The sequence below is a fragment of the Paramormyrops kingsleyae genome, chromosome 18 (genome assembly GCF_048594095.1).
Source record: "Paramormyrops kingsleyae isolate MSU_618 chromosome 18, PKINGS_0.4, whole genome shotgun sequence".
Taxonomy (NCBI): domain Eukaryota; kingdom Metazoa; phylum Chordata; class Actinopteri; order Osteoglossiformes; family Mormyridae; genus Paramormyrops; species Paramormyrops kingsleyae.
In genome coordinates, this window is record NC_132814.1 from 23,228,018 (window position 1) to 23,292,765 (window position 64,748).

At 39.1% G+C, this 64,748-nt stretch overlaps 2 protein-coding genes and 1 long non-coding RNA gene across 3 annotated transcripts in view; 2 read left to right on the forward strand and 1 right to left on the reverse strand.

Moving 5' to 3' along the window:
* stard8 (StAR related lipid transfer domain containing 8) overlaps nucleotides 1-2,570 on the reverse strand; it is a 34,631-nt gene extending 32,061 nt beyond the window's left edge. The window contains exons 1-2 of the mRNA XM_023834228.2: nucleotides 2,423-2,570; nucleotides 1,341-1,374 (exon numbers count right to left, since the gene is read on the reverse strand). Coding sequence (XP_023689996.1) covers nucleotides 1,341-1,374; nucleotides 2,423-2,467 — 79 coding nt within the window. The 5' untranslated portion in view covers nucleotides 2,468-2,570. The remainder of the gene's footprint in view (nucleotides 1-1,340; nucleotides 1,375-2,422) is intronic.
* On the forward strand, nucleotides 2,564-6,499 carry LOC111855313 (uncharacterized). The gene is made up of 3 exons (XR_002840854.2): nucleotides 2,564-2,737; nucleotides 2,916-3,515; nucleotides 5,899-6,499. It is a non-coding gene; the product is annotated as an uncharacterized lncRNA (long non-coding RNA).
* Nucleotides 6,500-19,001: 12,502 nt separating this feature from the next.
* ophn1 (oligophrenin 1) lies at nucleotides 19,002-59,024 on the forward strand. Its single transcript, XM_023834188.2, has 24 exons — nucleotides 19,002-19,595; nucleotides 24,316-24,411; nucleotides 30,328-30,389; nucleotides 32,324-32,395; nucleotides 36,927-37,028; nucleotides 37,948-38,058; nucleotides 38,176-38,280; nucleotides 38,380-38,509; nucleotides 38,777-38,877; nucleotides 39,114-39,205; nucleotides 44,349-44,427; nucleotides 44,689-44,722; nucleotides 44,873-44,935; nucleotides 45,613-45,687; nucleotides 47,067-47,151; nucleotides 50,841-50,899; nucleotides 52,145-52,250; nucleotides 52,685-52,844; nucleotides 54,239-54,386; nucleotides 54,536-54,856; nucleotides 54,985-55,135; nucleotides 56,588-56,638; nucleotides 57,229-57,277; nucleotides 57,839-59,024. The coding sequence occupies exons 1-24, from the start codon at nucleotides 19,442-19,444 to the stop codon at nucleotides 57,848-57,850; spliced, it is 2,418 nt and encodes an 805-aa protein (XP_023689956.2). The 5' UTR covers nucleotides 19,002-19,441; the 3' UTR covers nucleotides 57,851-59,024.
* Nucleotides 59,025-64,748: the final 5,724 nt, after the last annotated feature.

A 64,748-nucleotide genomic window follows, 5' to 3' on the forward strand; every position in this document is an offset into this window, starting at 1 on the left:
GCCTAAAGTGGGCATGACAAACAAATATACACTATATGGAGAACAGCAGGGGTGGCATGGTGGTGCAGTGGTTAGCACTGTTGTCTCATACCTCTGGGACCCGGGTTCGAGTCTCCACCTGGGTTCTATGTGTGTGGACTTTTGCATGTTCTCCCCATGTCGTCATGGGGTTTCCTCTGGGTACTCCAGGTTACCCCCACAGTCCAAAGACACGCTGAGGCTAATTGGAGTTACTAAATTGCCCATAGGTGTGAGTGTGCCCTGCGATGGACTGGCCCCCCATCCTGGGTCGTTCCCCACCTCATGCCCATAGGCTCTAGACCCCTATGACCCAAAAAGGATAAGTGGTTTGGAAAATGGATGGGTGGACAATAGCATTGGGACACCTGGCCATTACATCTACACACACTTTAATGACATCCCATTCTAAATCCATAGGCATCAATATGGAGTTGGTCCCCCCTTTGCAGCTGTAACAGCTGCCGCTCTTCTGGGGAGGCTTTCCACACAATTCTGAAAAACAATCCCACACCATTATCCCTCCTCCACCAAACTTTACGTTTGGCACAGTGCAGTCAGGCAGGTAACATTCTCCTATCCGCCAAACCCAGACTCGTCAATCATACCACCAAATAGAGAAGCGTGATTGGTCACTCCACAGAACACATCTCCCCTCCTCCAGACTCCAGTGGCAGCGTGCTTTATACCACTCCATCTGACGCTTGGCACTGCACTTGGTGATGTGAGGCTTGCATGCAGCTGCTCAGCCATGGAAGGCCATTCCATGAAGCTCCTGGCACAGTTTTTGTGCTGGAGTTAATGCCAGAGGAAGTTTGGACCTCTGCAGTTATTGAGAGTTGCCGACTTTTGCGCACTATGCGCTACAGCACTTAGCAACCCTGCTCTGTTGCTTTACGTAGCCTATCACTCTGTGGCTGACTTTGCAATAATACCACTTACAGTTCACCACAGAATATCTATCAGGGAATGAATTTCACGAGCTGACGATCTGCAAAGATGGCATCCTATAACAGTACCACACTTTGGTTCACTGAGTTCTTTAGAATGACCGATTCTTTCACAAATGTCAGTAAACCTGACTGCATGGCTAGGTGCTTAACTTTATACACCTGTGACGATGGGCCTGAATGGATGGATGGATAATTATTCAGCATATGAAGACAGCGTGATTGTTCCCATTGTAGTGTCATCCCCTTTTACTTTTCATGTTTTCCAAATATTGAATGATTTAATGGGAAGATAGACAGACCGACAGACAGACACAGACAGACAGATAGATAGATAGATAGATAGATAGAAATACTTTTATGTAACTCTACCTGCATCTTTATGATTCCATGGCAAGGGCAGGTCCTAAAAAGATAATGTATAATTATTCTGATGCCTTTAATGTTTAAATATTTAATTAGAGTTAAAATTCTGGGTTCTCTATAATAAAAATATAATGAAAGGGGATGTGTTCTAGAAAATTATTTTACATTATATTATTTTGTACATATTAACTTTATGTGTATTGTCCCGTGATTGGTGAAGTTTTGAATTTATTTTTGATAAGAAATGACAGGAAAGTGTTCTTTTTTTGGGCTGTCTTAAATACAAAAGCATGAGAAATTAGGGGGGAGAAACTGCATAAGAACAAATGTAAAATAATATGAATGAACACAAGGTTTATTTTTGTTCACTTTCTATGTTTAAACACTTACGTAAAAGTCTCAGAGTAGTAGCAGTCCTCCCTGAATTCAAATAATGCACTTCTGTAGTCTGAAGCTAATTAATAATAAATAAAAGGGCTACTGTTTACATTTATTTCAGTAGTCTCTCAGCCAGTTGTACAGTTCATTGATTACACACAGGATGCAGTGATGGAATTATTTATTTCAGACACTGCCCGTTATGCATGTATGTATTTTAAATAAGCAGCAGTTTTTAAATTCAGTTGCCACAGCAACTGTGAGCTAACCAACCCTTACTTGTGAGTACTCTGGCCAGGAACAGGCTTGCATTCACTCCATTCCTACTCCTACTTAACGTTGCCAGGAATGTGCTTACTCTTGGGAGTCACATGTTCCACATACGCCTAACATGAAAAAATATGAGCTTTATAAAGACCCCTATTATGTGGCCTTTCTATTTCGCCCCATTAGGAGGATAAGAATTAAAAACAAGAAACATTTAGAGAAATGTTGAAAATTAGCAAATGTGTTTTTTTTTTTTCAGAACCAAAATATTCAATACACAGCACATAATTTCAAGCCCAATGAACAGACCACATAACCAACAACTTGCATGGAACATATTTAACGCTGTGAAATTTAATTCACCAGCAAATAGGCAACATGATGCCTAGCAACACAACAAGTTCTCCTGTGTTTTACTGGGATAAAAATATACTGCTACTTACTTTTGCCCTTCTGAAGAATGAGTAGAGGCAACTGAAGAAGGCCATGACTGGGCTAGCCAGTCATGGGGAATAAAGGTGTTTGATCTGCTTTCCCCGCGTAAGGATCTCCCACTTTGCTATGGTGATCGCAGCCCTCTAAAGTGACTCGCCAGCAGATGCCTGAGAAAAGGGATGGAGCACAGGGAAGGAGGTGGAGCGGAAGACTAAGCCAGAATGTGGGGCAGATGTCGGGGATGCTCTCAGCATACCAATGCAGTTCTCAACTTTTGGTTGCTCTGATGGAATTTCCTCTGAAGTAAACTATTCCACTAGAAGGTATCATAGAAAATTCATTTTGGAAATTCGGTTTACACATAAATGCTTGCAATGTAGGAGGGCATTGTTAATATTTTCTTAATATATCTTAAAAATGTTTAGACATTACTCTTTAGTGAAATCAGAATCTGTATTGTTCACCACATACCAATTGTACAACGAATTCCTCTTGCTGCAGGTGTTCACACAAAGAGATATATAAGATAAATGAAATGCAAGAAATAAATGAAAACATGAATGGACTTTACATAAGCAAACTGCAAGTTAAAAGGACGTGCAATATAACAAGTTAAAGTGCAACTGTGTATAATCATATGTCGGTGTGTCTTATGTGAAGCCTGGGCTTCACCTGCTCAGTGAGGAGGTCCCGAAGCCAGAAGATGAGGACTCAGACTTCAAAGACAACATTAAAACCATAATCATTCGCTACATGTAGGACAAATGATGACACGTGACCTTCTGGGCATATCATCCCTCCTTGATCCTTGGTTCAAAGCCTCCCATGTGAAACCTGAGAAAGTCGATGTCCTGAAAGCCAGAGCATTTCAGCTACTGGACTTCAGAGCTTCACGGGAGCTGAGGGAGGAGCACCAGCACCATCCAAAAAACAGAAGACACTGGGCACCTTTTTCAAGAATCCCATTCTGTTGCAGCAGCTGGATTTGCATACCAACAGTTGACCGAAGCTGAACACGAAAACTACCTCCAAACTCCTTCTGTGGACAGTGATACCAATCCTCTTGAATCGTGGAGAGTCCACACAACTGCCTTTCCTAAAGTGAGTTTCCTGGCCAGGGCGCTCTAAAGAGGGGGGGGGGGGGAGGTAAGGATGACTGACAGGGGCCCTAAAAAATTAATACATGAACATAATTGATTTGGTCTGGGTTGGGGGCCCAGTGTGACAGACTTTCATAGGGTCCAAAATCTCCAGCAGCACCCCTGCTCCTGGCGAAGCGTTATCTCTGTATCCCTGCCACCAGTACACCTTCAGAAAGGGCTTTTAGTACAAGAGACAGCACTGTCACCTGCAAAAGAGCATCAACCAAGCCTGAGACAGCGAACACGCTAGTCTTCTTAGCAAAACACCTGCAGAGTGCAAAAGCAAATGTGTGCTTCTTTTACATAACAGGAAGAAAGCCCAAATTATTTTGCATACTGTTCTAACTGACATTTTTAACAGGTAGAGAATAAAGGTAGATATTTTTGCTACCAGCAATGCAGACTTGGTTTGAACTGTTTGATATTTGCACTTTATCATATGTACATATTTGAACTATTGTACACTTTATATATATATATATATATATTTTTTTTTTTTTACATGTCCTTGTTAATTTGACATAGTATAGGTGCAATTATTCTGAAATTATTCTTGAAGCTGAACATGAGGAATAAAAAGAAATCACAATTGGCGTAGAAGAGTGTATGACAAGGTAATCAACTAGGCCAAGAAACAAACCAAAAATGTTCTGGGCTTAGGCAGCACACTGTGCACATGGATACTGGACTTCCAGTATGGGAGATGTCACATCATCCACTCTCATTCGAACACTCATACACCACAGGGGTGTGTCCTCGGCCCTCTTTTCTACTCCCTCTTTACTTATGACTGCTTCCCTATTCATGCTAACAACACTATAGTCAAATTTGCTGATGATACCACAACAGTAGGACTGATATCGGGCAATAATGAGACAGTCTACTGGGAGATGCTTCAGCATCTAGCAGAATAGTCTTGTCACAATAACCTGGACTTAAATACTGCAAAACCTAAGAAATAATAATGGACTTCATGGAATCAAAGTACACAGAGCACTCTGCCCTTTGCATACACAGGTTTAAGTTTCTTGGTGTGCACATCTCAGCTGACCTCACCTGGACCACACACATCTCTCATCAGGTGGAGAAGGTCCAAGAGAAGCATTACTTCCTAAGGAAGTAGAGGCACGCTCACTTCCCTCATCGGCTGTAGACCAACTTCTACTGGTCAAAAATGGAGAACCTCCTGACCTACTGCTGCATGACATGGTTCAGCAGCTGCACAAAGGAGAACAGGAAGGACCTGCAATGGGTGGTGAGGGTGGCATAGTGTGCCAATAGTACAAAACTACACACAGTCAGAGACATTTACACTGGCGGATTTCAATAGACAGCCAGCTGCATTTTAAAGGATCAAGGTCAAGGATGTCTTTTGCAGGAATCCATGACTGCTCTTTGGGGCTCCCAGTCTGCTAAGTACTGGAGTTTCCCCAGACGTTTTCTGGAGACTGGGAGGGCACGGTCTGCATTCACCTTGTCGCCCTCCCGCAGGGTAGGCGGAGGTGGGACGGTGGCAGAGACAATGGACAGTGGAGAGACACAGGTTGCATGTTGACAGCTCTAGCCATGTTCTGACATCACTGCTCGTTCCCTAATCCAGTTGTCCCGGCCCACTGGGTGTGACACCGTGGAACAGTACACGGCATATAACTGAACCATTGTGTACTCCCTTGACAGTTCAATATGCACAAGTTAATCGAGGTATTATGATATTACTGTCATTTCCCTCTATGTACTGGTGAATATATATATATATCTATATCTAAAAATACATCTAAAAAACTGGGGTTGTCTTATTTTCGAGGTCTAGAATTTAAATGCCATTATACAACTGCAGAGGGTGCAACAAACGTTTCAATAATATACCATGGCCCCAAAACTACGTGTCTACTTATTTTATTTAAATAAAAATATTTTCCCCAGTATTTTTGGACTGCGCAATTAATCACCCCAATACCTAACAAAATGACCTGTTAATTCTCATTTGTTTTTTGGTGGTGTTGTAGTTTTGCATGAAACTACATGTCATGTTAGTCCTACAAGCTTTTTTCATCTCCCTTGCTTATTTAGTATTAAGGTTTGTAGCAACACGTTATGTAATAATTCTGCATTATGTAATAACTCGACAGAAAATAACAAATTGAATGATGATAATGATAACGATGATAATGATGAAAATGATAACAATAAAAATTATAATAGGGTAATGTTGTGATATAAAATTATAATGTAGTCTATAAATTTGTAAAATTTTTTTGTTATTACATAATGCATCGTGACATGCCGTGTGACAACACATTATGTAATACCATTGCATCATGTGATTGCATTTACATTTGCAGCTCCTGAAAGTGGTCAAGAACTACAAAAGTTCCTGGTCGAGATGGCCCAGGAACTCAGAACCAGGAGCAAGGTTCCTGAACTTTGGTGAGAAAATTACTAGTTTAATGTTTTACCATGGAATGCATATGTTTTCCTTAATGTCTACCCCGGATGTGTATTTTATTTAAATTGTTGGCTTCCCCGTCTGTGCCATTGAAGTCTGAAAGTCCATTTTAAAAGAGCTGAGCCACACAAACACTACATATCCATCCATCCATCCATCCATTTTCTGTAACCGCTTATCTGTTCAGGGTCACGGGGGGGTCAGGAGTCTATAACACTACAGTATATATGTCAGAAAATATGACCATTTATAGTGTAACATCAACGTCATTGTGTAATATTTGGGGGGTGGTGTGCCTGTGATCGGAATGTCACAGGTTCAAATCCCAGTTGTTCCAGTGATTGTCTGACCTGCTCTTTCTGAAAAAATGTATGTCACTTTGGCTATAAGTGTGTGCTAAACAAACTTAACAGAATGTCTATGATTATCTGTACATTTTTGAGTCCCATACACTCTAGCGTTCTGTACACTACTGATTACATAGCTTAGTCGATCGAAAAAGCCACATTTTGAGCAAAACGTTTAGAGGGCCCTTGACATGCATGGGTCTGAAAATTAAACATAGAATAACCAACCCTTTCTTGTGAGGCTGAAATCAGGCTCACATTCACTCCATTCCAACTCCCACTTAACATTGGCAGGAATGTTTCTTGCTTTTGGGAGAGTCACATGCTCCACAGACATCTACTATGAAAACGTACAGCTTTGGCTAAGTTTTTGAAGGACCCCTATTATGAGGTGTCTACGAACTTGTGCTTTACAATACACATTTGCTTGTATTCTTGTGTAGCTAATAATTATGAGAAAATTGCTTTTTAGAGGTGACTGATTTTTTTCACCAATCAACTACTCATAATGGATGATATAATCAGTTTCTTCAGCCAATAACTGGAATCATTTTACCTGTGGCCAATTATCCAGGAAACAAAAGCTAATATTTGGTCTAAATCAAAATGTTTTTCTTTTCCATTATGTAATAGTGTCAAATAGAATCTGCACATCTTAAAGAAAATAATTTATGTATTAAATTTTGAAGAACACAACAAAATAAATCTAATTCACCTGGCCCCATCCTGGGTTGTTCCCTGCCTTGCGTCTATAATCTTTGGGATCGGCTCTGGACCCACTGCGGCCCCCAGTAGAACAAATGGTTACAGAAAATGGATGGATGGATGGATGATTTCAACTGTAAATACATCTCTAAAACATACAAAATAACCTAATTATATGGATTACACTAAATTTCCATACAAATGATGTATGGAATCTCTGTCTGTGAATCACCAACTTCCTCTCGAACAGGAGGCAGTATGTAAAGCTGGAGTAACACACCTCCCGCTCCCTGACCCTCAGCACAGGGCTACCACAAGGCTAGGTGCCCCCCCCCCCCTTCCTTTACTCACTTTACACAAATGACTGTACCACCTCTAACTCCCATGTCAAGCTCTTGAAAACTACCTGGAACTTAACACCACAAGCACGGTGGAGGAAGATGTGGACATCTGGAAATACCCCCCACCCACCCACTGTGGAGTCATTGGCCACAACCTCCCTTAGCTTCAGTTTTTTTGTTTTGTTCTGTGTGTACTTGGAGCAGACACACTGCATCATCTTCTTTGCATGCTTGCATTATTGGCTAATAACACCTGATTCTTATGTACCCATGTACCCTCTATACCATTTGTACATTACAGGGTTGTGTTAAATATAAATCTTACAGTGTTATGTTGCGGCAGAGAGCAGTGCAAATGGTAGGAGTAGGAGTTGGAGTAGGAGTTGGAGTAGGAGTTGGAGTAGGAGTTGTATAAATAAAAGGCTATGCCCCATTTTGATCGCAATCAATCCCCCCAATAGCTAACAAATAACTATCGACATGACTTGTTCATCCTCCATTGATTTGGACTGGTGGTGTCGTTCCATGTCAAATGATGTGTAAAGTTTAACCTATGAGTGTTTTGTGTCTCCCATGCTTATTTGGCATAAAGGTCAGAGGTGTGAAAGCAACAGAAGTTCCCGGGGAGACAGTCCAGTGTAAACAGGGTCCAGGTTCCGAAACTTCGGTGTAAAAGCACTTTATCTTAAGTGTCACATTCAAGGAAAGGAACAACCCAGAGGCAGCCAAGGAGCAAAGAAAATGGTTTTTATTTGAGACACGGAACAGGGTTAGAAACAAACAGGACCACAGGGGGACAACACTGTGACATGCAAAAACGACTGAGGTGGTGAATAGGGCAAGGGTGGGAACACAAACCGACTAGGACCATACAAGAGACAGGTTCAGTTCATTAGAGCCCCGCAAGGGTGAATATTAAAGGGCCAGCAGCGGCCTCTGCTGGCCAAATGGATACATTACTGGCAGGACATGACATTAAGATGCATTTAACTATTTCCAAATTTTCAGATGGTCAAACACGTTAAGTCTTCATATTTGTGTTCCATTTCCCTTTACCTTTGTAAATATGGGCTTTGATTTCTTCTTGTCACAAGCAAATTGGGAACTAGACATAGTGTTCAACTCATAAAACACATACACACATATATGGCTGATAAACATTCAGGACATTGGCTATGATTTGCATTCATGGCTTTGTTAAAAAGTGTAGATGAGGCATATACAGTCTGAGGTGGCATCGGATGGACCGAAACATGATGCCAGGAGGTGTTCTATTGGATTTAGGTCAGGTGAGCGTGGGGGCCAGTCAATGGCATCAGTTCCTTCATTGGCACTCCCTGGGCGCTGCTATGGGTGGCTGCCCTTCGCAGACAACTTACTCCACAAAGAGCAAGTTGAGGGAGGCGTAAAGACAATTTCCCTATGGGGATTAATGAAGTATTGATTATTATTAATATTTAAGAAAATGATTATTAGTTATACAATAAATTACTAAATTAAAATATTAATATCAATAAAATTCTTAATAGTTAATTTCTTAAAATCATTGCCCTTTCCCAGTCCTATGTTTCATGGTTAAAAGATTTGAACACAATCTTTGCAAGTTTTTGCATGCACTTTCAAAAGTCTTACATAACTGCATTACCAACATGTTCAGGCAAACATGACTGCCAGCAGAAATCAGGCAAGGCGAATGTCAGATCTAGTCTATAAACACAGATCAGCCATAACATTAAAACCATTGACATGTAAAGTGAATAACATTGATTATCTTGTTACAATGGCACCTGTCAGGGGTGTCATGATACTCCCACTGGCCACTTTATTAGATACACCTTGCCATGTAGACCCCCTTTTGCCTTCAGAACTGCCTTAAATCTTCATGACATAGAATCAGCTGCTTGAGGTGCAGAGACTGTGGTCCATGTGGTAGCATCACACAGTTGCTGCAGGTCTGTCAGCTGCACCATCATTGTTTTGAATCTCCCATTCCACCACATCCCATCCACATCCCATCCACATCCCATTGGTGCTCTATTGGATTGAGGTCTGGTGACTGTGGACTGTGGTGACAGTGACCTCATAGTCATGTTCAAGGAACCAGTCTGGAATTATTTGATTTTTGTGACATGGCATGTTATCCCGCCGGAAGTAGTCATTGGGAGCTGGGTACACTGTAGTCATAAAGAAATGCATATAGTCAACGGATTCTCAGGAAGGTTGTGGCATTTAAATGATGCTCAACTGGTACTAAGGGGCCCAAAGTGTGTCAGGAAAATATCCCCCATACCATTACACCCCCACCAGCAGCCGTATCTGCACCATTTTACACATTGTGCTGCTGATCAGATCATGTCATATTCTACAGAGCTGCTAGACGACCTGCTGGCCGTAACCCAGAATATATACACCTGTTTAGTTTTACTAGAAGCACTAGAGCAGCTGTACATATGCATATAAGCAGTTTTTTGGGGTGTTAATTGCACAAGACGTAAAAACTACTAATGATGGCCCAGGAGCCTTGTTTCACAATAGCTGAAGCAAAATGCTATAGTGACAATCCAACATCTATAAATTTTTCCCTTACTGTGTAACAGCACCACCTAGTGGATGAAACCTATACTATAATTAGAGCAGAAAATAGGAAATCAACAGGACAGGAAATGTGAAAGTGACAGTTACTGAAACGGGCACTCAGAGAGCAAATCCTCAGCATAACGCTCCAAAGCTCTAAACGCATTTTGCAATTCAGCGTGACAATTTTTTCCAAACACTGTGCACAGTTCTCTGCAAAAGTCACAGGTGTCCGGAATAAAGTCACTGCCATTTCAAAATGCCACACCATGAACCAACTGGCCAAAACACGTGCTGCCTGGCCAAAAACCACTTTGCTTAACGGGCAACTCTTAAATCTGGATGTAATGTAAAACAGCATGTGACCACCTATTTACAACAATAATGGAAGCAAACACAGCAGCAAGATGATGAGGATAAAGATGAAGGGGGGGTGAAGACAAGGATAAGGGAGAAGGCAAATGTCTAATCAAATCTGGGCACATTTTTGGACAGATCCACAAAGCCCTGTTACCACATGGATGACGTCCAGTTCTACGTGTGTGATGTGGGAGCTATCCATGGCCGAATGTCACACTCAAGGCGCTACTTCCCTCGTTGTCCAGCCAGGGAGGATATTGCCTGTGATAGTTGTTTTTTTTGGGGGGGGGGGGCTACAGCATGGGGTTTTACTTTGTTGCCTATATTCAGGTCTAGACTTCAAATTCTTTTTTCCATAGATACACCGGCCCCCACCCTGTCAACTTGCATATCACAATATTAAGCTCTGACCACAAGTCTTTTGGCTAATTTGCACAATTCCCAGTTGTAGGTTTTCTGACCAGTTCAGACAAATGTGCTGTCAGACCAATCAGACTCATGGCTGAATGAAAATTTGTTTAAAAAAAATGGCCGCAGGCCACGCCCAAACCGTACCTTAATCACACCAAGTTTACTTGGACGGCTGTAACTCAGCGATGCCTTAGCCGATCTTCACCAAATTTGTAATCCTACCTGGGAGAGCTATCCTGGCAACACGGTAAAAGATTAGTCACATTTTGTCAATAGGGGGCGCTACAAATGGAGCATTTTATGTTTTGGCCTAAATCTTCTAACCTGTTAGGTCTACAGTCAAAATTCTTTTTTCCCCAGTTACAGTTGGCCCTGCCCTGCTAACATGCAACCACAATATTTAGCTACAGCACAAATTGTTTTGGCTAATTTGCATAATTTGCTATTCTTAGGTTTTCCAACTGATCCAGACAAATGTGCTATCACACCAATCAGGCCCCTGGGCTGCTCAATAATTGTCAAAAAACTTTAACATTCATCTACCACCGGGCCAGTAGCTCTATGTCGATCAACTTTAATCAGACAGTTATAACTCTGCAATGCCTTGGTCTATCTTCAGCAAATTGGAATGTTACCTCCCAGGGCCATTCTAGGCATTGCAGTAATAGCATGACCACATTTCATCAATAGGGGGTGCTACAACTAACAACTCCCTATGTGACCTCTTTGGCCAATCCAAGTGAAATTCAGCAGATACTTTCACTTCCTCTTCTCATCTACTCTTCTTACCATTGTACTGATTTGGTGAGCATTTCTGCTGTACCAATGCTGTCACAGCAGTGTTTATTACTGTCTAACTGTGTAATGGACTGACCACCAGGGAGAGTCGGTACTTCATTTTCCATACACTCATGTACCGTTTCTATGCCATTCAATGTTGTTCCGATCTTTGGACCCCTCTATCACTGCTTGAATTGATCTTTTTGTTTTTTTTCCCATAATTTCCACCAGGCTACTCTGTTACACACCTGCAATGTACATACTATGTGCTCTGTGTATGTACCACTGATTTGTTGTGGAGGAAAATAAAACGTTTTTGTTACTACAGTATACTTATGGTTTCTTCACATACATATTAATTTCGATTTTAACAATCTCTCATTACAGAAATCTCTGCTTATGCAACTAAACCCACCAAAGATTATAGTGTGTAGCTGGTTGGACAACAATCTGGTAATATGATTGCAGTGTGATTTTGATTAGTGTTTACATACTTCTGAATGCAGTGCTTCATTTTATAGGATATGTAAGGCTCTGGATCCCTCTGACCCTGCATAGGAAATGGATATAGAAAATGGGAACCAATGAAATAACGGCTGCTATGATAATGAATAGTATAAAAGGAATGGTATAAAATGAGAACTGAGGATGAACCTAAGTGTGGAGAGATTGATTGCAAGGTATGCAAAGTTCCTTGTAAATCTATGGAGGAGATAAAATAGTGGTTTCTCTATTTAGCTCTATATCTACATGTATCAAATGCTGACACACTGCAAGTGAGCACGCACAGTAATGCCTCCGGAAGTCTCCGGAAAAGAGGTATGGCAAGCGGTACTTACTACCCATGTGACTCATTTACTACCCATGTGACTGGGTGATCTGTCCAGTCAGGGACGGGCAGCTTCCACTTCCGCTGGAGCCACACTGGCAGGAGGGCGCGAGTAAATTCCATTTAGATAACCATCAACAGAAAGCGCTGCGGAATGCGGGACTCCTGGTGCACAAAGGAATCATTATGTCACAACAAAGGACCTCAATGCTGGAACTAATGGCTGGAAGAAGCATGTAGTTCAGACAGTAATTGCCGGTGCAGAAGACCGGGCCTGGAAAGTTTCAGACAATGCGAATAGTAGTAGATAGTTTAACAGATAGATAATAGTAGAGATTAACACTGTTATACCAAATGGATTCTTTGGTCTCTTAGGTCTTGCTTGCAGGAGTACAAACTCAGAACATAGTGTGTCCATTCCAAAGAATCCTTTTATCCCCCTTCTGACAAGGAAGCAATTACATACTTTCCATTGATGTGATTAATCAGTGATTTCAGAGGCAGGAATACAGTGTGGCCAGTCCCCCTTTCCTTAGCACAGGATAAAGTTTACAGTCAGTACAGTGTCTATAAGCTTTTACCTGTACACTGTATGGTACTGTGGCAAACATGACATGGCAGAGAATGAGTAAATCATTACATATGCATTCATTTATATGTCTGTAAACTAGGTTACATTAATATTTAATTGTTGAACATGTAAATGCCTCCCCCTTTATGTGCTTCTTCAGTATAAATGTAATTTATCCTTAAATTGTCTTTTTCTGCTACTCACCATTTGTTTGAGTCAAGGTGCATCACGTGACCAGGTAAGTTAATTATTCCGTTGATAGGTCCAAAGGAGTTTATGGCAATCCTGGGAACAGGCTGGTCATGAGGGGTTGAGTAATTGGGACCAAAAGAGGTGGTCACTCCTAAACCAGGTCTGATAAGAGGCGTCTGGCATGGCTTCATCATCCCTATCAGATGATGGTGTACATCTGCACATGCTGGTACTTGAACCATAATGACATCATTCCAAAGCAGCAATCTCAGGAGGACCTGCCATTGTGGTGGTCTGGCTGGCCAACTCCTCTGCTGAGTTGACTATAATGATCTTGAATCTGTCCACAGTGGATGTCTGTATCCAAGAGACATAATGTAAAAAGTAAAAAACTCTTTGTAACTTCCATATGTGAAGTTATTTGTAGCTTTGTATTATTTTGTATTATTTGTAACTTTCTCAAAGAATTTCCCCATTGTGGGATTAATAAAGTCTAATCTAATCTAATCTAATCTAATCTAATCTAATATAATCTAATGTTTTAAAGGATATGTATTCTTTTTATCCTGATTTGGATGCTTATGTTGGCCCTAAAAGTACAAAACAAAATAAACCAAATTATTTTTTTCTTATTTGTTTGAGGAAAGTATTTTCAACATTACATACAGTCTGTACAAACCTCGCAACTGTAATGTTCTTACAAAATAATGCAACACAGACATACCAACCAAATCACATCATGTCCATGAACACGGACATCCGTGAACACTAAAATTGTCTGAGCAAGCTGAGATAAACAAATTGACTTCTGGTTATCACATTTGAAACCTTTATCATTGAGTTGGTGTTGCAGAGCAGTTAAGCAATACTGTATGGGAGAAAGATTAAGAACCAGATTTTAGAATCAATCGCAACAGTCTGAAAATACCGTGATCCTAATGATAGCAATATATTATATATTGTCTAATATTAATTTTCTATTAACATACTAAATTATACAGAATGTGCAAACAATGTCAGTTTTCTCCACTTTGCAAGGGAATAGATTGTCGCCCACCATCACATGAAAATGGAATTCCACCTACGCTATTCCCCTTTCCGAAATCCAGTTGTGGAGCTTTTTTTATTCTCTCCAGAAAGAACAATTACAAACTTCATGATTAAATGTCTTTGTGGTACATAAGGAATGCTTCCTACATTATAATGGAACTTAGAATATTAAGGTCCATCCACCACTGTATATTTGGTACTCAATAGAGCCTGGAATGCCAATTCATCGCAGGGTACAGACACACTTTGGCTAATTTAAAGCACATTTTCAGAAACTCATATAAGCACAGGAAGAATATGCAACCTTTACAAGAGCAAGGGGTCTGGTTTGAACTCAGACTCTGTTTTTTGTGACCATTTCAACACTCTCATGAGGCTGTGAAATCTCAAATTTTATAGTTTTTTTTAATTATCATGGCACAGGGTGTGAGTACAAACACATGAAGGCAACAGATCCTTCACAGGGGTCAACCTGGAGTGACGTTTGTTTATTACAGAAAACAAGTTATACAATCCAAGAAAAGGTTGTGTGTTCTCAGGAGTAGATGGCCTTATGTTGCACCCCTGCACTTCATTGGTGGTTTTCTGTGTAATCAGTGCATTCTGATTGTGGATGATTAGGAGAGGACCCTTGTTCTGGATGTCATTCATTTTGGTGTTGCAACTGCTGAACGGCCTGCTTTTATTTGGCCAGGTAACCCGGAGTCAGTCTGTGCATGTCACTGTTATTCAGCACCGCCCCTCCCTACACGCAGAACAGGCGCTGTGCGTAGGGCCTCACCATCCACAGTGGGTCCCGTTTTCCGCAAGGGGACGCATTCTCTGCAAATGCGCAAAGGATGCGCAAGGCTGGGGTGAGGTGAGCGTAGAGCAGCACGTCAGCCCAAGGCAGGAGAGAAAAAAACAACAGACGAGTAATCAGACGCCGCACGCGTTGACGCAATGATTGACAGAATGCAGCATCTGACCACTCAGCGATCAAATGCAGGTGATTTCGTGATACAGTCATTTTGTAATGGGGGGCTCAAAATAAAATTCTGCTTAGGGCCCCAATTTGGCCAGGGGCGGCCTTGCTGTTTTTCATAATGAATGTCACATTTGAAGTGTTACTTCATACAGTTACAAAAATAATGCTATCACAACCCTGTCCATCTGACAACCCACAGGAAAAGCTACTATACTATAATAAGCCTAATAATGACTGTAAGATAATGTAGTATATTGTACTGTATTACTGTCTGTTCATAAAACCCATTTACCCATTTCACAACATTGCTTGTACATCTGCCCTCTACTGGTCTGGTGGAATATCACTGCTGTACACATGCCGACCACGACTTTCTGTATGCACGGACAAAAGTAGTATTTAAAAATTCCAATTTTGAAAATGTTAATAAAATAATTTCAGTGTTTGCATCAAAGAGAGTGTACAGGCTTTTGCTGACTGTGTCGCAAGTTGGGAGGCGAAGGACCTGAAGGCGGGTATTTGGCGAGCAGTAAAGGGGTTTATTGAACTGAACAGGAACAGGGAAACAAACAAGACCGCAAGGGGTCAAAAGAAGAAGGCGGATAAAGGGAGAGTCATGGGCAGACAAACAGGTACTTAAATAGAAAAGCTAATAAGGGGTAACAAGCAACAGGTGTGGCTCATTAGGGCGGAGAAAGGAGGGTCAAGCAGGCATGACAGGCAGGACGTAACACACCATTTGTCAACTTAAACAAAAATGTAATGTAATTGCTATTATTTCCGAATATGTCTCATCAGTCAGTGGAAGAGCTTTTTCCACTGCTTTCAAATCAATTAAAACTACAGCAGAAAACACTTAATACACACTTTTTGTTACATTTTAATGTTGAAAGTTAAAGGAATAATCCACATTAAAGTCCCATATTCCGTGAATAAAAATGTTATTACTTTTTTTATCCAATGAAAATACAGATTTAAACAATATATCCATATTCTTAGGGTGGGTGAGCTGCTCAGACGGGTTCCCCTTAAAGACTCCGTGGTCATGCTGGAAGACACATAGATGGGAAATTATGTGGATACCTGGAGAGTGTGATTGGAAAGAATGGCTGCCCAGATCTAATCCTGAGTTTTGAATTTTTATTGGACGTCTGTGCAAGTCATGGACTGCCAAAGGAGGCCAGACGGCCCAGGATGACCCAGGGGAGCTAGGAACGTCTGGTGGAAGCTTCTGTGCAATTTGACTCAGACTTCTGGAAAAGTGTCTTGCATTTGTCAAGTCTGAATGGAACATTTTCAAGCCTTCATATCAAAGTGCTGATTGTCAGGCCTCTTTTATAATGACACATTTTTCTAATTGGCATTCAACCTAATATGATTCATCTTTCTAGCTGCAATTGTAATTGTGATTTATTTACTTAAAAGTTAAAGACCATCTTTCCATTATTTGTCTTTGGTTTTCACATATTTTCCGCCAAATTGCAGTAACCATGCAATGTTTTCTTTATATGGGTATTTCATGCGTTGCATGATATATTTACAGTACTTACAGGAAATATTAATGCTGAAAAACAGACAGAATATTATACTTCATACCAAGGTTTTGGTAAATACTATTTTCCTATTGGTCCAGACATGTCACATGGGTGTTGATACTTGTGTAACTGCATAGGTAGTTCTGACAGCCTAATAACAGTTATTTATTAATGTGTTTTGCTGTTTTATTAAGCATTTTAATATAAAAAACTGTGTGACATTTTACTTATAAATAAGCAGTCATTCTTATTAGTATAATTTTCCTTGCTTTTCAGAAAGGAAGAGCCGGTTTCTATGATAGCTTAACGGATTTGCCACTTCCAGTGAGTAGCCTGACCACATGTTCTATCCTTATAGGGGCTATATTTCTATTACTAAATGCTATTTGAAATAATTTTCTTCTGAAAAACTTACCATGACCAGTTTATTCTATTGTTTTTTTTTTGTTCATTAGCCGTCATATTAGAGAGATAAACCTCTTTGACGTATGTGGTTAAACAAAAATAATCAAGTCCAACGTGGTTAGCAGTAGTCATTGATTAACTTTCATATTACTGCACACCTCATTGTGGTTTATCCCTCACATAAATTATGTATCTAGACAGAGGTGATGCTGTGGGTCAGTGGTTAGTGTTTTATCTTCATACTTTTTTGATTTTCACTACTTCTCAGCTTCTGTGTATATGGAAGTTCTTCATGTGCTCAAATAAGAATGTTCCGTGTCCTTTGGATTTTTTCCCCCATATTCCAAAGTTTAGGTCAATTCTCTTACTTAGCATGTGAGTGTCTGTGTGGGCTTGTGCCCTGTCATGAACTGACAGACTGTCCGGGATATCCTGTGAGCTATGTTTCCTGTGATAGGCCTAAGGTTTGCTGTGACAGTGAAATTGCTAAGCAGTTATGAAAAATGCATGGATATTCCTGAACATAATTATGAAAGAGCCCTTGGATGTCCTGTTCCAAATGAAAACCCCACATAAACTTCATGTGCACATTGTATCAGATGTAAGAAAATGAAATATTCCCCAATAACTTGTATCTATAAGAACACTAAACACATCATGAGACACAGCAACTACATTATTTGACTCTATAGAACAGGGCCGACCAACCCCGCTCCACCCTGCGGAGAACAGGTGCCGCCTAATTTAACACACCTAAGCTAATATGGTTCTAATACTGAGATGCTACTGAAGAGCCTGATTATCTGTGTGTTAAATTAGGTGGCACCTATAAGCTCTGCAGGGTGGTGGATCACTGTTTCAAACCCCCCCCCCCGTTTCAAATCACAGGGCAAACATCCTATACCGTGGCGGGTCAGTATACTTGCAAATCCTCATTTTACGGAAGCATTGTATTTAATTCATTAATTTCCTATGCGGAACTACATTACTTTCAGTAGTTGCGAGTTACACTTGTATTTAATGGCTACACCTGAATTACACACTGAACATTGGCTGGATTATACGTTTTTACTGATCATCATATATATTCCCTCATTCCACTGTTGAAATGTTCATAGTGAAACAGACTAATGCAATCAATAAGATACATGCCTCATTTGATAAAATGACGATTTATGTTTGTTTTTATCACCCTTTGAATAAAATGCTGCATTTTCTAAAAAATATGCAACCATGACATGCTAATTGATATTTAAAAAAAAATGTTCAACTGCATCAACTGTAGTGGCAGAGTTATAACTATCCCAGTAAGGGGCAGTATGTGATTAGATACTCAGCCCTCTCCCATGTGTCTGTGGCTTTCAAGAGAAAGAAAACTAAAACGAAGAATCACTACCTATGACAGACATGACCAAGTCCTCCCGACGAGGGTTGAAGTGTTCTTTTTTTGATCATGTCTGAAAAATCGGGACACGCCCCAAGTCAAACATTACGTTGCACCCCCCCCCCCCCCAAAAAAAAACCTATTATGTTATGGAAGAACTTAGTAACTTCATTTGACAATGTTATACAACATCGTCTTCTCACAGAAATGCAACTGAATTTTATGTCTATTCCCTTCTTGCTTCACTATCAGTCATGTTATTTTGCAAACATCCTCCGCCTGAAAATATTTCCTGTATAGGATATGCAATAATAAGCTGGTACTAATTTCTGCAAATCTAGTCATTGATTGATTAACCTATAGAACACAAGCAGCCATTTGGACAAAGTATCATCCGAACAATCATTTCAAAAGAATATTAGTCAATGATTATAGTAGGATGATTTTGGAGAAGGTTTTAGTCCAACAAAGCATTTATTTTGCCAATTGAAGTGTGCATGCATGCATTGTCTTACCAGCGAATGCTACTATCTCTTTAAGGCAAAACTATGGATGTTGAAATGGGAGGTCCATCGCTTTGCCCAACGTGTACTGTACAATATTCCAGAGCATACAACGAGGAAATCGCCTGAAAGCCAAGATCGGATTCATGTTACGCTTGAAAAGTTAACACTCGGGTCGGATTTGAAATTGTGAGCATGGATAAATTCCGCTTCGAAGGTAAAGGGGAAAAATACCGCTGAAGTAGATGTATTATAAGAAACGCTGTCGGAAAGCTGCTGATCTGACTGGATAATCAATATTGATTTTGGGAAAACAATCCGCTCGTAGGACGTACCCGCTGAGGATGTGTGAAATCTTCGCAGTGAAAAAGGTGGAATACTGATACCAAGTTAACACTTTCGGCGTCTACCGAGTCATCTGAAGCTCATAAGGTCAATTTACCCATTTTAGGCGATTTAACGCGCATTTTTCTTGCTCGGAAACTATGGGACACCCTCCACTGGAGTTTAGTGACTGCTATCTGGACAGTCCCGATTTTCGGGAGAGATTGAAATGCTACGAAGCGGAACTGGAAAGAACGAGCAAGTTCCTGAAGGATTTAATTAAAGATGGCAATAATGTGATAACTGGAATCAGGAGTAAGTACTTTTTTTGGCGGGCGGGTATTAAATCTGTATTAAATCTGAAAATGACTTGATTCTGTGTTTGGATTACTCTGGGGACTTTTTAATCTGGCTAGATGACTGGAACATAAAGGAGATCCCACAATACAAGCCACATTACATCTATGGTATTGTTTAAAAGTGATCATTTAATCATGGTGATGATTAATCATAACAACATTAGAAAAAAAGCGACAATAAAATGGTTATACATGAAAATAACATTGAGCATATTAATAATTCCAAGCTGTTTTGTTTATTATTCCACTTCTGGAAAGGAGCAGATAGTTATTATAGTAGCCAGGCTCAGCAGTCAATAAGAATGCGGCTTTATCTGGTAGCTACTTTGTTTCCGATGACTGTGCTGTCATGTCAAACAGTATCTGCCACTTTACTATTTCGACTTTTATGCGGTTTTGACAATGATGTTGGGCATTTTCATTCTGATAAACCTTCCTATAACCTGTCATCAATGTATTGTCATTGATGCCGCATTTTCTGAATATTTGCATCTATCCGTGGGTTACGTCGGATGTGCAAAACAACATATTTGAAAATACCGAGGAAAGTATTCATATAGGCTGTGCAGATTATATATATATATTTATATATATAATATATATATGATGGACCACGGGAAATGTCTTAATATTTGTGTTCGTTCACGGAGTTAAGCACAAGACAGAAAAACATTTATTGAAACGTAGCCCATTATAAAAGACAATATAAGGGACGTTCATATGAGGAGGAGAAAAGGTTGATTATAGACCCACAATCTCATTCGACTTAAACTCTGTACTATATCTTTTAAAATGATAAGATGTGATAGTGATGGAGTTGACAAGCTAGCACATTGTTTACCTCCTCACAGAGCCAGAGGGAGCAGCCATTTTGATTTTCCTGTTCTGTGAATGGAAATGGGCTGTTAAAACCCATATAGCAAGCTAACTTCTCAGAATGGCAGTTTTATACTCATGGTCATAGTTTTCATATATAAATAAGATTTTTTTTAAAAATGTACGAGTCCTAAATTCATCATGCTATGTATTACACACATTTAAATACTTGTTTTTACTTATTTCAATGTATCTTGATGGGACAATGCCTTATGTCATGATTTAGAATGTATTTAATTCACCCTTTGTTTTATTTTAAATATAAAAAAGTTTCATAAAAGAAATACTCAAAACACACATCACATACTCTTAATACTTGAGCATAATGACATTAATGAAATGTATTTATTCATTTATTTTGCCTATAAAATACTTTAGAATAGTCTTCATGTATTGTCCCAAAGATGAATTAGTACTTACTCTATTTGTTTAAAATACATTGTATTCTGCATAAATAATGCTCTTTTGTGCACGTCTACCAACATAAGGCATTTAAATTATTGTTGCTGCGGCTTGTTGTGCTGAAAATGTGAGAATCATATGCTGCAGTAAGAGTGTTTGTTACTTTTGGAATCTCCCTCATTCATTGTAAGGCTTTAGTCAAATTCTGGCATCTAGATGCACTGAAATGTGGACTGAGCAACTGCCAGAACCATCATTTCTCCAAATCAAAGATAAAAAAAATATGCTGACATTTTTAGATTATGTTGAAAACCATGACAGGTGAAGGATTTGTGTAAATTCATCTGTTGTTTTAGGACTAATTCTTTTAAATATAGCAAGTGATGTAAGATATGTAAGAAGAATTTATAAAATAATCTAAATACGTGAATCAAATTTTAAGCATCCTTATAAATAGTCAACTTTGAGCTGTAGGCTTGTTATCCATTCTCAGGTACCCTGAATAAATAGCTAGATAGAGGAAGCATTGCCTCTCACCTCTAGGGTTGGGAGTGTGGCTGAAGTTGCATGTTTTTTTTCCCCAGCTAATACAGGCTTTCACCAGAGAACCTGGTTGCCGTAGTGTGCAGAGGTGGAAATTTCAGATCCAGAAAGTAAGAATCCAGACCATGGTTTAGTTTCAACCAACCATTTGAGCATTCTGTGACTGTGACTCCTCATACTGGTTGGTTGAAACTAAATCATGGTCTGGATTCTTACTTTCTGGACCTGAAATTTCCACCTCGGGTAGTGTGAAAGAGTACGTGTGTATCTGCCCTCTGATGGACTGGCATCCTGATAAGTGTGTACTGGTGTGTTGTGCTTCATGCTACCTGGCATGGAGTCCATACTTCCTCATATAACTGCTCTGGAAAAGTGGATGGAAGATAAATGGTTTAGGACAGTGTTTCTCAACCCAGGCCTCAGCGAACCCCAGCCAGTCCACGTTTTTGCTCCCTCCCAGCTCCCAGCGCACCTGTACCAGCTATTCGGTGTTCCTGATTGGCTGGGAGCTGGGAGGGAGCAAAAACGTGGACTGGCTGGGCTTCGCTGAGGACTGGGTTGAGAAACACTGGTTTAGGAGATGCCTAATTAGGTGTGTTAATGTGTGTTTGGCATACAGTTACCATTTGACGAGTGGTAATTGGTTTGTCTAATACTATTTATTCATGTATAGATAATTAAATATTTTTTGTATTTTCTTTATTTACATCTGATAATGTTCGCATATTTTTCTTCTTTGAGTAGAGAACAAGACAGCTAAGAACTGTCATTCACAAATAATTATGCCTGAAACTCCATCCATTTTACATAACTGCTTATTAAATGTAGTGGTTGTGTTTTTTTTTTGTGTCTCTCTTTGTATGTTTTGATGTGTTGTAATGTGCTTTTATATAAAGCCATCATGTACTTTGTCCAAGCCAATTTCCCCATGGGGACAATTAGGTTTAATCTAATCATCTTTAAGCCTATAATAGGAAACACAGACCACAGTACTTCCTTGTTCAACACAGGGGTATGCACGCAAACGTGTATATATATATACACACACACAGACAGACATATACACACACATAAGCCAGTTAAACTAAAGTGTTGTGTTGACTATAAGTGTTGAGCTCAGTTTTAACATCCCTGTCAGCCACCCTCTATGAGTCACGGTAGGGAGGTTTATGTGGCTTGGCACCCAGCTCCCATAATCCTCTGCGTAGACCTTCCACAGGAACGGCTAATGTGCTAGTCGCCTCACTTGTACGTGACATTGGACAAAGCCTTCTGCTAAATAAATGTAAATGCACTGAATTTTACGTAAAGTGCTTATATATCATCAGAATGCTTCCTAACCTCTCAAAGGAATTGTGGTGGTGTAATTGCATCATCTTTTGAAATGAGAAGAGAAAAGGGCCTCAGAATGAAGGTGTTTGCTATTTGGAAATGTTTGGTTTTACTTCCTTTTGACTTCACCCAGCCGCAATTCCTTATTTTATTTCAAACATTTTTCAAGCATTCAGACTGAGGGAAAAGAGGAGGGAGGATAATATACCATTCATACCAGCAAATACTTTTTAAGGGCCTGTCAATCTATTTAAGGGTTTATTTACAGGAAACTGCAAGCAATATTTGACAGGATTGTAACAAGTGTGTGATGAACAATTGTGGAAATTGTGTACTTTAAGCAAAAATATTTAGACACATTCAGGTGCTACTGTTTTGTTTATAATCGATGTTAGGTTGGTTAGCTATTTCCTGCCCTCGTCGTTTTTCAGTCCGTCCCACCGTGACACATATACTCTACAGAAAGTGTCCCATGGTTGCCATTATATTTATAATGTTAGTTATTGCCAGCAGGGTTCAGTTAAGCCATCATAGGTAACCTGACCCTTTAAGATTGACGTACACCCTTTACAGGTGAGAACTTCCAGTTCTTTGAGCTTCTTGAAAGATGATGAATTCCTGGCAGCTTCAACCAAGCTCACATCTGTTTATGTGGAGTTTGCATGTTCTTCCTATCCAGGGTGTACCCCAGCCTTGTGCCCTATGCTTCCGGTGATACCCCCCCCCCCCCCCCAACCCTGACTTTAACCTTATTAAAACATCTTGGTAGTATCGAGTTAGTTACCATGATATATGGCCAATAATATTAAAGAAGCAAATGCCCAATGTGTGAGAGTACTGTATTCTATACCAGATTGAATGAAATGTTTATATATATTTTACTGTTGTCAATATTGTATAAAAAACGTTAGCGTTGGTTGAACAGCATGACAATGTGTGATTGTCTTAGTTGTTTTTGGCAGATCATGGAATGAACATTAACATGTACTTGCTTTGGTAGTTGGTATCCGTACTGGTTACTCAGTTATCCATACTGGTTACTCAGTTATCTGTACTGGTTACTGCCTTTTCTCAGTTATTTTCTTTTAAGGGCACTCGCCTCGCAGGCGCTTATTTTTTCAGCTGACTCTTTCCGTACAGCAAGTTTCAGTTTTAGGTGGCAGCTTTGACCTCTGGTTTCAGTGACACATCATACCTGAACTGGAATATACAAGCCAATCCGAGCATTTCCGCACTGCGACCATCAAAAGCTGCAGGCCAGAACCACGAAAGAAATTAATTTCTGCGGCTCCTGCATTTTCACAAAACAGTAACTTTATCAAGAACTCTAGTGTTTGTGTGAATAATTATACGTTCATCACCCAGTCGTACCTGATGTTCTGAATAAGGCCTTCAATGTTGTCTTCTGGGCCATATGATATGTTCTGATATCTATTTAAAAAAATGTTAATAAAAAAGGATTTGTTTGTTCCCTACTATATTGTCATCATACTCTGTAATCATAAGCTGTGTGTGTTTTTCAGATTATTCCATGGCTGTTCAGAAATTTGCCCACACGCTTCAAGCTTTTCAGTTTGACTTCATTGGCGATTCCATGACCGATGATGAGATGAACATCGGTAAGTCTACACGGTACTCAAGTTATCTGCTTATTCTATAATAGTATAACTTTCTGTAAGTCTCCCTATGTTGGTATCCTACATCCAAGCAGCAGGATGAAGCAGTAAGAGATTGTGCAGATATTGTTTTTCGTAGTGGTTCATCTGAGTGCTCATTGCATAGAAAACAGAAGAAATTCTCAGCGCTAGGAAGTCTTAAGGGTTTGAAAAAGTAAACTATTCATGAGTAATTAGTGGTCAAATAATAATAATTGAGTTAGAATAAGTCAGCAAGTACTGTAATTGATCTGAATCACCTCTGTAGTGTTCATCTGCCTTAAAGGTATATTGTCCATGTTGCCTTTGAACCACATGATGTTTATGTCTGTAACTACAATACAAGAATATAATTTTGCAAAAGATATCATTCCCATATAGGTAGCTAACTATGTGTGATAACTTTATCTCATAAATCATTGTGATAGTGATTACAAAAGTAACACTTAATTAATCCGTATATAGTAGAGGATTGAGGGTGGTGGGAGAACAGAAGAGAAATGGGGGAAGTGAAATTAGTGATGGAAGGAAGTTACCTTTCATATGCTGTGGAATCATATCCACATAAGTCAGCTATACTTTTCGGCTCTTTGGGATAAGTAAACACTTTTGTTGCACAGTTTGCAAAGGTGTAGATTTGCGTATGGATGGTACAGACAAACCCCGATGAATATCATGGGGGTGCCTTGTGTGTTTAGGAGGGTGGGGGGATCGGGGCTGATTTGGTCTGGACCAGCTAATTTAGAGACATTAATTAGATTAGTTGCATTTCTGTGGACTGTGGGAGGAAATCCATGAGAGAAGGGGAGAATATGCCAACACCCCCCCCCCTCCCCATGCACACACACATGCTCACAAACACACATGCAAACACACATGCACACACACATGCACACATACACACATGCATACATACATGCTCAACAGAGGCTGGAATCAAACTCCCAAAGCTGGAGGTGTGAGGCATCAGTGATTTTTTTATTATTATTATTGTTATTATTATTATTTAATTGTATTTGTGCTGTGATGCCTTCTCTGGCTGGCACCGGACAGTACAAGTTCACATGAATACCTGCGGGGTTCTTCCGGGCAGATGGTGGAACAGTATGAGTAGCTCTTCGCATTGCGGTTCAGGCAGGCAGGTTGACAGGCGTAAGTGGGCTTAGGCCGTTGTTTCTCAAGCCGGTCCTCAAGGACCCCGAGGGGGGTGTGGATCAGGACGGTACATGAGCAACTACAGATCAGAAAAGTGATGAAGCAATTCAGCAAGGTGAAGTACCATAAGGAACTTCTGGCATGACTAGGTATGGTAGCAAAACCAGGAAGCACAGGCAGACCAGGACATAGGCAAGAGTAACAGCAGAACTCCAGTAACACATGGCTGCATGCAGAGCCAGAGTGATAGCCCTCACAGTACAGCTCATCCAAAGTTGATGATGGTGATCCCCATCTTAGTCTCTGCCTCAGACTCTAACCCCAGCTGGGACTGAGTAACTACTAAAAGCTGTAAACTACACTAAACAAGTCTTTTCTGTCCCTTACTTAAAGATTTGGAGTGAGCCTGAATCCCACTGCTGTGGAACTCTATAGGAAATTACTCTGTAGCCCAAGCGGTTCTTTACACTCTGGCAATGAATAGATAAGCAGCTCCTTGAGAGCAAAGCAAAGCAGTAGAGTTGTACGCAACTAAAACATCACACAGATAATCAAGGCCACTCAAATATCTACAGATTAGTCATAGTATCTTAAAATCAATGCATAACTTAACAGGAAGCACATGTCATGAATACATTGCAGGGCTAATATGAACCAACTTCCTGATTCTAGTAATAACTGTGTACCAGTTGAAGTCTTTAAGGAGTCAGCGATATTTCCAGACAGTACTGCGTTACAGTAATACTGTCGTAACCTCCTGAGGCCCAAGGAAAAAAGTGTCCTTCAATTGTAGGTTATTTGTCTTTGGGGGAAATAAGACATCTTACAATTAAATGTCCTCTTTAGTGTACAATGTCAGCATGTCCTCTTTAGTGTACAACAGGAATAAATATGTTTCCTAACATCAGTGAAAAACTAAATGCAAAAATACAATGTCCACTACAATGGACATAAATGAATAGGTCGAGTCTCAGGGGGTTAAACTTATAAAGCCATGGATTGATCTAGATCATGGGTGAATCACACTGTTGTCTTACACCTCTGGGATCAGGGGCTCCATGTGTTTGGAGTTTGCATGTATTTCCTTAATGGGACAAGTGGCTACAGAAAATGAAAAGATGAATAATATCTTCCTAACCTCGCTATAACAAGGAGAGGACACAAAAACCTTGCAATGTCCGTCAAATGGAAAAAAAACGCTACACGGGAGCATCACATAGCATCTGTCAACTATGATTCCAAGATTTTTAAACACGTGACCAAGTTCAACAGAAAAAAAATCAAGTTATACAAGCTTAAGCAAACATTGAACTTCTGTAGAGCCAAGTTACAATACTTCCGTTTTATCTAGGTTAGTAGGAGGAAGTTACCAGCCATCGAGCTCCTCATATCCAACAGAAGGTTTTGTATGTTTCACAGCTGTGACAGCTCACCTGGTTTGACTGATATGTATAGCTGCGTATCTTCGGCCTGGAAGCTGCAGACGTACACTATGGACTTGGGAAGCCTTTTAGAGTCACGGGTGTTCGAGTCCATCTCAAAGCTGATTGAAAACCAATCCGGAGTGTGTGACAAGACAGAGTCCATTCATTCATTTCCGAGACTGGAGTCCAAGTCCGAACTGAAGTCCGTACCTCAATTCTGGTCAGCAAGTTTATGCAGCGTAAACAGTAATAGGTCACTCTGGTTAATTCAGATGTTTGTTGTTCATATAAACTTATAGTGTCAAGTTAGATAAGATCCCCAAACCAGGACAAAACCAGCCCTTTAATGCCAACTAAGGATTCTGATGGATACAAAAGAATTTCATTGCCTTATAATGGGAAAAGGAGATGGGAGACTCCTGCTGCGGACAAGAGCCACACAAGGAGCAAAGTTTATTATGGAACATGAGGGAAAATCATAGGGAAAGGGTGTCTGCAGTCAGCAGGGCCCAGCAGTCAGGAGGTGGTGCTCTCTTCAGGGCAGCCATTCAGTGAGAAACCACGATCAAAGTCGCGTCACAGTCTACGGTATCAAATGCCGCACTTAGATCTCGAAGCTCAGACAAGGACACGCATTCGGTCAGACAACATAAGCGAGTCATTCATTACTTTCAGTGACACAATTTCCATATTCTATCTGATGTGGTCTAAACCAGGGGTCTCCTGGTATTTACCTGAGAACAGGTGTGGCTCATCAGAAGCCAGGTATGATAGAAAACCTACTTGATGGTAGCTCTCCAGGACCAGAGTTGGAGACCCCTGGTCTAAACCTAGATTGAAACAACTGTTATATTTATGTACAGGTTTCGTAAGGACAGGTCAATAACAGGAATACATCTATGGCTTCAGTATGAGTTTATCATATTTAGTAATTGATAATAATCTCGTTAACATGTTTTGCCTGAAAAGGATCCAACAAACATGTAGCTCATTTAGAGGAAGAGATTAAATACGAGTTTGGCCAGTATACTGTACAAGCATTTTCCTCATTTCTTTTAAGTTTTATTTTAAGCAGCGGAACCAAGTCAAACCTGTTAAGAAGAAAATGTCCAGTATTCTCAAATGCCTGTTCAAGTGCGGTTTCCCTAAGATGCCTCCCCATTGATGGGGAATGACTGTAGAATTGTGTAACAAACACAAGCACTGGAGCAACTAACACTTTATTTAGTAGCTGATAAAGTAGCAAACCTTAGACTAACTCAAGAGTTAAGTGAGAGTCATCTGAGCAGGATTGAGATGAAAAATAGATGCGTGGTGGACTGTGTAGCTGGATAGGATGCTTAGGAAACACAGAGTTGCTGAGGAGACTCATAAATGGGCCAGTGTGGGGATGATCTATGAAGAGCTATAAAGGTGGAGGTTGTTGGCATTGTGAGTAGGGACATATTCTCCTTCTTGGTGCTGCTGGGCACAAGTGGAGGCCACAGGAGGTACAGATGGATGGCAGCAGTCCCCTCTGAGTGGTTGGTCTCTAAGCTGTTTATGGTCAGGGATAGAAAGAGAAACTAGCAGGTTGTTTGCCAGTCACCTTCTAACTTGTCCTAATGTGGATTTGAGTAGCCCCTGTGAGAGGCGATACTCCCACTTTCTTGAATGATTAGCACCTGCTACCTTCATTCTGTTGGCGTTCCTCGTGGGAGGCTCAATGACCACGACTGATTAACAGTGCAGGAAATAAACACAGCTTCTATTGTAGAAACTTTTGGGTGATGATTCTAAGCAGCTAAAAGAGGGTTGGGTTAAGCCAGTTTGTCAGCCTCGACTTGGCTACTGTTAGTCATTGCTTTGTCCTCAACAGAAGATCAGCATCAGCCCACATAGGGTGAATACCCAGGCCTATCCCAATAGGTCCGTCAGTTATGCCTGCTATAAAACTCACAGCTTTATTGGAAACTATTCAGACAGCCATTGAATTGACAGTTTTTTAAAGCCAGTGTGGGAGAGGCAAAGTTGGGTGCGTTTTTTCAAAGACCGGTTTGAGAGATAGTGATCCTTAAAGAATTTGATTATCTTTTTTTTTGACGCAAGCAAGTATGACAACAATTTGTGAACCTTTTCATCTCAAACTGCCTCCAGATCTTTATTGATTTGTAGAATAAGGCAGACAGTCCTTTGTGAAGCTCATGAAAACTTTGCATAGCTTCGGCTCGAGGTAGCGTGTGTATATATATATATATATATATATATATATATATATATATATATATATATATATATATATATATATATATACTAAGATAGACATTTGAGTTACTGACACCAAATAAGAACTGCATTACCTGTTTTGACTTATTTACAAATTCGAGACAGACTTGAGGTACAAATCTCGTTTGTAACTGTGTGTACTTATTAATTAACCCAAAAATTACCAGGTTGTTAGCTAAACATTTTGGCAATGGCCCTTTAACCCTCTATGAAGATGAAAAAGTAAGAAGCCCAAGGCTCAGTTCCACTGTATATTTTATTTTACTAAAACTGTTGCATCTTTGGCTGCACCATATCCATCATGCACCACAATGGCTGTGTGTTCGACACACACCCACAACCTTGCGTGTGTGTGTGTGCTCTGTCTCTCTGTGTGTGGTCGGTCTGTCTGTCTGTGTCGTCTGTCTGTCTGTCTGTCTGTGTGTGTGCTCTGTCTGTCTCTCTGTGTGTGGTCGGTCTGTCTGTCTGTGTCGTCTGTCTGTCTGTCTGTGTGTGTGGTCTGTCTGTCTGTCTGTGTGTGTGGTCTGTCTGTCTGTTTGTCTGTGTGTGTGCTCTGTCTGTCTGTCTGTCTGTGTTGTGTGGCATATTCTTCTCCTGTTCACAGAGGTTTCTTTCCTCAGCCCAAAAGCAGCTTTTTCTTCTAAACACTTAATCCTTGTCACAGACACCCGGTTAAGCAGCTTGACTTTCTTTTAATGATCTGTGTAAGAAAGAGTAGACCTGTAAAGCCCATATACAGAATATATTATTGAGTGCATTAGCACAAAGTCAATATGACGCATCACACCCAACTTTAATAGTAAGTGAAGTAGTACTTCTGTATGACTTTTTAAGTATCTTTCTATCAAAAAATAATGGCTGAACATCTCAATCCCATTTCTGCTGAATATGTGAAGGTTTAAACACGTTGTCTCTGGGACTTGAAACAGTAATTGTATTCCCATTTTGTGTCTGTTTTGTACTGCAGTATGAGGACACTGCATATCATTTCCCCGCATGACTGTATTTTTTGAAGATAAGTGTGATTTCTTCTCAGCTGAGTCTTTTCGGGAGTTTTCTGGCCTGCTACAAGAAGTGGAGGAGGACAGAATGATGCTGGTAAGCATGATATAATATATTTTTCCACCTCTGCTGTTTTGTGTGCAGTAGAGGGCTGTTATTCAATCACACCTGTCTTTGTTCTGAGAGCAAAGACATCAGATAACTGTTGTTTTCTTATACTCTGGTCGACCACTTTTTCCTTTTGGAATACATGCCATAGATATTACGGCCATTTTCCTACACTGGGGCTTATAATTGCTTTTCCTTATTACAAGAAATCCTACTTAAAATATCGGTTTGTTCGGAAGAGGTCACTATAAAATAGATTGGTGTAGCCACTTCTTAGGTTGCACTGTGATGTCATACTTTCAGAGTGATGTTCATCTGTCTCTCTGGAATTTGCACATTTTCTATGATTGTTGGAAGTCATGCAGTTTAGGAGTATTACTGTCTAAATTGTGTGTGTGTGTGTGTATGCGTGTGTGTGTGTGTGTGTGTGTGTGTGCGTGCATGCATACACACACGTGTGCAGGTTTGTATTTACCTGGGAACATTTAACGGTTGTACCAAATGTCCCCATGATGTGAAAAACCTGTTACCTTTTAGCTTGTGGGGACATTTTTCAGGCCTACACAGTTTAAACCTCAATTTTACAAAAACAAATAGAAAAAAAATCTGTGAATGCAATCAAAACACTAAAATACCCAAAAGTCTTGCATTTTATTTGGTTATTTATGGTTAAGGTTGGGACTGGGTAGGTGTGTGTGTGTGTGTGTGTGTGTGTGTATGCGTGTGTATGGAAACACCCTGTATGGTATTGTAACGTGTGCTTAAGGTATTTGGCTTCAGGCTTGCTGTGATAATGTACTGCATAGAAGGAACTCGGAAGTGATTTAATGCATACAATTAAAGTAGCCAAACATTTGCCCTGTCTGACATGAGAAGGATGTTAATTATAATGCAAATTATTTACCTCACAGTTGACTTAGACAGTATTTATGCATGTATACATGACACTTTCCACTTAAAATTGATGGCTATAGGTCTGTTTTAGAAGCGGACAAACCTCACATACAAACATTGAAAATTGGATTACAAGTGGTGCTTATGATGGTAATGATGATTAATGAAATGACCGTGTTGATGGCAGATGCTTTCTGCAGTGGGACAGAATCAAAACCTTTGTCAAAAAAAAAAAAAACTTTGGCACAAAAAAGAAGAGCAAAGAATCAGAACATTATATTAAATTCTGGTATGTCTTAATAGGTTACAGAAACCTTTCAGGTGTGACTATCTCTTAAATTGTAATACCCCAATGTGCATTTGAACCTGAGTATTACAATGTCGGTCTGTGCCGAGTCATGCCTTGTTTTGAATTTTCTGTTTGCTCGTCTGTAAATAGGTCATTTGTTGTCTGTTTTGTTTGACTCAGTGTTTTTCCAAATCGTGTACCCGATAATTTATCAAAACCAAAATGAAACTGACCGCTCCCACTATTGTTATGATTATTGAGTGATAAGATCATGTGACATAGGTGAGTAAAACCCGTGACATACTTTTTAGGTGGAAAGACTGCCCTCTGCTGGAGCAATTGAGTCTGAAATCTCTAACTCAACAATTTCTTGAAGATCTCAATTAGAGTGCAGTAGAGGTCATTTCTAAAAACCTGCTAAAGTCATTTAATGCTTACATCTATGAGTTAAGCGTAGTTGCATCAGTAGATTTTCCAAATGCACTACAGTATATTTTACAAGCACCGTTCACTGCCACCACGGCTTACTGGACCTGTCGGACACCCTTAGTTTTGTGCATTGAAAGGTTGTGGATCTGTGATAAAGTATCCGAAATATACTATTACTTAGTTAGTTATGTTTGAGTTGTATATTAGCTACGGGGTGGCGTAAGACTGCATGTAAAAGAGTGAGTCAGAGGTCTGTGATGGGGAATGAAATTCTGATCAAATTCTGCTGCTGCCTCCACTTTTATTGCAGGTTCAGAATGCTTGTGACTTGCTGATTAAACCACTGGAGAAATTCCGGAAAGAGCAAATAGGAGTTACAAAGGTAAGTGCTGGGAGTTCATACAAAACAAGTGTCTTGTATCAGAGATGATTAGCTACAGAGATCGTTTCACTTCCTCTTAAATATTTGCTGGTTTCTGTTTTGTTATAATAGTTTCAGTCGCGGCTCTATATACTTCCACTTTTAATGCGTACATTGAGTTTCTTCACCCACCTGATAGAAAGAGAAGCAGTTTCTGCAGCACTTGCATGTTCAGCATATTCAGCTCTGGAAAAAAATTAAGAGACGACAGCAAACTTTTTGCTTCACTCATGTCTCAGTTTATGGGTATGCGACTGTGTGAAATATACATTTGTTGTGAACTGCAGCCTGGCTCTTCTCTGTTTCTCATTGATGAAGAGCTTCTTCCTTGCTTTATCAAACATCATGAACTTGAATCTTGGTGTCCTGAGAGAGGCTATGTACTTCGTCCCTGAATATCCATAAGTCATCCATAAGGTGTACAAAAAAATCTGTCCATGTCATTTTGTGCACACTTCAGGCCCTAACCTGATTTCCCACATCACCTTTTCACAAACTTTTTTTGTGAATTCATTTCAATTCACTGCAGCATCATTTTAGTCATAGGATTCTGTTGTGTTCTGCATGTTAAGAAGATCAAAGAATATGATTAGCTAGCCAGAAAATTCTGGAAATCTAACCAAATCCGACAGTTTGCAATCATGTCATGGGACAATAAAAATACTAGAGAGTTAATAGTACAAACAGTATATTTTTTTCTCACATGTAAAACAGATTTTTAAAATCTGCTCATATCTTCTATGGTTTCCATGTTGTGTAACAGAGCACAGTTTTAGAATATGGTGGTCAGTGGTAATTGTTGACACACCACAGCACAACAATGAAATGTGTCCTCTGCATTTAACCCATATGTGACCACGTGGGAGCAGTGCTTGGGGGCGGCATCTTGCTCAGGGTACCTCAGTGGTGCCTTGCTGGTAGGGGATTCAAACCAGCAGTCTTTGAATTACAAGTGCGCTTCCCTGACCATTAAGACACTACTGCCCATACATTGATTTAACTGCATCATATGCCAGTAATAAGTGTGCTTTGTATAATCCATGTTTAACGTGCAGTACTTCAGTTTAGTACTTAACAATAAATTGTTTACAGATGCAAATATAAGTTGTCTCGGTTTTGTTTTAAGAAAGACCGGCTTGGATGAATATTGAAAGATAACTGTATTGAATGTATATAGTGCATATATTTCCACCCATCCAGCTTATTCTGGTCAAGGTGACATAAAATATAAAACAAACGAACAAACCCAAACAAACAAATAAGCAAAATCTTTCTCTCACACGCACGCGCACATACACACACACACACACACACAGTTTGTTTGTTTGCTTTGTATGTACAGTACCTATTTACAACATATATAATTATTTCATATATATATAGGCAGTTTCATCATAGGCAGTCGTAAAATGTGTAAAGCTGGGGAGGAAGTGTATATTTCCTGAAAACAAAAAACATAATTTAACATTAGAACACATGCAAATTAAGAGTAACACAATAAAGTAATAAGAATATCTTTTATTCTCCAAAAAGTTATTGATATCTAGTTGGATGGCTAGATGAACACTGCTTCACCCACCAAGGTGGGTGGTGTAGCAGATACTAAACTAGTAGCACAGAGGCTACAACGGGATCTTGATTTAATTAGCAACTGGGCTGATACCTGGCAGATGAAATTTAACACAGATAAATGTAAGGTAATCCATGCAGGGAGCAGAAATATAAAGTACAGACATTTTATGGGTTCCACTGAAATAAAGGTAGCTGATTATGAGAAAGATCTCGGTGTGTATGTTGATGCTTCCATGTCCCACTCTTGCCAGTGTGGGGAAGCAATAAAAAAGGCCAATAGAATGTTGGGTTATATCTCTAGGTGTGTGGAGTTTAAGTCAAGGGAGGTGATGCTACGATTATATAATTCCTTGGCAAGACCCCACCTAGAATATTGTGTGCAGGTTTGGTCACCATACCTTAAGAAGGACATTGCTGCCTTAGAAAAGGTGCAACGGAGGGCTACGAGAATGATTCCTGGTCTTAGAGGAATGTTTTATGAGGAGAGGTTAGCTGAACTGAATCTGTTTAGCCTTGAGCAAAGGAGACTAAGGGGGGACATGATCCAGGTCTATAAGATTCTAACAGGTCTGGATGCTGTTCAGCCAAATGGCTACTTCAATATTAGTTTAAATCAGGGGTTTCCAACTCCGGTCCTGGAGAGCTACCGTCCAGTAGGTTTTCTATCATACCTGGCTTCTGATGAGCCACAGCTGTTCTCAGGTAAACACCAGGAGCAGGTGTGGCTCATCAGAAGCCAAGTGGGACAGAAAACCTGCTGGATAGTAGCTCTCCTGGACCGGAGTTGGAGACCCCTGGTTTAAATACTAGAACTCATGGTCATAAATGGAAATTAGCGGGAGAACATTTTAAACTGCATTTGAAAAAACACTTCTTTACACAGCGTGTAGTTAAAGCATGGAATAGTCTTCCTGTTAGTGTAGCGCAAGCTAAAACCCTGGGTTCCTTTAAATCAGAGCTAGGTAAGATTTTAACGACTGAGCTATTAGTTAAGTTTTCCCCAAACAAGCCTGATGGGCCGAATGGCCTCCTCACGTTTGTAAATTTCTTATGTTCAAACCCCTCCTCAGGGGCACCTCCACCATTCCATGTAGTTATTAAATTTCATCAGTTAATTAGTTAAAAAAGTTAATGAGATATTGATCAGCTCTGTGAGGTGTGCTAGCGGTCAAGTAAAAAAATTCATGGCTGTTTTGGAGGGTTGCTGAAAATACAGGGCTGATTTTAGCAGAAGTTTTGAAATGGTTAAGTAACACACTTTGACTGCCATAACATCATAGTTTTACATCAACACGAAGATCATTTAAACATCAGTTTGGCTGCATAAGACTTTTGCACAGTACTGTGTATATGTTTTTTTTGTATATGTCTACTGTTCATGTATGTACTGTATGTTGGTGCGTGTGTATGTATGTATAAAATCTACTAACAAAAAGAACAGTGCAATGTGATATTTGTTAATGTGTGTTTGGTGTGTTTTCCTGTTTTCTTTGTGCTGATGCGCAGTAACGTTACGGAGAACCACCAGCAGGTGGTGTGCATTAGATGGGAAGCGGGGAATCTTAGAAAGAAATTTCTCAGTTATTGGAATGTCTCACAGCTAAGGAAAAAAACATGGTTTAAATAGTGAATGTTTGCTGGCTGCAAGCAGTTAACAGAAACTGCACATTATAGATGCAATAAATGTTTTTTTGCTGTTTTCTGTGTAATATGAAAGTGAACCTTGGAGTGAGAAATCGCATAAAGATAGAGAAACCTAAAGATAGTGTCTCCCACCCGCCCTGGTTCTGTTTTCTTGCTGCCCATGGGCAGTCCAGATTGCAGTCTATCACGTCAGTGCTAATTAGGTGCAGATCCTCTCTGCCGAACGGCAGGGAACGACAAACGCACAGTCTAACCTAACTGTGTGGGCCAAGCAGAGCTGACAGGCAGCCAAGAGAACTTTTCTCGCTGGAGCCAGTTCAACATGGTGGAAAGAGCTTACAATCATAAATACATTCTTGCAGTTTTAAACATGTACCAGCGCCCTTAGAAGGAATGTTATTGCTCAGTATTTCTGTCTACTGGCTTTCTTAATGAACTGTAAACGTAAGATTTCACTCTAGCTGTAGTAAGTTCAGTTTCCACATTTTACACCTTCCCTGTTTCCACCAATGCGGTGCCGGAACCGGTGCCGGGGTTCTTCCCAGTCCGGAACTGGCTCTGCGCGTGTTTCCAGGCCGCTGTGCTCATGCAGCTGCCTTTAACCATGCTTTTTTTTACAACAGAAGGCAAAGCTACTCCATGTCGTGCTTTATGTTTTTAAAATACTTCTATGTTCCAACAGCCTCATACTGAAAAATGGCTAAATCAGGCATGCCAAAATTATACATAATGGAATGGTCTGACCTTTCTTGCTTTACACATAATTTCTGATACTTTTGAGCTACAAATGTCAGTGTAACTGTGTTAATAGCTGTTTGGTAATTACATGCACATACTGTACCAATTACAAATCCAATTACATGATCATTATAGCTTAAAGGTTTGAGTATTCTGTCCAGTTTTACTCTTTGAAAGCTACATAAATCAAAAAAGTTCACTTTCAGGGTATCATTAATATATCTTTGAAATTTGTTTAATTTTGAATGTTCAGGATAAATGTTCCTTGATCGTTGAATGTTGTCATTTTAGACCGTTAATTCTTAGTCTTATTGTCAATAGTCTTAATTACATGCTATATATAGTATATAAAATAGATTTTAGGATTTCTTTTCTCTTAATTCTGCAGTACTTAGAATGTATATTTATTTCTGTTTATTTTAATATTGGCTTTTTCCCTAACTGCAGTATATGTATTTTAATAGATTTGTAAAATGACTTGATCTGTCTGAAGAGATCAAATGAACCTATGTACTGAAAAAGTGATTTTGTGTTTTAGGAGAAAAAAAAGAAGTTTGAGAAAGAAAGCGAGAAATATTATTCTGTGTTGGACAAACATTTAAACTTATCATCCAAAAAAAAGGAAACTCACTTACAAGAGGTGAGTTAATATTGGTTTTGTACTGTGGATGTTACTTATTTTACTACATTACATTATTCTCAATGAGCAGATGATTTGGTAACACCTTAGGGGACAAAAGTAACTTAGTAACTCAGTTACTAAATATAAATCATGAACAAATATAGTAACTGCATGAAATACGTGAACCGTTATGATTGATTAATGAACGAACATGGGATCAGTACATAACTCACACTTTTAGGTTCTGTATTAATTAAGTAAGAGTGTACTAGTATATTATTTGTAACCCCATCAAGTAATATGTTACCAATACTTATTTAAAATAACATAAAAGGGACTAAATCTGGTGACCTGAAAATCATCCATCGACCGCCTTTGCTTACTACATCCAGAACAGGACACCAAATCCCATGTTATATTTGTATATTTATACTTACAAAATAGTCTTATCCAAACAGATAAACATTCCCACGAAATGTAAACATACCAGCAAATGCTACGGAATATAGAATTTAATTATACTTACTGAAAAGTCTGTGGAATCCTGATCGACCTGTTTAGTAAACATGTAGGCACAGAGAACATTAAAAATGAGGAAATCTGAGTTTCTCTTCATTTTGATGAGATTCTTGCAGCACTTCTGATTAAATTATTGGTGGGCAAACTGACTTAAAAGATCTAAAAATATTTCTAGTCTGTCAAGGGAAGAACTAAGCAGGCGCCTAGAATGAAACTTTTAAAGTGACCTCAGACATCACTGATGCTACACCAGTCGTTTTCGTTAAGTAAGCCTGAGCAGAATTGCAGGGTAAATAGCAGCACAGGGAATGTTGCCCACCTTGTATACAGGCACCATCCTATTTTACTTTTATTAAGACTCTCTATGGTTTCCCTCCCATTTCACCTTCCTGACTTTATTGGCTTGGTCAAATTTCAGGCTGATGAGCAGCTTGACAAAGAGAGGTTAAACTTTTACGAGTCCTCAGTGGAGTATGTCTACCAGATCCAACAGGTGCAAGACAGGAAGAAATTCGACGTAGTAGAGCCTGTGAGTACAATAAGTTTTACGTCCCAATTTCAGTGGAGCCTGTCTGTGCCATCTGTTATCTATGTATGGATAAAACTACACAGATGACTTGAAAGAAATGTGCAATCTGCAATGCAGGTTTTAGCTTTCCTCCAGAGTCTTCTGACACTGAATAACCTCACCTTTGAGACAACTCAAGACTTCATGCCATACAAGCAGGAGCTGCAGCTCAGTCTGCAAAATGTGAGTACTTATTATTAATGGGTTGCAGTATTTGGGGAAAAAAAAAACTTCTTTAGCTCAAGTGCTGTCTGACATCCTCTGAATCAATATGTCTCTCAGACAAGGAACCACTTTGAAAGCACCCGTGAAGAGATGGAGGAGCTCATGAAGAGAATGAAAGGCTCTCCTCAGATGTGCAAAATTCCCAGCCAGCCCACCATTGAAGGCTACCTGTACTCACAGGAGAAATGTAATCATTTCACAAATGTCCTCAGCAGACCAGCCAATTTATTTTTCATATTTTACAACTCTTGAAATTTAATCATCTGCATATTTCTCTCATCTTGGTTCAATTCCAGTATAATCGTTCTAATTGTTGAACAGCAATAAATAACACTTGTACAAGGTATTGCTCTGTAAACTGGACAGGCAAATGCTCTTGTTTTTTAGTTCTGTAGTGTAGATTTCAGGATCCTTATTCCCATTAATTATATGTAATTCTTCATGTATGTTTAAGGGGCTCTGGGCATTACATGGGTGAAATATTACTGCAAGTATTACAAAGAGAACAAGCTACTCATTATGATCCCTGTAGAGCAGAAGCCTGTTACCAAACAGGTAAGTTATTGAATTATAATATTTATTTTTAAATATTCATAATTACATTTAATGATGGAAATGTGATATCATTCATTCAGGATGCCTTTTTTTGGTTCCTCACAAGCACAAATATTTTTTTTCCCTGCTAGATTTTGGAAGTTTCTGTCATAATGGATGTTTCTAGCTTTCTTAATTGAAATATTTTAAAATTCTTTTCTGCAATACTATTCCTGTTCTTTCATTACTCCTTACAGGGCCCCGTGGAGTTGAAGCTTAAATTGTGCATCAGACGCAGGAGTGAGTCCACAGACAAACGTTTCTGCTTCGATATAGAAACGTGCGAAAGGTGAAATTGCATTCCCCTATAAAATGTTTATCAATGTGATAAAATGTCTAATCAGCCAGGTATTTGCTGTTGCCTCCTCTTTGCAGATCTGATAGATTATTCATTTCATTCCATCGCTTCTAGAACATGACATAATATGAAACATTTTAATGATGGCACCTCATTAAGCCTGGAGGCTTATGTAGATATATATTATACAGTACTGTGCGAAAGTCTTAAAAGTGTTCAAATAGACTTCACTTAGGTGTAAAACTATGATATTATGTCTGTCATAGTGCCATGTTAGCCATTTCAAAACCTCTTCTCAAGTCACCCGAATATTTGTAGCCACTGTCACATATACCCTTTGACCCCTAGTACACCTGGAGTAAGACTAATCAGCACATCACTGAGTTATTTAACTAATTAAGTTAATTAATTGAGCTGGTGGTGAAATGTAATACATCCATGGAATGGCTGAGGTGCCCCTGAAGAGAGGTTTGGGAACTGAAGCCGTGTTCATCTAACCATGCAGTTTGTGAAAGGAAGACATTCTTGTTAGTCTTTATTGGGATACTGTGCGTATAATCTGGGCACGTCACCAGTATGCACTGCTGAAATACTTAAGGTTCATTCACGCAGTGGTGAAATTTAATTTTCATTGTATAAGGCATCGTAGAGGTGGTACTGTATGATGGAGGGCGGTTTGGTTGCAAAAGAAAATAATAGAAGCATTATTTGGAGGTGCAGTGAGTTTGAAAATGCTTAATTGTACAGTGCAGTCCATAAGTATTTGGACAGCAACACTTTTAAAAAAAAATTTGTTTGGCTCTTTATACCGTCAAAATGGATTTGAAATGAAACACTCAGTATGCCTGAGTATTTTATTTCAAACCTCAGAACCAAAATAATAAAAAATGTGTCGCTGACCAAATACATGAGGACTACACTGTATATTTTAAAATGTATGTATTTTGTATTTAAATTTTACAAATTACACAACCTGCTAGCGAAATAAAATTTGATGGTAGGGTGAATTATTTATGTTGATATTTGTATTTAACAGAGCAGCATAAGAAGTGTTTGCTACAGTAAACTGGGTAATACATACAAAGGATGTGAATTGCAGTCTGTAAAGCCTTTTTCCCACTAGTGTGCAGTGCTGGGACTGGCTCAACATTAAAGCCAGATTCTTGGTATTTTTCCCATCCCTGTATGTGTGCCAATCCAGAGAAAAAAGCAGTAAAATTTTCAGATTGGTTCAATACCTGGAACCATTTGTGCAGAGGTTGTATTTTATGGTTGCCAAATGCAGTGGTTTCATGCATTTTACACCTTGAGTACAGAAATCACATAATTTTTTTTGGCAGACGTATATATCGCCTTAGCCTGTAGCTGTGGTAGTGTCAGTGAGGTATATGGTTACATGAAAAGAGTTTGTTTGAGGGGGCACTCATGCACGCTGGGGGGAGACAGGTGGGAAATGGAGGGGCTATGTGAATCCCGATGGTCCCTTAACTAATTCTCCCCAACAGTATGTCCCTGTATGTAACTTTATTGCTTATTTCTGTTGCTATCTATTGGCGTTTTGATGTTATGTGTGACATTAGTGTTACAACCCAAAAGCTCAAAGGGAAGCAACATAAAACAGACACAAGAAACAAAGTTGACTGAAAGGTATTTATCGAATCAAAAACAAGTAGAAACAAATGAGGGGAAAGCAAATGGGGACAATCGGCATATACTGCTGAGAGAGAGGGAGAGAGAGAGAGAAGGAGGGTTGTGGCCAGGATTTAAAGGCCGTTCACACCTGTGGGTAACGAGTGTTTGCAGATGAGTCTCCTACCTGGAGAGGGAGAGAGTCACACACACAGACACATACAACACAGACACAACACAGACACACACACAACACAGACACACACACAGACACACACACAACAAAGACACACACACAACACAGACACACACACAACACAGACACAACACAGACGCACACACAACACAGACACACACACAGACACACACACAACAAAGACACACACACAACACAGACACACACACAACACAGACACAACACAGACGCACACACAACACAGACACACACACAACACAGACACACACACAGACATACACACAACAAAGACACACACACACACAGACACACACACAACAAAGACACACACACAACACAGACACAGACACAACACAGACACACATACAACACAGACACACACATAACACAGACACACATACAAGGCCTGTAACAATTAGTGACCGGTTGAAATAATATATGCAAATGGACTCTTTATAAATGTATAAGAAGGTGGCATGCTGGCTCAGTGATTACCAGGGTTGTCTTGCACCTTTTTGGCTGTAGGTTTGATTACTGCTCCCATCTTTCTCTGTGCTAAATCATTATTTTCCCCCTGTGGATTCCCTTGTTCCCACAGGATCAGAAAGTGTGTGTGTCTGTGTGAGAGAGAGAGAGAGACCTTGTGACCAGTGATAAACTGGCATTTTGCCCAGAGTGTCCCTTGCCTCAGGTTCACTGTGACCCTTTCCTTGATAAGCAGTTTTGGAAGAGGGGTACATGTATACAGTACATGTTTGATGGAGATGGGGTACATGTATACAGTACATGTTTGTAGAAGAGGGGTACATGTATACAGTACATATTTGTGGAAGAGGGGTACATGTATACAGTACATGTTTGTTGGAGAAGGGGTACATGTATACAGTACATGATTGTGGAAGAGGGGTACATGTATACAGTACATGATTGTGAAAGAGGGGTACATGTATACAGTACATGATTGTGGAAGAGGGGTACATGTATACAGTACATGTTTGTGGAAGAGGGGTACATGTATACTGTACATGTTTGTGGAAGAGGGGTACATGTATACAGTACATGTTTGTGGAAGAGGGGTACATGTATACTGTACATGTTTGTGGAAGAGGGGTACATGTATACAGTACATGATTGTGGAAGAGGGGTACATGTATACAGTGCATGATTGTGGAAGAGGGGTACATGTATACAGTACATGATTGTGGAAGAGGGGTACATGTATACAGTACATGATTGTGGAAGAGGGGTACATGTATACAGTACATGTTTGTGGAAGAGGGGTACATGTATACAGTGCATGATTGTGGAAGAGGGGTACATGTATACAGTACATGTTTGTGGAAGAGGGGTACATGTATACAGTACATGTTTGTGGAAGAGGGGTACATGTATACAGTGCATGATTGTGGAAGAGGGGTACATGTATACTGTACATGTTTGTGGAAGAGGGGTACATGTATACAGTACATGTTTGTGGAAGAGGGGTACATGTATACAGTGCATGATTGTGGAAGAGGGGTACATGTATACAGTACATGATTGTGGAAGAGGGGTACATGTATACAGTGCATGATTGTGGAAGAGGGGTACATGTATACTGTACATGTTTGTGGAAGAGGGGTACATGTATACAGTACATGATTGTGGAAGAGGGGTACATGTATACAGTACATGTTTGTGGAAGAGGGGTACATGTATACTGTACATGTTTGTGGAAGAGGGGTACATGTATACCGTACATGTTTGTGGAAGAGGGGTACATGTATACAGTGCATGATTGTGGAAGAGGGGTACATGTATACAGTACATGATTGTGGAAGAGGGGTACATGTATACAGTACATGATTGTGGAAGAGGGGTACATGTATACAGTACATGATTGTGGAAGAGGGGTACATGTATACAGTGCATGATTGTGGAAGAGGGGTACATGTATACAGTACATGATTGTGGAAGAGGGGTACATGTACTGTATACAGTACATGTTTGTGGAAGAGGGGTACATGTATACAGTACATGTTTGTGGAAGAGGGGTACATGTATACAGTACATGATTGTGGAAGAGGGGTACATGTATACAGTACATGATTGTGGAAGAGGGGTACATGTATACAGTACATGATTGTGGAAGAGGGGTACATGTATACAGTACATGTTTGTGGAAGAGGGGTACATGTATACAGTGCATGATTGTGGAAGAGGGGTACATGTACTGTATACAGTACATGTTTGTGGAAGAGGGGTACATGTATACAGTACATATTTGTGGAAGAGGGGTACATGTATACAGTACATGATTGTGGAAGAGGGGTACATGTACTGTATACAGTACATGTTTGTGGAAGAGGGGTACATGTATACAGTACATGATTGTGTACATATTGAAATCGTGTGATGGGTTGCCACCCTGTTCTGGGTGATGCCCTGCCTTGCACCTGTTGTTACCAAGAGGCGCTGCATTTGATAAGCAGGTATAGAAGATGGATGGATGGATATTTGAATGGTATAGTTGTATATAATCAGTATGATAATTGTTTATATTTTCGTGTATGAGATTTACTTTTTGTTTTAAAAAAATTAAACAAGGTCAACATTGTCTCAAGGTAACTAGCTGTAGAAATACAAGCTGAACTTTTACAGTCATTTAGAAGGATATTTTTTTAATGTGCCTGCAAATAGATCTACTGGCAGTTGAAAAAACAAGCAACAAAAAAAACATGGTTGTGCGTTTTTGTTTACATTTTTTTACCCTTCCTGCAAAATATTTTTTACAGGAAATTAAAAACTTGATAAGAAATAGGCCATTTTGCATGCTTGCAGGGCTGGATGTAGGTTAAGTTGGATGCCGATAGGGGGGCAGGCCGAATTGTTGCGCCCTCTTCTGTCTAAATGCAGTTACGGCTAGGGAAAGATTAGGCAGCCTAATAATAATTTGAGGTATTTTGTGATTCATTATTTCCACATTTCAAATCATTATAAATTTGTACTGCAAGTTATTGTTGCACGATATATCGCTCCATGCCTAATACATGGTTAAGAAGGGATATCCTTTTGTTACAGAATTTATTATAATTTATATATAATCTATTTATATTTTTATTGTCCTCTTAGTCAGAGGGGATTGTAATACCTTTTTGTGAGTGATAAGGGGCCCTGTAAAATGTTTTATTTGATGCCCATCATCAAGCTGGAAAGCACATATACGTTAAAAGTTGTCATATATCAAGGCTTGTGCTGCAAAACGAACATAAAAGTAAACTTTAGTTGTACCTCTGGTAATAGCTGTGCTTTCTGTTATTGTTTGTGCAGAACTGCACCAGTTACACTCCAAGCCCTTTCTGAGGCGAATAGGAAGCTGTGGATGGAGGCAATGGATGGAAAAGAACCTGTATGTTTTATCATTATTATTATTATTATATATTTTTTTTAAATCCCAGTGTCATTTCGTTATGAGACTTTAATGGTGGCCCAGTGTGAATGTTTTTTTTTTCATCAGCTATCCTGTAGAATTTGTAATGATGCATTACATGCATTACAATTAATTAGATAATTAAAAATGAATTGCCTGAAAAAGTCTCATCCAACTGGTCATTGTATTCCTTTGCTGTTCATTAAATGTATTACGTCTTACATTGTATTCTCATTCCAGATATATCATTCACCAATTCAAAAGCAAGCTGAGAGTATGTATTGTTGACACCTGATTTTAAAAGAGTATATATGACACTAAATGTTTCACATTATTCATTTGTTTCTTCAGTGTCATTCTAAACTTACTGTACATATAAATTGCAGCATATAACACTCTTTGTATTGGAATATATGTTTTATAGTGGAGCTCAATGAAGTTGGATTCAAGTTTGTCAGGAAGTGCATTAATTTTGTTGAAATGAAAGGTAGGGTCATTTAAACTTTATTTTAACTGGCGTTATTGACAGCTAAATGTTATAATCTAGTCATTTTAATCCAGTGTTTTTATCCCATTCATGTTAGCCTTATGTGTTTTTATCCTGTTGTACGTTAGCCTCTGTGTGAAGTTCTAAATGGAACTTCAACTCAGTCTTCTGTTTCATCTAAGCATTCTGGAATACTCTGATGTTTATGCTTTTAAAAACTTTTAAAACAAATATTTATCATCCAGATTTACTACACATTTACAGAGTATATGTGTTATGATTGTACTTGGAGGGAAATGCATCTTTGGAGTTGTAATATGTCACAGTTCTGCAATGAACTTCAGAAATGTTGAATTTCTTTTAGGTATGGCTGTTTCTTCTCTCTCTCTGTCTCTCTCTCTCTCTCTTACGCTTTCATTTTGATTAAATGGCAAGACATATAATCTTTATTTAATTTGGCCCTAACTAGTCTCTAGTAAAACATCATTCTTCAGTGCTTTGCTGCAATGTGGTAATACTTGCCAGCTGAAGGAGAGAGCAAAATCTTTCGTTTGCAAATGCTACAAAGAAAAGCTACTGCAAATTTATTTGACTATTCTGTCTTTGAGCACAGGCTATAAATTTCTGCTGGCTAAAATGTCTTTTAAGACATTTTTTTTCTTCCCTCTCTTTATCAGGGCTTACCCAAGAGGGTGTCTACAGAACAGTTGGTAGCAATATCCAAGTGCAAAAAGTTTTAAATTCCTTTTTTGGTAAGGAAATCATTCAGCTCACAACTGTACATGCTCATTAGCAGACCAAAAGACACTAGGGAGAACACCACTGATGCTTTGGTGTTGGTAGTTGAAGAATTACATTGTATATACACACACCAATGAGCCACAACATTATAACATCCCGCGCGTGAAGCAAAAATGCTGACTATCTAGAAAAAAAGGCGTGTGTCAAAGACTGGGATATATTAGACGGTAAGCTATTCAGCATTCATAGTCCAGGGAGTGAAAAAAGACCACACGGGTGTTCAACGGCCTGAAGTTGTTGATGCGGGATATATTTGTTTTACTCTCAGATAAAGATTGCACTTTAAAAATGTCCATCTTTATTAAGTCTGATGGACAATTAAGGAAGTTACAACCGATGCACAAAAATGTTTTTAGTAACTGGACACACAAAACTTTAAATTCCTTACGGTAAGGAATAAATTAAGCCTGAGTAAGACAGAGAGAGGTAATGTGCTCACGCTGATGCAACGCGTTGCTGCACCCAGCACACGACAAACCACCTCAGGGATGAGAACCTGCATGCAGCCATGTGGCTGGTGACACCACACTAGTCCGAATGGAATAGAACAGTGTCAGTTTTTTCCAGTGGCTGCAGTGCCAATCCTGCCACCAACCGCCAAATTTTCCCTGTTAGTTGGAGGACCTCCTTGCAGGGCTGGAAGTAGATTAACTTCATACCCAGGATGAAGCAATTGCAGGTTAAGGGCCTCGCTCAAGGGTCCAACAGAGTAGAATCACTCCTGGCATTCGTGGGACTCAACCTTGCAACCGGCACAGATTCCTAGCCTAAGAGCCACTGCTCTGCCCTCAAACCTGAGTAACTATCATTTAAAAATAAGTATAATTTGTTAACAATTTAATTCATTTATATCAATCCGTTATTAGTGCTAGCCTTCAATAAAGTTTTTTTCCGCAAAAATTCCATTGCAATTTTGAAAGTATGAACTTTGTATAAAATAAATACTACTGGTATTTTGCACATTGTAACCCATGTTCATGAAAAGGTGGGGCAAAACACAAAATGGTTTTACATGTATACTAATATAGCCTTCTAAGCTTAGTTTAGAAGTGTTATTATCAAAATCATGTGAATTAATAGCTAAATAACTCAGTAGGTCATTTGATTTGAGTGTCACTTTGGGGGGCAGTCGTGGTTCATTGGGTTAGAATGCTTTACCTATGATCGGAATGTCATTGGTTTAAATTGCATGGTCGGAGTGATGTCACTTCTGGCCTTTTACCAAGGCCCTTAACCCCCAGTTACTCCTGGCACTGGCTGACCCTGTTTTCTAAATTGTATCTCGCTTTGGATAAAAGCTAAATCAATGACTGTAACTTCTACCTAATAGATCCAAAATGCCCAGGAGATTTGGATTTCAACAGTGGTGACTGGGATGTAAACACCATCACAAGCTCCATGAAGTTCTACCTCAGGTGTGTACCCTGCTCCTGCATCTTCTACAAAAAACGTAATGATACATACAATACACACAAATTTAGTTCGTTTCTATGCACTGCGTTTATTATGCAGTTGTTTAGTTCAGTAGGTTAGGCATCCAAGCATGTGTCCAGAAGGTTGTGGTGTCGAATCCTGAGGCTGGCAGAATAATCATGCCAGTTAAGCTTTGAGTGAGACCCTTAACCCTCACTGATCTTGGGGTGCCGAATACTGACTGACCTTGGTGTCTGACTCCAAGTCTTCCTCATTTGTAATTTTATTTGGACAGTAGCTGATGCCAAATAAAGGTAATGTTATAACGTAATGAGGTGCAGCATTCCATCCATCTTTAAATTGTTTGTCCAGCAGAACATCACAGGGAGGCTGCTGGAGGCAATCAAAGGAAGCATAGGGTATAGAGCAAGATCTTATAGGGTACATGCTTGCACATTACTGGAAAATACGGTACAAAGCAAGATCTCATAGGGTACATACTTACACACTACTGGAAAATAGGGTACAGAGCAAGGTCTCATAGGGTACATACTTACACACTACTGGAAAATACGGTACAAAGCAAGATCTCATAGGGTACATACTTATAAACTACTGGAAAATAGGGTACAGAGCAAGATCTCATAGGGTACATACTTACACACTACTGAAAAATACAGTACAAAGCAAGATCTCATAGGGTACATACTTACACACTACTGGAAAATAGGGTACAGAGCAAGATCTCATAGGGTACATACTTACACACTACTGGAAATTTACAGACCCAATATAGGGTTTTCCTCCTGCACAAATGGGGCATAGAATGCAAAAATGAATATGCAAATAGAGTAAATTGCACATACATAGAATCGGAGGCAGGAAAAGTGCTCAGCCCTGCGCCAACATGCCATCATTGCTATGTATTTATTCACAAAAGAGGCGACCACGATATCCAAGAAATCCATCATGCTACGTAATAAGCTGTTCATCCAGCCAACACTGTATGCTGGCTTTTAATGTGAAGGTGGGTAATCTTGTTGCTATGGCTCGGCGCCACTGTGTTCACTCTCTGTCTCCAAGAGCAGGAGTCCATGGTGAGACTCTTTCTTTCAAGGGCAGCGTTTTATCTGCATGAACCCAGCCTTTCTGATTTGGACTAAATCGGAGGGATTCCATGAGGTGTCTGGTTTCAGCTGTCCTAGGCAGCCCTAAGACGCTACCAGATCTAATGCTTTTCTCATCTGTAGGCTCACTAAATTACATTGAAAGCTGATGTTCCAGTTCCAGTTACACATAGTTACACATAATTTTGGTAGGGATGTGCAAACTAGTGTCCTTGAGATTTTGTAGATGGGGTTTTGCTTAATAAATAACAACACTGTATAAACTTAATTTGTTGAGGATAGTCACAGAAGTGGATTTATAAATAAGCATTTCTAAAATCACAAGCCTTCACTGGGCTGTGTCCCACCTTCAGTCAGTCTATGCTTGACTTCCTGCTTTGCTTTCGTTTTGTTTTTGTTATCGTTGTGCAATGTTTTTGTGCTGAATTTGGTTATTCCACACCCACAGCAGCATGATAACTTTCAAATGTGAACTTCGGGAATGTAGATATCACAGCAATAGAATACAGTTAATTAGGAGTGGGTGATATGGGCAAAATTTTTGGTTAGACTTATAATCCACCATATAAATTTAAAACAAATATATAAATATAAAACATAAGTTTTTTTTTGTTTACAAACCAACCAAGCTGGAATGTGTATAGTAATGTTTATGAACCATTTTATGGTTAATTGGAAGAATGGATGGATGGATGGACTCTGAGCATTTTTACAAGGTTATATATAACACTTTAATGTGATTATTGAACAGTATAAGTTTTGGGAATAACATCTTTCCTATTTCATTGACGGCAAACTTAAATATTTTTTACCTTGGGGATGTCACAACTGAGAAAATCACACTAGGCAATATATCACTAGCCTGCGAAGTGATACAAGAACACTGATGACATAAAACTGGACATATCAACTACAGAACATTTTCTGACACCTTTTGTAAGCAAATATTAACGGTGTATGTGCTCGACCAACGCATGTTCTTTAGCACTAATACAGCAGCTGCATGTTTTTTATATTCCCTGGAATAAAAAACACTATTATCTTGAAATTTCTCTACCAAGCTGACCTGTTTTCATAGTGTTAGGATGTTTGGAAATGTAATGAATATTTATTAGTATTAATATTATGATATTTATTGAATTTATGTCCCCAAGTGTGACCCTGAACTTCAGAAGATAGATGTATTATTATTTTAAATATTTATATTATACAAATTTCATCAGTTTTGTAAAGGGAGTATATAAAAAGAAAATTTATTTTCTTTTTTTTGTATTAATAATACATACTGTACGCATTTGAATCATGCAGTTGTGTTTAGCACTGTTCCATCCATTGACATTTTTTATGTATTTTAGGCCTGCCTATCATGGTAATCATAGGCCTGAAAGCAGGGAACATTCTGGAAAGACCCTGGTCCATTATAAGACTTTTCCTAATACACAGAGTCTATTTGCTAAGCAAAATTCTATATGTACATGAAAGATGCTTGGCAGTTGGTGTGAGTGTACAGTCATCTTGAATGTTGAAAAGCTTCATGTCACTTTTCCTTAGTCTGCCCCTTGTCTTGATCCAAATGTATTCAAATATAATTAGTGTGCATTGCTGTTGAAAGGTCTGTATAACTGTCTCTAAGCACATCATCATTCTTCATGCGAAGGTTTCTTTGGCTTTGTGATTTTACAGCTGACCAATGTACTTTTCAAATGCATTTCCACGTGAAATTGTCAGTCTCACTTATAACAAGTAAATACAGAGCAAGAAACACAATTCTTGTTTTGCAAGATTGGATGTAAGAAAGATGGAGCTGATATTTTGCACATTATTGCGATTTGAATGATTGATTGTAATATTTGTATGACCCCTGTAATGGGTGGATGATGTATGGATCATTTTAGGTTTTGGTTTAATTGAAAGTACAAGTGAAATCAGTGCCTCTCGCCTGTTATTCTTTTGACAATAAACAAGGTATAGCTTCTATTGCACTTTCACTCTACGGGGCTAGGTAAAATTTGTTTTCCACCAATTCCGTGACCAAAGATATGAGACTGGATTTTGTAGGGTGTCAGAATGGTAGAGAACATCTCAGTTGGAGGGTGCAGGTTATCTAGATCCTTCTATTCTCTAGGAATCCTACTATGCATATTCACTTTGAATTCTGTGGAGAACAGGGATTTCATCATTACTCAATCAATTTCACAAAACAATATACTTGAATCAGTGGGATTTACTCAAAGGTGGTGCTTGACAAAAACAGAAAACAAATTATATTCATATGTGTAATTGGAGTTCATGTATTACTAGTGTGGCATGAGGTAATAACTAATAAACTGATAAAGCTAATAAAAAATTCATTATAAATTGAAATGGGTTCATAATGTGCTATTTGCCTCATTAGTGTGAATAGTAAGTAAAGTTAATACATTGTATATCACAAATAATAAAGCAGTATGAATCAATGGTGATTGGTGATCTGAAAATGTATATATCTGTTTATATAGTTGTTTGTTACAGGAGTCTGAAAAAAAAAATATATATATATCTGTTTGTATATTTGTTTGTTACAGGAACCTCGCTGAACCTCTGATGACCTTCAATCTCAACAGAGAACTTATTTTAGCTGCAAGTAAGACTGTGTAACTTCACTTACTCTGCCACTGGAACACCTATTTAAAAGAAAAAAAGTGAAAAAGAAAAGCATATTTATATCTAGTAACAAAACAGCAATTGTCCAGATTTTTTATGTCACTGTCATAGAAGGAAGAATCCTGTGTTGTAAGGAGACATTTTTGTGATGCATATGTTGTTACATGTAATTTGCACTATTGTATGATATATGCTAATTGTAGCATGGCAATAGTATGTCTACTAAGCCTAATGATTTTCTGAAATATGGATGTTTCTTTTACTATTTGTCTGAGCAAAGCAAATAGTATCAGGTGAAGTATAAGATACTAAAGTTGAATTTTACTCTCGTATTATTTACAGGCTAAAAATGCAATCATGAAATATGGGACTGTGAAATGACTGTTGATGCAGGCCATTCTGTTTTAAATTTCTGTTTGAAATTAAAAAGGACCACATCCATTATTTTGCTTCCAGCAAAGCATGTGGTAACTGTTTGATTTACTTTTTTGTTTTAGGTTGAGTAAACAGGCCAAAAACATTTTCAGTACTTTCTGTCCCTGTAATTTCATTTGAATGTTTGAATTTGCATCTCCTATTCCTTTTTATTTCAGGTGAATACTTTTTGTAAACGTGCTAGTAATGAGGCCAGATATTTACATTGATGTTAGTCCTAATTAAAATACTCAAGGTCAACTGTATTAACTACAGCTACCAAAAACCCTATTATTTTTTATTTTATTTATTTATTTTGAAATATTTATATATTTACTAGTTTGAGGTTAAAAGTATAAAAAGCAAAGATCACATTGTTAATGGAGGTTTTTCACTTAAAAGTATATGAGGCTTGAAAAAAATATTTTTAGCTGTAGTACATGAGGCGAGATCATTATTTTTATTTTTGAAATATAGTTGCATATCCTGTATATCATATTTCTGTTCCATTTTAAATCTGTTCTATTAATAGACCATGGAACAAAAGGAAAGTGATATGTTTGATTCCTATATGTTTTGATTGACAACAGGTTCCAGTAATACCTTTCAATCAGTGGCTTCATAAAGAGGATTAGCCTTTGGTTTAAGGCACAGCTGGAGATACTTGTACAGTATTCAGTTACAAAATACAATGAACAGTCATTCTTTGAAATATAAAAAGAAACTCGTGCAATATTAAATGCACATAGTCAAGTCAATTTAAAGATGTTTATGAAATTAAGTATGTATTTTTTTCTGTTTCAATTTGTAGAATCGGAAAATCTTGACTATCGGCTTGGTGCCATTCACTCGCTCATCTATAAACTGCCGGATAAGAACAGGGAGATGCTGGCTCTTCTTATTCGACACCTAGTCAGGTATGTGCAGATGCTTCTGCCTGCCTGCCATGATTCCATGACTTCACATAGCTGAAATTCTGCCGTAGCTTTTTTCTGGCTAATGGACTGTTATGTTTGCCTAGATTTCGTTCTCATAAAATTACACTCCTGACTAATTTTGTCATCGGGAAATGAATTAAGGAATTTAACATGGATGGAAACTAATGTATTCTAATAACAGTGCAAATGCTACCTATATATTTTTCTCTTATCAAGGAGGTAAATTTAACTGTATTTTACAAATTTTAGTCCTTTCAGAACTTCATCCTTTATCCATAAAACAGTGTGCATCACATGTATTCTGATCATTCTGCTGTAGTCTGGCAGTTGAACATACTAGATTTCCAGGAGCTTGAGGTCATTTCGATTGTGTAGCTTGCCGTCGCATAATCGTGTCTTTTTTTTATCCTTAGTGCATGCAGCTACAGCAGAGAGAACCTGATGACTCCGTCCAACATGGGGGTGATTTTTGGGCCCACCCTCATGAGGGCTGAGGAGGATACCGTGGCTGCCATGCTCGACATCAAGTTCCAGAACATCGTAATTGAGATCCTTATTGAAGACTATGAGAAGGTGATTTACTGGGGAAAATTGCACATTGTCTGGCTGGGCCAGGACAAAAAACATTGCATTAGCCTTACATATGTCAAAGAAGCAGAGTTCAGGAACAAAACTATATGACAGCTGTTTCAGTGTCAGCACAAAGGAAAACAAGCAAACAAAACTAGTATTGGGTCTATACCTACACCTGCAATGGCGTATACGAATCAAGCTCTGGGTTAATTTGCTTTAATCTTGGAGCAAAAAAGAACTTTTTCATATATGACAGGTAATATGGATGAATGTGAACTTTACCATTCTTTTCCCAACCGCTGGAGGTCCCTGCTCCCCAATAAACCTGGAGACATATTGGGGGGAAATTCAGTGAAGTACCTTGCTTATCACTACAGAAGGACAGAAAAATATTTAGGAATCTGATGACCACTATTGTGTCAGCTGAAGTCTGAGTCCATGACTTATGTCCATGACACTAGCAAGGGAGAAACTAGAGCTCAATGAGAAGAACACAAAGCTTTTCTTCAGATTGCCAGAAGATTCTTGGATGGTTCTAAAGACTTCTGGAATATTGTTCTGTGGAATGATAAATCAAAAGTGTAACTCTTGACAACATTAGCCACAGTAAGAACCCCCTATCACTGGTCAAGCATGGTTGTGGTTTGGTGATGTTTCATTGGTAAACTAGGCAATTTGCCTCACTGAAGGAACTGTGAATTATGCTCAAAATTAGGCATGTAACGATGAATTGCATATCGGTTAAAAATTGATGTAAATGTATGACGATCTTAAATCGGCGGTGTGGCAGCATTTTAGCTTTCCGGTAATCACAAACGAAATGAAAAGATTTCTAAAGGAAACTGGAAGGACATCTTTCCATGAGTTCAGGTTGAAGCACAGCTAGGTCAGAATGCAAGACGATGATCCCAGACCAAATATCCAAAGTTCGAAATCTAATGGAGAGTTAATGAAATGCTTTGGTCTAGTCAGGTCTTGCCTATTGAGTTCTAACAGGACCTGATCAATCATTCAAGCTCAAAGATCCATTAATGCTGAACAGATGCAGTTCTACATGGTAGTGTGGGCTAAAGTTCCACCAAAGAAATGAGACTGATCAAACGATGTAAGAAGCATTTGTTTCCAACCATTAAAGCTACAAGAGAAATATCCAGTTGTTTAATATGGGTGGCGACAATTACTTATTCAAATAAGCTGTTAGGAAGCCCACTGCTTTTTTTACTCTATAAAGTGATTATCAGTTTTTTGCATAATTTTTTTGCTTCGTTTTTATGTTTAGCTTCCGTTCATTTTTTTGTATTTGAACATTTCAATATCTATATTTAACAGTGCTGTCGTTCAGTGTGTCTATCATGACCTCATAACCTTTAATGCTGTATTAATTTTATTTGCAGATTTTCAGTGCTGCACCGGAGGAAAGTTCGGCCCCGCCCCTGCCTCCTCCCCGGGTCAACCCACGGAAGCGTCAGCCAATCACTATTTCAAAGCGTCCTCCTCGACCACGCCCAGCCAACAATCATAGCCTTTTTGACATCCCTGATGGTGTGTACCAGGTTTAGAAATGCAAATTTGTAGCACAAAATTGTAGAGGTCAGTTATTTCAGGAGGGTTGTGATGGAGGTTTGCTTTTTGAAATTTCAGTGGGTTTGGGAAACATTTTATTAACCTGATCACAAATGTGTTGTCTGCAGTTGAAATGACACTGAACAGCAGTAGGTCACAAGAGGTGGAGATGGAGGCTGAACCCCAAATCAGTCCAGTGCCCTTCCAACGGACCAAGCTGGCCAATTACAGTCCTCATGTCAGTGGAAGAGAGACGGCACCAAAGCACCCCCTGAAGCCCGTACCAAATATCCGGCTTGACCTGCACTCTGCTTCGGAAGTTGCTAAAATGGTCTCGAGATTACAAGATACTGTTCATAGACCAGAAATTGCAACGTCAGTTGTTAACACAGCCATCACAGTCAACAGATCCTCATCTTTCCAGAGCAGAAGGTCTCCTTCTAAGGAAGGTAGCTTAGCAGCATTTTATGTTGAATGACCAAGTTATGAACCTAAAGGATTGTTGGAGTCTCTATATTGTGTTTAAATTTTAGTTAAACCTAATTTTTCAAGGTGACTCCTATGTCCCCGATTTCAGGCAATACCAATGGTATAACCAAAGTCAGGGGCCAACCAGAGCGTCATCCCATCTGTAGACCCCCCATGAGACCACCTGACCCTCCTGTCCAATGTCCAGCACTTCAAAAATCTCCAAACTCACCAACCACTGAGGCAACTTCAGCTTCTTAGTAAGTAACTCTTGCATTATCAGTGGGTGAGCAATGGACTGGGGCATATAGGCAGGCAGGCAATATAATCTATAATCCAGTGAAAAACGAGAGCAGCTAAAATAAACCCTTGATGTTATCTGTCTTACTTATGAATGGAAATATAGTACTTGTTTGACCCACCGAAAGTTTGGTTCAGTGGTGCACACCTCCAGGGCTTGGTGTTTATTCCCTACCTTTGTCTATGTGGAGTTTGGGCCGGTGTGGCTCTGCAGATTACGACTCAGTGTTCTGGTTCCAATCCCATGGTCGGCAGAGTGATTTTACTGTTGGCCCCCTGAGCAAGGCCCTCAAATCCAGCTGCTTCAGGGACGGACTGACCTTGCTTTCTCAATTGTATGGCACTTTGGATATATACTTAAAGTTATACAATTGACATATTTCCTGAACTATTGATCTAATGATAACACTTAATTTACATATGTAAAACAACTGCTTCATAAATTAATGCCAAATACAGTTTTTCATAGTGAGGTTGTTAGTGACACAAACTTGCAAATTAGTTCCTGGTAAAAAAGTATAAAGTTGACCCCTCTAGGTGAAAAATGACTTAAAATGTTGCATTTAGTGTACAAAGGTTTATAATGTCCTGTCTATTCACAGCACTCAGAAGTCTGAAATTCTGGAATTGTTAGTGCGATAACTCAAAAAGTATTCGATGGATGTTATTACTGCGTCACTAAAACATTATATGGATGAAGTTCTGGTTCCAAATTGAGACAAATCACACTGAAATTGAAGCAGCAGTGCTGTGTGGGAGCAAAGGAAGGAAATGGAGGCTGCAGAATATACTTGTAACTGAAAGTATTTGATTGTAGAGTGGAGGATGTGGGACTGGATGGAGGGTGGGGTGACAGGGCTGTTCGGATAAAACATTGTTTTCCTTCTGACAGCAGCTAGTTTTAATAGTCAGGACCCTGTGAAGGAAATATCTTACACAAAGTTACCAGTCAGTTCAAATTACTTTAATGCAAGTTTCTGAACACATCAAAGCTAAAAGTGATTATCTGATACTGCAATACTAAAACATCAGTGTGTTCATCCTGTTACAGAAAACGTTACAGATAATTTATGCCATTGTAGTTGCCAATTATGTATGGCTAGCTAATACCATGAAAATAAACTTCATTTGTGTTCTCTGTTAGAAATATAGAGTTAATAAGCTTCCTAGACAATTAGTTCAGCAGAGATCATACTTGTGAAATATGCCTGCAATAAATACTATGCTTTAGAATGTAAAAATAGATAAATCAGTGTTATTGTGGGCAGGTAGGATTACTGACCCTGGTTTAGAAGTGAATTTTTGTATTGGTCTGAAAAACATTTAGTCCAGTCAAAACAATAGACTTTGCCAACAGTAATTATCATTTGTCACTAGTTTGAAAATGCCAATACATTTTTTTTCTTCCCTAGTGTTGCTTCAAAAGCCAAATTTTTTGAAAATGCTTCAAGGCAAAACAGGAGGTATGTGAACTGTAATCAGAGATTTTAAAGAAAAAAGTGCGGAGCCAAAATAAGAATGAAGATCTTCAAATGTGGGCTGGGAATAAAATGAAAGACAAAGTGGTGCTCAACCCCCCCCCCCCCCCCCCACACACAATATTCTTTGGAATTCATACAAAATAGATGCATGGGCATAATAATGAAATAGAAAAACTCAACTACAAAAGTTGATGTTCCCTCTGGGGGAAATTGCTTCATAAATGACATTGCAGCTTAAAAAAATACATTATCTTCTACTCCTACTGTTTATTTCTTACTCTACAATTTATGATAAACAAAATTAAATACTTAGAATTATGTAGGTTCCTGTTGTCATCCTCAATTACAATAGTGAATAAATAAATTCACTCTTCTCTCAGAGATATTTTGTTTTTTCTGTGGTATTTGCTCATTTTTAAATCATGCAACAAGTAATTAGGAAAAAGGTTTATACACATATACAATGGATTGCCGATGCAAATAACAAATTAGTTTTAAGCGTGACTAATATAAATGTTTTGTCATTGTGTATTGATTTTGTTTTCTTCCTTTTTTATTTTGGTGTGCTTCAGTGCAGGGAATTCACAATCATCATCAGCTTTGTTGAACACAAAAGACGAGGTACGCTTGCTGTGTGAGACATTTTTGCTGCTGTACGCTTGCTGTGTGAGACATTTTTGCTGCTGATGTCTGTATAGGCAGCTTCTTGTATGTTTGCGTCTGAAACATGGATGCTGTTCACCTGTCGAAAAAGCCATGTGACTGTGATGCCGTTTTTCTGATGTATGCTTCATTTCGTTGTTTGTCAGTACATTCATTGTTTAAAGTAGACAACATATTTCTAACATACCGCATATTGCAATTGATACATAAAAATGAGTAATGAATGCTGTACTTTATACATTAAGAATTGTCTGGGTTAATTATGATATTTCCCTCATAACACTATAAAAAACAATGAAACCAAGTGTACCATTCTGCATACTCTTCGCTGCAAAGAAATAGCTGGACGCACGTAGAATACCTGCTTCGTCCTTCGCTGTTTTGCACCAGTTGTACCAATGAGTAATAAACAAGCTCAATTCCAGTCAACTTTACTCTTTAAAACCTAGTGGTGTTTGGCTGCATTTGTGGTTGCATTCTTCCCTGTTAAAACTAATGACGATACTTCTTTTTCTTTAGAGTTCAAAATGAAGACTCTGCGAGACCTGCTTCAGTCACCTCCAGCTTCACTGCTGAACTTTTGGGACCAGGATTTTGAGAACCAGCAGGATATACACTTAGCAACTGAGCGTGTTGCCCATCAGTCATCCTGCGGTTTATATCATTCTGCAGAGACATGTTTACAACTGGTGCTTTTTTTATGATAAAAAAATGATACGGTATATAAGGGATGTCATTTGACGAGCACAGCAGCATTCTGAAAACCATTTTAATCGTGACAATACATGATCCTGTTTAAACTGAAAATCTGTCCATTGTGTGTGGATTGACATTCAAGGGAAATGTTCTGTAGATGACATTGGTTTCTATGCCACTTACATGCAGATGAAGACTGTTGAACTGTATTATATTTCTTAGCTTTTCAATTAATGTAACACTGTACCTTTAAAAAAACGTGACAATGAGATCATAGTGTGCAATTGGTTTCTTTTACGAAATTTATAATGACTATGGATGGCAGACTACAAAGGAAACACAGTCCCTGTGCACTACAGTAGGTGTGCCTATGGCAAGTGGTATTGATCTGAATCTCCCATGTAGGGGCTCTCCTTTTATTCAGCGCCACCTGTGGTGCCGAATCCCTGTTCTTCTAAATATCCAGATTGTTGCAACTGAAAACTTGCTCCCAAGTTTATTTCATTTACCATTAGAACTTCTCAGAACAAAAAACACTCCAGTTTAAAGAAATCAGTAAAACGTTTCTCGATCAGTTGAACTCTTGGGAAATTAGAGTACAGATTTGAATACCTGTAATTAGTTCTATAGCAGTACAGAGATGGTTGAGGCATAGTAGTTGGATATTCACTTGTACTTTACATTACATAAGGACATTTTCCATCTGATTCTTCTCCAGATTCTCTCTCATTGGCACTGGTATCTCTCTCCAGATTGCTTCAGGAATAAATTTCCTGAAACCGACATCTGTATAATCTGCTTCTCTTTTTTTTAACCTTTTCTCAATTAGAGTTTGTTGAATAAATTAAGCGCTTTTTGGCTTCCTGTTTATGTGCAAATCTAAACACAATACATTTCCAGTTGTTAATCCCATTTAAATTTGCTGTTTTGGTGTTGTTGTTGTTTTTTTTTTGGTTGATGTCAAATTAACCATTAGTACACTACCTAATTCAAATATATGATGCTATAATATTGTGGTTATTGATTTTATCGGAATTACACCAGATAATTTGTGCATCTTCCTCAGCACCAAAAACTTACTGAATGGGCAGTGCATTGCTCGGCTGACTAAGCCACCCTGCCTGTGATCAGAAGATTATTGGTTCCAGCCTCGGCAGGACAGTCACATGACTGTAGGCCCCTGAGCAAGGCCCTTAATCCCCAGCTCCGGTGGTGTGGCCCACTCTCTGATCCTGCACTGTGACCCCCCCCCCTCCCCCCCCCCCATGCTTGCTCTCACCTGCATATGCGTCTGTGTGTCTCATGGAGAGCAAGATGAGGTAGGTAAAGAGAAGCACTTTAATGTGCCTTCACTCGTGCAAATAAATGGTAAATAAAGGTTCATTTCAGAAAAATATACAATAAGACATTCCACAGCTAAACTAAAAATACAAACATTTTCATATTTCTTAACGTATCTTAAATAATGGAAGATGGATTTAAATTTGAAAACATACTTTTATCACTGATCAATTTTAGCACTATTTTTATACGGATTAGGAAACCTAGACTGATAATAAGCTACTTATAATAGGTGACAAATAGTCTGAGGTACCAGTCAAAAGTCTGGACACACCTGCTGTTAATGCATTTGTCTCTGTTTTAGCCATGTGATTCACCTTATAGTAAAGGCCTCGAGGCAATGAAGTAAGACATATCAAATAATTATTATTAATTCTTATATTTATTATAATGCTATATATATAATAAATTATTATACTCTTCAAAATAGCCGCCTTTTGTTTTGATGCCAGCATTGCAGACTCTTGGCATTCTCTCAACCAGCTTCCAGATGTAGCCGCCCGGAATGCTTCACCGATGGTCCTGATGGAGATCTCACAGGTTCTGGGCACATGTTGGCTATCTGGCTCTTACTCCACCATCAATCTCATCCCAGTCCAGCTCTATAGGCTTTAGGTTGGGGGATTGGGGGAGGGGCAGGTCATCTGTCACCACTCTCCATCTCATGCCTTGATGGTGCAGTATTTACATTAATTTGAGGTGCTTAGGGTCATTCGTTTCTAGAAAAACATGATTTTCAGTAGGTGTCTCCAGATTTTTGACTGGCACTGTATATGCAAAGTGTTTTTAAGATAAAGAATAAATCATGATATAAGTTTCTGTACACCTGTAATTATGTGGCTAAGCATATAGCAGTCTTAAAATGTGTGTTGAATAAATATATTTTAATAGTATTTTGAAAGCCCGTAAGATGGTGATGACAGTTACGGTGTTTTCAGTTATTTCCATAATTTTCACATTTGATTTGGTAAGATAATTTTAAAGTCAGATGGAAATTATTACCTTGCTTGATATAAATCCTAGGGAACTTTGTTAATTAACGCAGGCAAGTAAAATTATACTTTCTTTTCAAATCTCTGCCTTTTTTTTTTGTCTTAGGATGTTAATAAAAAGTAAACATGTTGTATTTGAAACGGTATAAATATGTTTATTTTACTTTATTAATTTCATCTCAAAATCCATTTTAAGGTATTAGATCTGGGATGGTGGAAGTACTGTGACCTTTTTAAAATCTATATTTGAAAACATTCTTCTCTGCTTTAATGGGCACCATCTGCTGATAATGTTATTGTTATAAGTCTACTGAACCATCCTTAAATTTAATATTAACTTTTAAATATCCTTTGAAATATTATTACCCAGGCTACTTCTTATATATCTTTTTACTTTATAACCTATTTCTTTATGCCTCTGTTTTAAAAAAAAAAACTTTATCCAGTGAGCCCAGGATGCACTGGGCAGGTTTATCTAGGGTTTGGCTGGGAAACGATTATCACTCTCACAGGATAGTCTCTTTCACACTAATAAACACACAAAAAATAGACAATTCAAAGACAACAAATCACCTAATCAAATCTCTGTTTTTGGATTGTCAAAAGGAAACAGAACATCTAGAGAAAATCCACACAAAAACATGCCATGATCCAACTGCCTCATTTCTTTCTTTAAGTGTGTTCTTTTATATTTTTGTTTATGGAAACTGGATTCTAAAAGGAATTATTTTGAGTAATGTTGACATGTTGTCATAACACTTCTCTTATCCTGTTATTCTTACCATATGGCACACCTCTTCATCCATTTAACTGCACTGTAATTTATTTGCTGGATGCAGGTGAAAGAATAATTACAATCATAATAACACCTTGCTAAAATTCCATAGATACAGTTTAATGCAGTCTGCATACAGAATACATGTGATACTCTCTCCCAAGACACCGATGAACCAAATGGTGCAATTTCTGGAATTAATTATTTTCTAAATTAAGTCTTAAAATTATTATGGCCACCTGGAGTACATGAAATAATGCCAAACAAGCATGTTGTCACATATTGTGTATTGTGCTTTTTTTCTTTTTACAGTTTTTGTGGTACTGAGTTAGTTATCTGTAAGGACTAATTTTTGTACCTCTTAGATATGAAAACGGACCTGTTAGTTTGTGGCAGGGCAGCCATCACAGACTGCAGCAAAAGAGAGGGAATGTCTTTCTCTTTTCAGCAGACATGGAAGCAGATTATCTGTTTTGTTTTTTTTCTTTTCTCCCTTTTTTTTTCTCCACTCCTCTCTCTCTCCCTCTTTCTCTCTTCCCCCCTTCTTCTCCTTTGTTCCCCCCCCCCTCCCTCTCCTTCTTTTGAGGAAGTAAATAAAAATATAAAATAAATAAATAGATACAAATAAAGTAGTCCTCCGCAGAGGGGGGTGGAGGAGGGAATAAAAAATAAAAAAAAGAGGGGGAATAGATGCAGGAGCAGCCAAGGTGGGCCAGAGCCATGGGCCAGCACTAGTTCAGGTCCAGAGTGCCTGAAGCAGCAGAATAGGATTGGGCGATATTGCCAAAATGTCACAACATGAGATTTTTTGTATATAGATCACTTTTTTTTGTTCGTTTGTTTGTGAACGAATAACCAAATATATTTAAACCAAGTTAATTTACCATTTAACCACTTAACCAGCAATTTTATCCTTAGAAGTAGACCGCTTGTAGCATAACAATAATAAAATGAATTATTAAGGCATGTAATATGCTGTACATATAGAAGAAACTGACTCATTATAGCAAACGTGCTTTTTATTTTTTATTGTGTGAATGGCAGGAGTGATTCTGCTCTGTTGGGCCCTTGTGCAAGGACCTTAATTTGCAGTTGCTTTGTCTAGCAGGTCCGGCAACTTACAGGGGAAATTTGGGGGTTGGTGGCAGGACTGGCATTCCAGCCACCGGAAAAAACTCACTGTTCCATTCCATTCGGACTAGTGTGGTGCTGAGGTGCCACTCGGCTGGACTCTGGTTCTGATCCCTGAGGTTCTTTGTCATGTGGTGGGTGCAGCAATGTGCTGTAATCAGTGTGCACTCCTTACCTCTCACTCGCTAGAGTTTTGGGTACAAATGAACATTTATCGCTTTGGTTAATAACTGTGTACTTCTGAACCCCTTTTAGAACAACAACTACAAACAAATAATAATAGATAAATAAAATGGTGTTGCCACCTGTTGTATGAACCACGTATTTGCAAAATTAGCAAATTACTATAGATTGGACCACATCAGATTTCACAAATCCAAACCATTTCCACACAATTGAAGTAGAACCAATTTTTTTTAGCCCAATTATTCCTCATAAGCCAAGTCGCACGCTGTTTATTTAAGATTCAAGATTTTTATTTGACACATGCATGAATGGAGTGGTACACCAGCGGTTAAATAAAATTGCTGCTACTCCAGACTGTCAAACTTGAATTGTCAAACTTCGAGGCGAAGGAGGAGGCGAACCCCAATATGCGAGAGAGCCGTTTATTTAAACGTTTAAGATCGGGTATACAGTACCAAAGCAGACAGGGAGAATCAAGTAGAATAGTCGGGTTGGTCGCGGAGGGTCAGATGCCGGGGAGATCAGTCCTACAGTACGTAGAGAGATGGGACGAGGAGACGGAGGGACGGGGAACACGATGAGAGACGATCGGGCAGGCACGACGGAGAGGGCAGGCGGGAGGACAGACGAGGCGGTTCGGGCAGGCGAGACAGCAGGGCAGGACGGAACAGGCAAGGAAAGCGGGAGAGACAATAGACAAATGAATACTTGGTATGTGTCATGGATGGCAACAATGCTTCGTACGTGATCTGTCTAGTGATCGCGTCTGTTTTATATAGAACCTGTCGTCAGGTAATTATTGCCTGCAGCTGTGACAGCAATAAACAAAGCAGAAGGATAACATATTCTTTTTTAAATACAGAAATATATACATAGTATATAAAAGTAAAGCCTGGGTTCGAGTCTCCGCCTGGGTCACATGTGTGTGGAGTTTGCATGTTCTCCCCGTGTCGTCGTGGGGTTTCCTCCAGGTACTCCGGTTTCCCCCTACAGTCCAAAGACATTCTGAGGCTAATTGGCGTTGCTAAATTGCCCTTAGGTGTGCATGTGTGAGCGAATGGTGTGCGAGTGTGCCCTGCGATGGGCTGGCCTCCCGTCCTGGGTTGTTCCCTGCCTTGTGCCCGTTGCTTCCGGGATAGGCTCCGGACCCCCCGCGACAAAGTAGGATAAGCGGGTTGGACAATGGATGGATGGATGGATGGATGGATAAAAGTAAAGATAAAAGTTATGCGAAAATATGAGAAAAATCGTCAAAGTGCAGCCTGCAGTTATACCTTACTTTAGTTAGTAATTGGTGTTGTTAATGATCCTAATGGCCTGGGGGTAGAAGCTTCTCATCAGGCTCTCAGTCCCGGCCATAAGGCTCTGGAGGCGCCTGCCTTTGTGCAGCCGCCGGAACAGTTTACAGCAGGGGTGGTGAGTGTCTCTGATGATAGGCTACTTAATGCCCGGAACCTACATCGCTGGATGTCGATGTCCTGCAGGGTGGCCGGTCTTGTCCTGGTGATTCTCTGGCTGCATCGTATCACCCTCTGTGGGGCTCTGCGGTCCTGGGAGCTGCAGCTGCCACACCAGGCACAGATGTTCCCAGAAAGCACAGATGCCACAACAGCGCAGAGATTGTCTTGTTAATATCTGTGAAAAGAGGCGATCTCTGCTGTAATGAGATATTCGCTTAGTATTTTGAGTAGATAGGAAGTCTTACACACCCCCTTGTTTTTCCAGATTACTTTACAGGCAAATTTTAATTAATATTCGAATGTTCGCACGTGCATTTCACATTCAGTAGCTGTCACTCTCTTACAGTCACTGGCAGCGAATGGACACACTGCCATTATTAATAAAGACGTATAGAAATATCTAATCTAAAAATGAAGTCCACTGTCCCCCATAGCTTAAACCACACTTCACTGGATATGTCTGTCTCATTAAGTTCATAGTTACTTTACAGTACACTTTTATCTTTTCCACTTCCAGTGGTGTTTGTTGTCTTCCCCAGCCTCATACCGACGCTATGTTTGTGTGTGTGTGTGTGTGTGTGTGTGTGTGTGGATTAGGTTTATATTATATTATGGGGACCCTCCCATATTTTATTGCTTCTTTTTTAAACACAGCTCACTGATTAACAGCAGCTGTCATGGTTACAGCATGGCAAATACGCTTCCACATGTAGGGCAAGGCAAACGTTTTTCTGGCACTGTGCCTCCTTAAACCACATATGTAAATGCAGAAAGTAAAGCAATCACACTACTTTAAAAAGTAAGTCAGTAATATTAGAAAGAACAGCTATAGCTGGCCCTTCACTGGG

Bases quoted from the DNA above. Each gene is read 5' to 3' on its own strand.
- ophn1 (XM_023834188.2), top strand. From the start codon at position 19,442: ATGGGACACCCTCCACTGGAGTTTAGTGACTGCTATCTGGACAGTCCC. The intron at 38,878-39,113 runs GTAAGTTATTGA...TACTCCTTACAG, and splicing joins AGAAGCCTGTTACCAAACAG to GGCCCCGTGGAGTTGAAGCT. The intron at 44,723-44,872 runs GTATGTATTGTT...TATGTTTTATAG, and splicing joins AATTCAAAAGCAAGCTGAGA to TGGAGCTCAATGAAGTTGGA.